The sequence below is a fragment of the Chrysochloris asiatica genome, unplaced genomic scaffold, assembly GCF_000296735.1.
Source record: "Chrysochloris asiatica unplaced genomic scaffold, ChrAsi1.0 scaffold00142, whole genome shotgun sequence".
NCBI lineage: Eukaryota > Metazoa > Chordata > Mammalia > Afrosoricida > Chrysochloridae > Chrysochloris > Chrysochloris asiatica.
This window is the reverse complement of record NW_006408660.1, coordinates 7,700,725-7,772,813: the sequence shown is the minus strand read 5'-3', so window position 1 is coordinate 7,772,813 and position 72,089 is coordinate 7,700,725. Positions and strand designations below refer to the sequence as shown.

The 72,089-nt window shown below is 41.2% G+C and overlaps 1 protein-coding gene across 2 annotated transcripts; it reads right to left on the bottom strand.

Annotated features, from left to right (window-relative positions):
- Positions 1-11,888: 11,888 nt before the first annotated feature.
- RUVBL1 (RuvB-like AAA ATPase 1) lies at positions 11,889-65,642 on the bottom strand. 2 transcript variants are annotated; one of them, XM_006870489.1, is made up of 11 exons: positions 65,413-65,642; positions 62,084-62,170; positions 48,926-49,058; positions 33,824-33,975; positions 30,194-30,283; positions 29,212-29,361; positions 27,403-27,466; positions 26,119-26,317; positions 16,996-17,098; positions 12,997-13,088; positions 11,889-12,311 (listed from the first exon to the last, which is right to left on the bottom strand). In XM_006870489.1, the coding sequence occupies exons 1-11, from the start codon at positions 65,551-65,553 to the stop codon at positions 12,152-12,154; spliced, it is 1,371 nt and encodes a 456-aa protein (XP_006870551.1). In that variant the 5' UTR covers positions 65,554-65,642; the 3' UTR covers positions 11,889-12,151. The 2 variants fall into 2 exon arrangements, with proteins under 2 accessions (XP_006870551.1, XP_006870552.1); XM_006870490.1 differs by lacking the exon at positions 12,997-13,088 and having other exon boundaries at positions 12,152-12,311; positions 65,413-65,553.
- Positions 65,643-72,089: the final 6,447 nt, after the last annotated feature.

Below are 72,089 nucleotides of genomic sequence, written 5' to 3'. Positions count from 1 at the left end.
GAGATGGGGATAAGATTCGTAAGATTCAACAGTGAATAACTGTTATCATGACTAATCGCGACTTGTAAAGGTAGAAGCTTTGTAACAAAAAAAGGGGAGTGGTTAATCTTACAGTCCAGAAACAGAGGACCCTAGGATCATCAAGAGAGGAACGCACAAATAGAATGTGGGCCCTTATCCAGAGAAGCAGCAGCGCCAGAGATGGGAGCATGGAGAAGGGGAGCGGCTAAGGACTCGAGATTCATCAACTAAGAAGATAAGGACTAAGAACTGGTGGCCAGGATCACACTTACAGAATGTGCCCTTTGGAGATGTAACTTATTATACATGCCTGAGTGTTTTTTGTTTTTTTAAAAAAAGCTAAAGTGGACAGAGAGAAATACTGTTAACTGATGGTACATGGTGGGGATTATAATCAATGTAATGAAACAAGGTATATGATTTGTTGAAATGTAAAACTGATGATATGCCCTGTAAACTTTTACTCAATCCACAATAAAAACCTTAAATTAAAAATAATAATAAGAGTATTAAGGAAATTCCTCATAATTAAGGGCACATATGCAAAACCAGCAACCAGCATTACTCTCACTGGAGAGAGATTGAAAGCATCCCCTTGAGAACAGGAACATGACAAGGATGTCCATTTATCAACACACTTATTCAACACTGTACTAGAAGTCCGAGCCAGAGCAATAAGGCAAGGGGAAATAAAAGCCATCTAAATCCTAGTGTGGCACTGCAGGATAATGCACTGGACCGCAAGGTCAGTTTGAATCACAAAGTCAGCGGTTCAAGCCCACCAGCCGTTCCTTGGAAACCCTAGACAGGGTTGCTATGAGTTGGAACTAACTCGATGGCACTTAACGACAAATTGGTAAGTGCAGTGACTCCAGACAATAAGCAGAGGACTGTGATCCACGAGGTCAGCAGTTCAAGCCCACCAGTCACTCTTCAGGAGAAAGATGAAGTTTCTCCTTCAACAAAGATTTAAAATTTAAAATGCTATGAATTGGAAGCAACTCAATGGCACTTAACAACAACAAAATTGGTAAGGAAGAAGTAAAACTCCCTATTTGCAGATGACATGATCTCATACATAGAAAATCCCAGAAATTGTATAATAAACTTTCTGGAATAGAAACGTTCAATAAAGTCGCAGAGTACAAGATCAACATACAAAAATATGTAGCTGGATTTCTGTACACTGGCAGGGAGAACTTCAAAAAGGAAATCAAGCAATGCCATTTACAACAAAATGCTTTGGAGTAAATCTAACAAGGGGCATAAAAGACTTATACAAGGAAAACTGCAAAACACTGTTACAAGAAATTAAGAGACCTACATAAATGGAAAAGAAAAAAAACCCAAAAAAACCATGTTCATGGATTAGACGACTTTACACTGAGAAAATGTCAATACTACTCAAAGCAATCTATAGATATAATGTAATCCCAATTCCTTATAGGAGCAGACAATTTAATCTTTCTCCATCGGACTGGCTGGTGGGTCATGACATTTATGTTATGAGGGACCATGACCAGTCCTTGGAGTACAAGATGCTTGGTAAAGTGGAGGGTCAGCAAAAAAGAAGAAGACCTCCAAGGAGAAGGGCTGACAGTGGCAACTACAATGGGCTAAAACACAGCAATAACTGTGAGGCAGATTCAGGTCCAGGCAGTGTTTCATTCTACTATGCATGGGGTCGTTATGAGTCAGAATCAACTTGACAGTACTTAACAACATAGTAGTATAGCACTGTAGGATAAGCACTGGACTGATATCCACAAGGTTGGTGGTTCAAACCACCAGCTGCTCATTGTAAACTCTATACAGGTTGAGTCAGAACCAATTCAATGACACTTAACAACAACAATATAGCAGTGGGTATTTGCATCTATTCAGCCCTCCATATCAATAGTTTCAACCAACTGCAGATGAAAATATTAGGGAGTTCAAGAAAAAAAGCAATTAAGTGATCAAAGTAATCCCTCAAAGAACTAGGGGAGAGCAAAAAGTGTTATATGCATCGCATTGACATTATATTAGGTATTCATCATAACAAATCTAGAGATGATTTGAAGTATCGAGGAGGAAGTGCATAGGTTATAAGCAAACACAAATATATAAATAAAAATATATAAAACATGCCAATTTATATAGGGACTTGAACATTTGCGGGTTTTGGTATCCGTGGCGAAACAATCTCCTACAGATACCAAGGTACAGCATCTGTGTGTACTGCTTATATATTCACATATGAGAGTAAGTCAAAAATACTATAAAATCGTAGGAACCTTCATTAAAAAAAAAGATCAAAATACAAAGCTACTGTTTCTCGACATCTCCTCCATCTAGGTCTATAAACTCTAAGGCGTGTTTTCTTCTCTCTAACCCTTTCCTGAAGAACTCTCTGCTCTTCCATTTGCACCACTTCAAAATGGCAGTTTTGACACTGCAGTGCTGTTAATTACTTAACATAAGGCTTTCTGCTGTCATTAAGACTGAAAGCCTCAGAAACCCTATACAGGGTCACTGTGAGTGGGAACCCACTCCACAGCACTTAACAAGGATTAAGGATACCCCACCCTTACTTTCCTTGGAGCTATGGTCTGGATCCAATATATAGAGATGCTTTTAGCAAAGTCGGCACTCTAGCTCTGGATCCCGCACCTGGCTTGACTCTTATCTGACCTCTGGTTTGTGGGATGTACAGCCCATCACCTTACTTGATTGACAGGTTTCTGTGGACTTATCCATCAACAACCTGTTGTCTGACCTGCCTTTGTGGGTTCCTTAGCTTCTGCAACCTTGTGGGTAAGCAGAATCCTCCCAACCGACATCTGAACTATATGGATTTGGGACTTGCCAGCCTCCACAACCACATGAACCATTTCCTTGAGAGTCTGTGAGTTCTGTGGAATGTTATAGTGAGTTGCAGCATCCTAGACATGAGAGAGCATACTGAGGGGAGGAGTGGTATAGGAATCGCAGTTTGGCTAAGTCAGGCATTTAGACTATCTTTAACCTCCACCTCCTAAGAGACAGACAAGCCTCATGTGATCCATGTAAAAAGTTATTCTTGTAGTCACTCTCAAGGAACTCAAATAATGTTCCTTTTAAATATTGGAAACAAAGAAAGCAACATCAGGGCTGTAGGGTGGATGGGGTAAGAATAGGTGAATGAGCATTGTCGTGATGGAAAAACTTCTTCCACACAACTTCACAGGCTTTTTTCTCACCAAAGCAGTTTCAATTTTCTTAAACTTCTTCATAATAAGCCCCTGTGATCTTCCTGTGTTTAAGAAAATCTTTCAAAATGATTCCTTTGGAATCCCAAGCTAGTCACCATAACCTCCTGAGCTCACTGCTCTGTCCTGAAATGAATTGGCACAGAAAATCCCCTTGGAAGTCATTGTTTAGATTGAACCTTTTTTCTTAAGGCACCAGGAGTCCTGATGTGGCGCAACAGGATAAACAGGTCCCAGGATAAACAGGTCCGTTTGAATTGCAAGGTTGGTGGTTGAAATTCACCAGCTGCTCCTCAAAAACCCTATATAGATAGGATCGCTGAGTTGGAACTGACTCGATGGAACTTAACAACAATGAGACTAAACAAGTGTATTACTGACAGAACTTGTCTGCAGCCACCCACTGATTACAGAGACGCGTTCAAACACATTTAGTTTGGAATAAAGTGGAAACCTAGTAGCAATACTTTTTACCTACTTGCATTTATGGGAAAATGTAATGAAAAGATAATGGAGTTTTCTCATTAACCTTTTTGGAGCCCCTGATACAACAGATCACAGAGGAGGCACAGTCAAGGAAATGTCTTGTTGTTAGGTGCCATCAAGTCAGTACCGACTCACAGCAACCCTATACACAACAGAACGAAACTGCCAGGTCCTGGGCCAACCTCACAATCATTACCATGCCTGAGTCCATCAGTGTTGCCATTGTGTCAATCCATATCATTGGGGGTCTTCCTTTTTCTCTCTGACCCTCCACTTTGCCTGACATGATATCCTTTTCCAATGACTGGTCCCTCCTGAAAACATGTCCAAAGTATGAGACACAAAGTCTGGCCATCCTGGCTTCCAAGAACATTCTGGCTATACTTCCAACATAGATCTGTTTCTTTTAGCATTCTCCTCCAACATCATAAATCAAATGCATCAACTCTTCTGTGGTCTTCCTTATTTGTTGTCCAACTTTTGCATGCATATGAGGTTACTGAAAATGCCGCGGCTTGGGTCAGGTACACTTTAGTCCTCAAACTGGCATCTTTGCTCTTGAACACTTTAAAGAGGTTTTGTGCAGATTTACCTAACGCAATTTGTCGTTTTCTTTCTTGACTGCTGCTTCCATGATGCTTGATCTGAGCAACTTCAATCTTATCCCCATTTACATGGATGTTGTTTATTGGTCCAGTGGTGAGAATTTTTGTTTTCTTTACATTGAGATGCAACCCAGGCCGAAGGCTGTGGTCTTTGATCTTCATCAGTAAGTATTTTAAGTCCTCTTCGCTTTCAGCAAGAAAGGTTGTATCACCTGCATATCACAGGTTGTTAATAAGTCTGCTTCCAATCATGACGTCACCTTTTTCTTCATATAATCCATCTTCTCGGATTATTTGCTCAGCATACAGATTTAATGAGTATGATGAAAGAATACAACCCCGGCACACACATTTCCTAATTTCAAACCATTCGATGTTCCCTAGTTCTGTTCAAATGTTTTAGACATGTGCAAGTATTTGGTGGAGTCAGTTACAGGGAATGAAGGCTAACGATCATGGTCTTAAAGCCTAACATACAGGCAGTCCCCAAGTTACTATGTCTGACTTCTTGCTCTTTGTTGTTGTTGTTATGTGCCATCGAGTCGGTTCCGACCCATAGCGACCCTGTATAGGGTTTCCGAGGGTGTAAATCTTTACGGGAGTAGAAAGCCTCATCTTTCTCCCGCGGAGCAGCTGGTAGTTTCGAACCGCTGACCTTAAGGTTCGCAGCCCGATTCGTAACCACTACGCTACCAGAGCTCCTTAATATTTCTGGTAGTTGATGGTATATCTAATACTCTTTGCCAGGCCCATAATTCAGAAGCATCATTTAATGTTATGTAAATTTGCCCTCACTTAGAAATGACTTCAGCCAACCCCTACTTGTAACAAATTCTTCTTGCAACTTTTAAATCATTGAGGATGCTTCGTGCCTTTTCTTGCACCAAGATAAGACCAAAGAAGAATCATATGCACCTGTTCTGACTCAACTACAAATTCTTTAAAGTCTTAACAACACAGCTAAGAATGGATCTTATTCGTAACCTGAAGACTGCTTCCAGGTCATAAAAGATAGTTCCATATCCTAGTTTAGCGAGTAGTGCTGCTGTGTTGTTGTTAGATGCTGTCGAGTCAGTTCAGGCCCATAGCAACCTATTGTACAACAGAACAAAACACTGCCCAGTCCTATGCAATCATCACGTGTTGCTATATTTGAGCCCATTGATGCTGACACTGTGCCAATCCATCTCGTTGGGGGCCTCCATCGTTCTCCCAGAAGCACGATGTCCTTCTCCAGGGACTGGTATCTTCCTGGTAAAATATCCAAAGTATGAGAGACGAAGTCTGGTGAGTAGTGTTTTGTTGTTGTTGTTAAGTGCCATCAAATCAATTCCAACCTATAGCGACCCTGTATAGGGTTTCTGAGGAGCGGCTGGTGAGTTTGAACCACAGACCTTGCAGTACTGCATTTATCCTACAGCACCACACCAAGACTCTGGTGAGTGGTATGTTGTTAAGTGCCGTCAAATCAATTCCAACCCATAGCGACCCTGTGTAGGGTTTCCAAGGAGTGGCTGGTGAGCTTGAAAGCTGACTCTGTGGTTCAAACTGACCTTGCCATCCAGTGCATTAACCCACAGCATCACATGAGGACTCCAGTGAATAGTGTAAGGGGTCTTAAAAAATTCTGAGCAGCCATCTAATATACAACTAAAAGTGTACTCCTGTGTGGAGTAGTGAAGGCGAGTGGTTCACAGGACTAACAGGCCACATGAAACACAACCTCCTCTAGCCTGAGACCAGAAGTGCTAGATGATGCACCGCTACCAGTACCTGCCGAGCTGATCATGGCACAACAGAAGGTCCTGGTTAGACTATAAACGAAATGCAAATCCATAAAAAGACTGGACTTACTGGTCCAATACAGGCTAAAGGAACCCAATATTATCGTACTTCAGATCTAGAGCTAAAGCCACGCTCAGAGGTCACCTTTCAACCAAATAATAAATTGGCCTAGAAAATAAGCAATAATATCCACGAGGAATATGTTTTTTAGAACAATCAACTATAGGATATGCACTGGCAACATTTACCTAAAAGCAAAGGTTAGGAGGGATAGGGAAACCAGAGGGATGGAAACAGGAAAGGCAGGGAGGAAGTGGAGAGAGCGCTGGCAACCTTGTGTGAACAGCAGCCGGTGTCACAAAGCAATCTGTATATGGACTGTTGAATGGGAAACGAATTTTCTGTATAAATATGCATATAAAACACAATGAAATGTTCAAAACAAAAAACAAACTGCCAAACAATAATACAGAATCAGCTCCTGGTACAGCTTAGTTACCACAATCTGCTTTTCTAAGAAGGAAGGCCTAAGTTGGGAGGTCAGACACAGGTACAACCTCAGAAGATATGGATAACCAATCAGGTGGCACTGTTCAACTCTGGCTCTTCAAGTAGCTAACCACCCTCCCCTGCTGGGGAGCTCCAGCGGGGAGACCAGACACCCTGTAAGGAAATTCAATCTGGTAGCTGGGCCTGGCTGGAGGTTCTCTAAGAGCAGGATGGAATGCACTAGCATTTCCTCAGTCCACCTAGACACACCTACACTAATGGGAAATAAACTCCCATGAGGACCTGATGCCTAATAGTTTGAATTAAGTAATAATTGGATCAAGATGACCATCTTGGTTACTACCATCTCCTCCACTTAAGAGCAGCACTGAGAGAGTACTACTACCTCTACCTGTAAGGGCCGAGAACCAAGACTAGCTTCTCTGAGACTGAAGCCCGCATCCGGCACAGATGGCAGAACAAGGACAGCACCAAGCAGAGGGCAAGCACAACCCAGTCTGGTATACAGATGGGTACTGTCACTTTCCTTCTGTCATTTCCCTTGGATGACTCCAAGCTCATTCCAAACCAAAAACATTCTGCCATCCAGTCATTTTGGACGCATAGCAGCACTATATAGGATTTCTGAGGGTTTGAAACACCAACCTTGTAGACTAAGAGAGTATTCACAATGATGAGAGCAGGTCACAAGAGCCAACTGAAGACTCCCAACAGCCAAAGCTAGAATAGTCTAAGTAATGGAGCAAGGCTGGTGGTTCAAACTTACCAGCTGCTCCTCAGAAACGCTATATGGGGTTGCTATAAGTAGGAACCAAGTGGGCGGCAATTAAAAACAACACTGGATTATAACCCTGTGGTTATCCTGAATTTACTGGATATGGCTTTTCTAACCAATGTCTTCTTCATTCCCACCAAGTGATTGGGTGGGACCATACAAGTAAGATATACAGGACTCTAAGGCTGGACTTAAGGAGCTCTGGTAGCGTAGTGGTTACAAATCAGGCTGTGAACCGCAAGGTCAGCAGTTCAAAACTACCAGCTGTTCTGCAGGAGAAAGATGAGGCTTTCTGCTCCTGTAAAGATTTACAGCCTTGGAAACCCTGTTCAGGGTCGCTATGAGTCGGAACCAACTCCACGGCACATAACAACAACAACAAAGCTGGAATTGGTTAGTTTTGCCCTCTAGCTAGGTTTGAAAGGAGCCATCTTGGAAGCAGGAACAGAGGAGTTCATCAGTACCATCAAGAAGGAAGAGCATGAGTAGATAATGAGACCCCGTACCTAGAAAAAAACCACGATTGTAGAGCCAGTGTCATAGAGAGACAGAAGTGTGGGCTCTAGGTCCATGGACTGCGACAGGGGCCAAAGGGCCACATGGCTGAGAAGCTGAAGACAAGAGTGAGGCGTGCCTGCAGTATGGCAGACAAGAGACGTTCCTGACTAGAAAACTGCTGCGTCCTAAGTTGTTTTGGATCCTGAATTGTACCCTGTTCACTTCCCTAATAAACCCCACAATCATTGAGTACTGTTATGAGTTTTGTGTGGCCATTGTAATGGATTATTGAACCCTAATATGAAGCAGAGAGTGTTGTGGGAAGGATGGCTGGTACCAGAATAGGGAAAAGAAGGTTGTACGGTAGAAGCATGTCTAACCTCTCCTCCATAGGAATCGGCCTTACGCTGATTTTGAGCTTGATTCTTTCTTCCTTGCGAAGCCAGGGTAAGTCAAATATGGTCACCACTTGGTTTAAACAAACTCAAAGTAAAAAATAAATGTCTGTGAGTCCACACTGATATAAATGATTAGCTACATAAATAAATGGGGAGATAAATCTTCCATGCAGGATTCCAAAGAATTCAGGTAGATCCTCAATCTACAAGGTGGTGGAGCCTAACTCCCCACTCCTCAGTGGGAGATGCCAACTGGGATGTCCTGCGACAGAGTTCCGGATGGAAAGAGGGTAAAGGGATCACTTCACAGTGGAGAAACCTGATAGACATGACCCATACTGAGGATTAAGGTCAGCATGCACAGTGACCACTGTTACTGGTAATATACATAACCTTGAAATGATGAGAATGGCATTCTACCTCTGTGGTCTTCACTAAAAATTACTGTTACCCATCTAATCATGTATATATCTTACTGAAACAACAAAAAGAACACTATACATGTGGACCACAACAGATAGAATACACAAAAATCAAACTGACTACATCTGTGGGAAAAGACGGTGGAGAAACTCAGCATCATCAGTCCTAGTGTGGCACTGAAGGGTAAGCACTCGACTTCAAGGTCAGTTTGAACCTCAGGGTTGGTGGTTCAAACTCAACAGCAACTCATCAGAAACATGATACAAGGTTGCTATGAGTCAGAACCGACTCAATGGTGCTATACAACAGCAATCACGTCACAGCTGAATGAAACAACATAAAAGATGACTATACATGTGGACCTATCCAGATGGAATACACAAGAATCAAACAGACTATATCTGTGGGAAAGACAGTGGAGAAGCTCAATCTCATCAGCCAAAACAAGGCCAGGGCAGTCTGTGAAACAGGCTGAAGTTGAAGAAAATTAAAGTCCAAGAGAACCAAAATTTCACATTGAGTATATCCCACTGAATTTAGAGACCATCTCGAGAACAGCTTTAATGCATTAGACACTAATGATTGAAGATCAGAGAACTGTGGGATATCAAGAACATACAGGAAAAAAGCAAAAAGTCACTGGAAGACAGGAAAGAAAGGTCCAAAATGGATGTTGAAGAGACTGAAACTTGCTTTTGAGTGTAGAGAAGCTAAAGTGAATGGAAGAAATGAGGAAAAGTGCTAAACAGAGCATTTCAAAGGAGAACTGAAGAAGACAAAGTCAAGGCAAGAACATGCTCAGCATTCCTCAAGATGAAAGAACTAAGAATAAATTCTCGCTTAGACTTTCAATGACGCTGTATAAGCACTGGACTGCAAGGTTGGTTAGAACAGCAAGGTCAGTAGTTCAAACTCACCAGTTGCTCCTCAGAAACCCTATACAGGGTCAATGAATCTGAACCAACCCATTGGCATTTATCAACAATTTACAATATTGAAGGATTTTATGGGCAGAAAGCCTCAAATGAAGATGGAAAGTAAATACAGTTACCATACCAAAAAGAAATGGTCAGTGTTCAACCATTTCAAGAGGTAGCATATGATCAAGAACTATTGGTACTGAAGAATGAATACAAGCTGCAGTGAAGGCACTATTGAAAAGCAAGGCTCTGGGAACTGACAGACTACAAATTGAAATGGTTCAACAAATTGATGCCACATTGGAGGTGCACATTCAACTATGCCAAGTAATTTGGAAGATGGCTACCTGGCCAGCTGATTGGAAAAGATCCCTATTTCTGCCCATTCCAAAGAGAGGTGGCCCAATGGAATGTGGAAATCATAGACCAATATCACTAAAATCAAATGTAAGTACAATTTTGCTAAACATTTCAAAAACAATTATGTATCAGTGTATTTGACAGGAAGATGTCAGAAATTTGATCCAGATTCACAAGAGGACGTGGAATGAAGGTATATCATTCCTGGTATAAGATGGATCTTGGCTGAAAGCAGAGACTACCAGAAAAATGCAGAGACTTTAGAGTGTGTGGATCATGACAAACTATGGATAACATTGCAAAGAATGAAGAATGAGTATTCCAGAATACTTGATTGTGCTCTTCAGGAACCTATACTTTTAGACAAAGAGGTAGTTATTAAAACAGAACAAGAAATACTGAATGGCTTAAAATAAAAAAAGGTATGTATCAAGGCTGTATCCTTTCACCATACTTATTCAATCTGTACACTGAGCATATAATCTGAAAAGCTGGATTATATAGAAGAACATGGCATCAGGGTTGGAGGAAGGCTCATTAACAACCTACAATATGCAGATATACAACTTTGATTGGTGGAAACAAACAGGACTTAAAATACTTACTGATGACAAAATTATACAGCCTTTAGTATAGATCACAACTCAATGTAAGAAAACAAAAATCCTCACCACTGGACCAATAAATGAAACCATGGTAAATGGAGAAAAAGGAACCCTGGTACCATAGTTGATTACGAGCTGGACTGCCAACTGAAAGGCCAGCAGTTGGAATCTACCAGCTGCTCCATGGGAGAAATATGAGGTTTTATGCTCCTGTGAAGATTTATAGCCTCGGAAATCCTATACAAGGTCGTTATGAGTTGGAACCGACTCAGTGGCACACAACTACCACCACCACCACAATCAACACTCATGGTAATCAAGCGACATATTAAGCAAATCTGCTGCTAAAACCTCTTTAAAGTGGTAGAAAGCAAAAATGTCAGTTTGAGGATTAAGGTGTGTCTGATCCAAGCCATGATATTTTGATTGCCTGATATGCATGTGAAAGTTGAACAATGAATAAGGAAGACGGAGAAGAATCGATGCACTTGGAGAAGAGTATTAAAAGTATCATGGACTGCCAGAAGAACAAACAAATCTGTGTTGGAAGAAGGGCAGCCAGAATGCTCCTTAGAAGCTAGGCTGGCCAGACTTCATTTCTCATACTTCCGACATGTAATCAGGAGGGACCAGTCCCTGGAGAAAGACATCATGCTTGGTAACGTGGAGGGTCGGTTAAAAAAAAAAAAAAGGAAGAGCCCCAGGGAGATGCAATAACACAGTAACATCAGCAATGGGTTCAAACACAACAATAATTGTGATAGCAACACAGAGATGGGCACTGTTAAGTTCTGTTGTGCATAAGGTCACTATGAGTTGGAATGAACTCAACAGTACCTAACAACAACATGAACAATCATGAGAAAAACATAAAAAGGGACCTTTTCCACAGGCTGGTGAACTACTAGGAAAACAGACAACTAAACGTCATGTGGTGTCCTGGATGGTATCCTGCACAGAAACAATGACATAGAAAGAAAAACGGAGAAAATGTTAGTAAAGTATAACTATCAATCAATATTAATTCACTGGTGTGTCGCCGTGGAATGAGCACTGGATTGCTAACCATAAGGTCGGCAATTCAAACCCACCTGTTCGTCTTGAAAACCCTTTCTGAACTGAGTCGACAGCATGCATATAACGATTAGTTCATTAATTGTGACAAATGGACCACATTAATGGAAGATGTCAACAGAATATGACAGGATACCCTTATATGACTTTCACAATAATTTTGTAAATCTAAACAGTTCTGCAATATAAAATTTAAACAAAAATATTTTTTTAAAAAAAGATAGGGTATCAAAACAACCTATAATGATTTATTAGAAACCATGCCAGGAAAGGAGGGATTCCTGCCAAGGAGCCACAGAAGTTGTGATAATTTAAAAAGAAATGCTTTGCACACTGGACTGGCAATGCAGCCAACCATGCTTTCATCTTTCATGTGAAGCAGTCCGCACACAGGGCAAGTCCTGCACCAACTGACCCAGGCCAGGACACCAGAGTCTCTTCCTGCAGAAGACAGAGCCAGCTCACTTCATGTACTTATCCTGCTGATCAGCCAGGATTTTGGCAGAGGACTTGGCATCATAGAAGAGCTCGCTGATTTCCTCAACATGTTCTTTCTCGATGCTATCCTTCCCATTGATCTTAGCAAGCAAGTTGGCTGGGGTCAGCAGCTGCACCGAGTACCTACAGTGAATAGGGTCAAGGCAGGAGTGAAACTGGAGTCACTTAGAAGGGGCTTCCCTCCCCAGCATCAACACTGACACAGGTGTGTGCTCACTATTGTGGGGAAAACAAAAAGGACATGACCCTTGTCCTTCCTCAGAGATCTGCACTAATGACCCTACTAGAGAGGGGCAGTTACCACCTACATGACATCAACCCTATTCCCCAAATCTGTACGACTAAAAGGTATCCAACAGGCAGTGACTACACTGCTACTTGAAAGGGATCACACACTTGAGCACAGGTACAGGCCAGGCAAATGTCACACATGGCCAACTAACCGGACACACCTAAAAGTTTCCAATTCTGCCTTCAAACTTAGGAACAAAGAACTGACTCAAATGGAAATACGAAAGGGCTGAGGACAGTGAAGTTGTGATTTTACAAGGAGTTGGGAAACAGAAGGGGAAGTCTTGTGAGCTGCACGCCTCTCTCCCTGCCCCTACCAGGCCTTTAGAGAATGGGAAAACCAGGAGAGAAGATATCCCGTCCCTCAAAATGCAGTACCCTACAACAAGACCCATCATATCAGTGATAGCAGACAAGGTCCCATTTCCTGAAAGGGGTGCCTGCCTCGATTTATCCCAACACACCGCACTCCCAACAAGGACCCATAGCAGAAACAGACCCTGGATAGCTAGCTCACCTCAGAGTGGTCTTGGTACCAATCTCCCCTAGGTGATTCAGCGCCTCTTCACTGATGTTGATTCCCTCTGTCTGGGCTCGGATTTTAATGATCTTTCAGAGGAGAAAAGGCACGATCAACAGCAGCAAGTTCCCATTTATACAGTGATAAGGTCAGTTTGAACTGCAAGGTCGGCAGTTAAAGCTCACCAGCAACTCCTTGAAAAGCCTATACAGAGTCGCTATGAGTCGGAACTGACTCCACAGCACTTAACAACAAAAGTGCTTTAAAAACAACTGTATCCCATTTTTCTCATTCCACATCACAAGCAAAGCAGAAGTCCAAACCTATCCAAAACCACTGGATTTGCACACCTCTAGGGGCACAAAGTATGGCGCTGTGGGTTAATGCGCTGGATCGCAAGGTCAGTTTGAACCACAAGGTCAGCGGTTTAAGCTCACCAGTCACTCCTCGGAAATCCTATATAGGGCTATACATGTCAGAACTGACTCGACAGCACCTAACGACAACAGGGCACCAGGCCATCTTCAATGTGAATTGTATTCTGTCCAGCAGCTTTGTTCCTAATAAAGAACATGCCTGGCACTAGGGTGGCTCAGTTCCTGCTTGCTCCCCCTGCTCCCCCAGCTGTCTTTGCACTCTTCACTCACAGCCTCCAGGCACAGGACAACTGTGATCTCTTTCAAACCTGTACCCAACCCCCTCCCATGCTGCCTCCAGGGCTCTAACCTTCCAGCATGGGCACTACCACCTATAAGCACTCAGACAAGAGACATTTTTTATTTGCTTGATAAATACGATGGCTAAATAAATCAAAAAAGTTACTTTTCAAGATTTATCAAGCCCTCGTAACTTCACTGAGAGATATGTAATCTATTAAGAAGAGGCTGCTGCTCTTGCAGAGGATCTGGGTGAAGTTGGAGGAACAGGCTGGCGATGGGCAGTCACCACAGTGGCACCAAGGCCTGCAGGCGCGCCAGCACTGAGTGATAAGGCCTCCAGGATAATGATGCTGTGTGTTGTGGAGCAGAGATAACTCGAAGACTTCGAGCCTCATATAATACAGGAATTTTTCACTTTGGCAGCTTTGTAAACAAGATATCAAGAAGCCCTTGTTTAAATTAAAGCCATAAAAACACACCTGGGTAGAGGCACGGGAAGTGGAACAGACTGAGTCCCAAGCTCAAGCCTCACAAGAGGGAAAAGAGGACCAGAAGTGTATCGAGGCCAGCCTCTCTCCAGCCCCCACTGCAGCTCTACAGACAGAAGGCTCAAGTGAGGTTGGCTGGCAGGCCAGGTGCCTCTAATGGAAAAGGTCCTGGAGGGCGTCAAGTGAGGGCAGGGTAGTGGTGAGGGGGTGCATGTGTCCTGGAGGGTGGCAGCCCTCAGCTCAGGCAACTCTAGTCCTAGAGTGGCAAAGGCCAGGTGCTGCCAACAAAGTCTTACATTTTTTTCAAGAATAGATTGAAACTCAGACCTTTTAAGTCCTAATTTCTAAGCATTGATAAATTGTTCACACACTTCACACACAAACACTGCCAAGGCCACGTACAACTCTGTTCAGCCAATGGGCTGCAGTGTGTGGCTTCTGTGGGAGCCTTCTGAGGCTGTAAGGAGATGGAAGCGTGAATCCTGGTGCCTGGTCACAGGAGAGCACATCATCCGAGCAGAACCTGGGGTTCAGCTTCAGGGATGTCAGGGGCACCGTGTCTCCTGAGCTGGTCAGAGCAATCACAAGAGCTCCTACTTCAGACGGTTCAGGAACAGACAGTTCATAAATTAGATCTTTAATCATTTAATAACCTGCAGGGATAGTTTATGAGAGTGTCGGCACTGATGGCAGAGTACACAGTTATACTTCGTTTGTTTTTTTAAACCTATCCCAGGCTCCAGTACAACTGCTGAGGTTGTTCTCTGACCGACAAGCACAAAGTAGTAAGACCTATGCACAATCTGTCCTCTTTACTGAGAAACCTGAGAGGACTCCTCTCTCTCCTGGTACAGGGTAGGCTGTTCCCTGGGCTATTCCCCAGGCTGTCGAGGCTGTGCTGTGTTCAGGGGCCCCAGACCTACTGCTTATCTCCTGTTAACCAGGGGACCACCCTAACTCTTCCTGAACCACCTTGGATCTCCAAGCAGCTGTAAGGTCCAAGGGTGTCTTGTCTATAAAGCCATGTGAGTTGGTGTTAACCCACGAAGGGTTCCAGTCCCCAAAGCAGAGATTCACAAGTCAGTTGCAAGTGACACAGAACCACCCGAGACTAATGCCCCTTCTGCTCAGTAAGTGCCTTGGCTTCAACCTAGTATTCATCCAAGAACAAGAGAATATCAGTTTGTGACAAGCCTCAACCATCAACACAATCTCCCAAATAATACCCACGAGTAACAATCTGAATTGTAGCTCTTTGCATATTCTGTTAATACTGCTTATGAAGAGAGCTCTCTGACAATGCATTACCAGATACTTCTAAGGTGTTGGTCAATAAGAAATGTATGTCAGGGTCATGCTGGACGGGCCACTGGGAATCGGGAGGGTGGATGGAGTGCCAGGAGAAGCCCTGGCTGCTCCACAAGGACAGGCTCTGGTTACAAACTGCCAAAGCAAATTCATGTCCAGAGGTGACAGCTCTGGCAGGCAGGCAGCCAGCTAGCACCGTGACTAAGAACATGGGTTTCAGGAGCAGATGCCAGGGTGCAAGTCCATCCTGCTGCTCACTAACCACTGACTAACTTAGTGCACTTGGGCAAATTATTTAGCCCAAATCTCAGTGTCTACAAACGACAATGACAGTTCTCCCTGCTTCACAGGATACTGTGAAAATCAAAAGAAATCATGCCAGCAAAGGACACAAGCAAGATGTTAACCAAAGCAGGCCCATGCTCTTGTGTATAAAAGCGAGTTCCGGCAGAGCCAGGGAGATCAGTGTGGTCCTGGTGTGCTCACACTTCAGGTTCCCACACCAGGAGTGACCTATGCCAGCAAGGAGCTTCTCTGGGGCAACGGTGGGGCACACCAATCTAAGGAATGATCCATCACTGATCAGATGGCATGGCTCTGCAGGAACAGTCTGGCTTTGCATAGTCCACTGGCCACTTACCAGCACAGTGACTCAATCATAAATATAAAATAGGATGATCACAACTAACCAGAAGTATTTTTAAGAGAACTAGAAATCCTAAGTGTAGCATGTCTAGGGAATCGTTGACACTCAGTGGGTGCTTAAATTTGAAAGCAAGCTAGAAGTACTTCCTGCACAGAGAAATAGGACCCTGCTTCTTGGGATAAGGTCTAACCTTCATGTATCTCCATCACCCCCAACTTCAAGCCTAACCCAAATTCAATTCATGCTCCAGAGCACACGCCACGCGAACAACAGCTCAATGCTCCCATGTATACTTCATTAAGATCAGCTATGACCTCTATTTTTAGGTGGCTTCTCTATGCGGTGACTGTTTCATAGCTCATCTCTGTAACAACCCTCAAGGACTTGGGCTACAAAGCCACAGACCTGCCTTCCACAGCCTCCACAATCCAAGAAAGCCTGCCACTAATCACATGGTTTACAGCAGAAGGCTACCAAGTGCTACTAGGCTCCTTGCCTCCCCAACCACCTCCTAAATGTTCTGGTGGGACAGACCCCAGCTTCACACTCTGAGCAGAGAGTCCTGAGGCTATCACTAGATCACATTTGCATCCCCCTTCTCCTGGAGTGGGGCACCTTCCTGATGGCTGTCATCAAATCCATGTTGTCTCTGTCCTGCAGATAGGAGCAGTGAGAAGTATAGCCAATACCCCAAGAACCAGGGGTCTGTGGGGCTCCAGGCTTTGTTCAGTTAGCCAGCCATACTTCTCAGATGAGGGGAGGCTCAAGAGCAGGGTGACTGATAACCAAGTGGTAGAATAGAGAGTGGGAGCCAGCCCACCCACAGGTGCCCTTCTGCATAACTGTCAGTGAGCCCTGGGGGAACGAGGGGAGCAGAGGGGGAAGAGGGGCTCACCTGCTTCATCTCCTGTGGTGTGTACAGCATGGTCCGGATGATCATCACCCGGTCCAGAAGATCGAGAGGGATGCCGTGAGGAGAGATAACGTCCTCAGTGCCCCTACAAAGGTCAAAATCACTCATATCACCCATGTATATTTCAGACAAAAAACTGGAAATACAGGTTGAGGTACTCACAATGACAAGGCACTTAACATCCTCAGAGACTAAGAACCAGAACACATATTAATCACACTAATAATACTCAAGTGTTTTTAAAAAAACAAATTCATTCAGAAAAAGGCTTGGTAAGGAGCTCTGGTAGCATAGTGGTTACAAGGTGGGCTGCGAACCTCAAGGTCACCAGTTTGAAACTACCAGCTGTTCTTTGGGAGAAAGATGAGGTGGTCTGCTCCCGTAAAGATTTACAGCCTCGGAAACCCTGTACCAGGGTTGCTATGAGTCAGAACCAACTCCACGGCACATAACCACCACCACCAATCTACTGAAAACTCCTATGGATCAATCTGACACATGAGTCAGAATTTGACGCAACTGTTTTGTTGGTTTTGCTTTTTAAGTTGATACAGAATGTCCTTTGGAACAGAAATCTTCAGGAGATTCTTATGAAACTAGATAAATGTTATACTGCATTTTAAGAAATTAAAATGAATCTTACCAATTTTTAAATTCAAATGATCCGTAGATATTGTTCAATGAATGACTAAAAAAATTAGGATTTCTTTCTCCAAAAAAAAAATCTTTTTGAAAAATCGTGCTCTAATTCACATATCATAAAAAAAAAATCACCCTTTTAACATGTATAATTCATAATTTAAATAAATTCTATTTAAATATAATTTACTACATTTAAAAACTTGTGCAACCATCACAACTACCTATTTCCAGAACATTTTCATGATCCTACAAAAAAGCCATGTCCCCTACACTCATTAGCAGTCACTCCCCATTACTCCCTGCCTCCAGCTGTCTCTCCCTATGGACTTGTCTCTTCTGAACACTGAATATAAATGGAATCATACAGCATGTGGCTTTTTCTTTTACATCTGTCTTCTTTCACTTAGCATGTTTTGTTTCCATGGTTGTTTCATGTTGTAGCATATATCAGTACTTCATTCCATTTATTGGCAAAAAAAAAATTTCCAATGTACAGATAAGCCACATTTGGTCTATTGATTTTCAGTGATGCCTATTAGGAATAATGCTGCCGTGAACATTCATTACATGTTTTATGTGGACATGTTTTCATATTTCTGGGGTATATTCATATAATTAGTATACTAAGAAACAGCAGACTGCATACTCTAAAATGGTTAAAATGATTAATTTTATGCTATATAGTCTTAACTCCAATTTTAAAAAATAGAAATGGCTTATGATAATGGAAAAAAAACACAATTGGTTGTTTGCCGATGCAATAGTAAAATGCTACCTCTCTTTGTACTGATTAAAAAACTTAGGTTTTGGTTTCTATTTTCTTAGATCATGGGACTTTTTAAAGTGTAACCACTTTATTTCTTCAATTATATTTAATTTCGCTCAAAATAGAATCTTTAGGCACAATAACAAAGTATTTACATATTTTGGGTTTTACATTTATCTTATTTATTTGCGAAATAAATAAGATTTAAGACTAAAAACAAAAAACCTTTACTATCTTTATAAATAGCAATGTCAGGGGAAATTTGGGAACGAGAAGATAAAAACAAGTTATCTGTTATTACATTACAAAAATGTCTACCTAGGTATGTTCCAAACTCTTATAATAAATTTTTACAAATTATACTAAAGTTTTCATGTAATTTTGTTGTCAATGTTGCTTCGATCTTTAAACCATATTTGATATCTACTTAATAACCCATCAAATTGTTAACGATCCATCAAGTTGTTGAGCATTTAGATAGCTTTTTATTGTTGTTGCTATTATCACTATTTTGATAAACAATTTTATTAACACAGTCATGAACTTTTCCTCAACAACTCTCACAGTATCTGCCAAACAGAATTCCTGCCACAACTGGGATTCATTGGAATGAATACTTTCTTCATTTGCATCTCACCACACTGTAGCCAATACTGGGTATACTAATTCTTCAGTACTTTGCTGTTTAGAAAAAAAAGGGAAGGGTAACACCTGCTTGAAATTTGCAGCTCCATGATTGCTAACAAGGCATCTAAATGCTTTCTCTTATATACACTATTTCCTTTTGCAGCTCCATGATTGCTAACAAGGCATCTAAATGCTTTCTCTTATATACACTATTTCCTTTTGCAGCCCCATGATTGCTAACAAGGCATCTAAATACTTTCTCTTATATACATTGTATCCTTTTGGGGAACTGTCCAGCAATATCCTTTGCCTAAAGAGCTCTGGTAGCGTAGTGGTTACAAATTGGGCTGCGAAATGCAAGGTCAGCAGTTCGAAACTACCAGCTGCTCTGTGGGAGAAAGCTGAGGCTCTCTGTTCCCGTAAAGATTCACAGCCTTGGAAACCCTGTTCAGGGTCACCATGGGTCGGAACCGACTTGACGGCACTTCACAACACAACAACTTTTCTCCTGAAGCACATTTGCCAAGCCAAATAAAGGACAGGCCAAGAGAGGTGCCCAACACCTCAGAGCACTACAGCCTGTCCACCCACTGGGGACGCTTGAAGCTCAGCTCTGACCATCAGCTTTTGGAGTGAGTGTCAAGGCCTAAGTCAGCACCATTTCCAGCATTCTTTTATGGGCAAGACTGCTGAGAACTCATCATCATACCCATTCTAAACAGCAAAGATCAAGGCAGGTCATCTGGACTTCCTGGTTAATATCACAATATTCTGTTTCAAATACAAGGAGACCATCTAGAAATACAAGTCTAGTAAAAATTCTGTTAAAATTATTTGCCATACATGACACCACACTCAGAACTCAATCCAGGTATTGTTGTTAAGTGTTGTTGAGTCAACGCCGACTCATAATGACCTTGTATAGGGTTTCTGAGGAGCACCTCGTGGGTTTAAACTTCTGATTTTGTGGTTCACAGTCCAGTGCTGAGCCTACAGTGCCACATCAGGGCTCCAATCCAGATCTGTTGTTGTTACGTGCCATTGAGTCCTGCATAGGATTTCCGAGGAGCAGCTGGTAAGTTTGAACCACTGACCTTGTGGTTCACATCAACCATGAGGTCAAGAGTTTATCCTACGGCGCCACACCAGGACTCTGATACAGATATGTTGCTGCTTTTGTTAAGTGCCATCGAGTCCATTCTGACCCACAGAGACTCTGTATAGGGTTTCCAAGGAGCAGCTGGTGAGCTTGAACCACTGACCTTGCAGTTCAAACAGCTTTGCAGTCTGGCGCATTAAACCACAGTGCCACACCAAGATTCCAATCCAGACACAGAAGTTCTTAAAGTAAAATATACCTACAAGACTAAAAATAGGGAACCAGAGATATCAGTGTATAATGAAGCTAACTACAAAGCAAAGAGAGAAAATAATGTAGATATAGAACTTCCAAATGGCAATTCAAGTAGATTTCAAGATAAAAACAAGACTGTTTTATATCAAGACTGTTTTAAGCAAGGAAAAAATAATAGATTATGTGGCAACCTCGAAGAAAAATAATACATCTACATATCAAAATAAAGGAAAATCAGAAAGATTTCATAAGCACTAACACAACAGAAATGAAAATGAAAAGAAACCCCCACAAATAAAATCAACTCAGCATAGAAAACTATATGGAGCAAAGAATCCAGCAGCACCACAAAAACACACAGAAAAATGACAGCAATCAATTCACACCTACTGATAATTACACTGAATATAAATGAACTAAATGTACCAGTCAAGAGACACACAGAGCAGAATAAGAAAACAGGATCCTTCAGTATGCGGTCTACAAGACACATATCAAAAAGACGGAGGCAGCCCAAATGCCCATCAAGAGAAGAATGGTTAAACTTTGGTACGTACACACAGAAGAAAACTACAAAACGTTATCACAGAGAACAAGATGGAGGATCGGGTGGAAATGCAATGAGGAGCTCTGTTAGCAACATCCCAAAATACTGGACCAAGCAGACTCAGGGGATGGTCCCAGAACTCTGAACCACATATAAAGGAATATTTAGAAGGTTGGAAGACTTACAGCTAGGGGAATTTGTAGCAAAAGCAAGAAATCCACTGCTTTCTAATTCAAGACGCTCAGCTGCTCCCAGAGCCACCATCTTGGGTGAGAACAAGCAAGAGAAGGATCAGAGCAGCCACGGGTGCCTGACAGAATAGTGGAGATAAAGGTGTGGACATTCTTTTTGGTATCTGCTCATTGGTTCCTCGCTGTCTGCGCACCTACTTCATCAAACTTAGAAACTTCTGTGTGTCAATGACACTATCAAGTCTGACCCATAGCTACCCTGTATAGGGTTTCCAAGGAGCAAACTGGAGAGCTTGAACAGCCGGCCTTGCGGTTCAAACCAACTTTGTAGTCCAGCACATTAACCCACAGCGCCACACCAGGACTCTATTCCATTAGGAGAAATACATAGGCTAGATGAGATAGAGGTAGATTGTGACATATGCACAGCTTTGGAAAAACAAGGCTCTGTGATACAGGGATCAAGGCACAGACTTAATCAGTAAAGGAGAGAAAATAATGGTAAGGTGCTTGACTTTTTTGTGGATATTGGGTTCCCTTGCCTACTAGTGTAATATAGACATTTAAGTGGGATAGTAATTGGGGAAGATGATTACAGAAGGATGATTATCAAGAAAGTAAAAAGACAACCCACAGAAAGCAACAAAATAGTAGCATATTACATATACAGGCATATAAAGAACTCTTACAACAATAAAAAAAAAATTCAATTTAAAAAATGAGCCGAGTATGAATAATTTTTTTACAAAAAAGATACAGCAAATGGCCAATAAGCAAGTAAGATGCTTAACAACATTAGTCACTAGGGAAATGCAAATCAAACCCAAAATGAGATATACTTCACACCCACTACTATGGCTATGGGTCCTGGTATGGTGCTGTGGGTTAATGAGCCAGACTGCAAAGCCGTTTGAACTGCAAGGTCGGCAGTTCAAGCTCATCAGCTGCTCCTCGGAAACCCTATATAAGGTTGCCATGGGTCAGAATCGACTTGACGGCACTTAACATCAACAACTATAGCTATAATCAAATAGATGATACACATGTCTCTGAATTAGACACAGGGAAATTGTTGAAGTGGCATAAAGTTTTGCTGTGTATATTTTCACCAAAAATTATGTGAGTGAATTAAAATAAACTAAGTAAATTGAATTTGAGAGAGAAAAAGACAGATAACAAGTGTTGGTGAAGATATGTAGAAATCAGAACCCTCCCCTACACTGCTAGTGGGAATAGAAAATGATGCACTCACTCTAGAAAAGAGTTCCTTTAAATGTTAGACATGGAGTTCTAGTGTGGCGCTGTAGGATAAGCACTGGACCGCAAGGTCGATTTGAACCAAAGTTCAGCAGTTCAAAGTCACCAGTCGCTCCTTGGAAACCCTACACAGGGTCACTAGGAGTCAGAACCGACCTGACGGCACTTAACAACAGCAGACGTTAGACTTGCCATTTTGAGCCAGAATTCTACTCCTAAGTATACATACCCAAGAGAAATGAAAAGCTAATGTCCACAAAAAATGTGTATGTAAATAGTCACAGCAGCATTCTCCATAACAGCCCTAAAGTAGAAACCACAAAATGACTGGATTTAAAAAAAAAATTCATACAATGGAATATCATTCAGCCATAAAAAGGAATGAACAACAGGCTACAAAATGGATGAACTTTGAAAACATTATGCTAAATGAAGAAAGCAAGTCACATAAAAACACAGATTGTATGGTTCTATTTACATGCAAAGTCCAGAAGAGACAAAGCTACAGAGACTTGAGGGTTATCTAGAGCTGGGGCTTGACTGCTAAACAGGTAGTAGGTTCTTTCTTGGGAAATTAAGAAAATAGGCTTTAAAACATGTATGTACAACTCTGTGACTGTACTAAAAACAAAAATTAAAAAACACTGAACTTTTAAATGGGTGGACTGTGGATAGGAGGTGTCATCCATGTGAACTATATCTCAGTAAAGTTTTGTTTTGTTTTTAAAGTAAAACTATGTTCTGTCACAGGGGACAATGAATCAGGACTGTGCTATCCTTTAGGTCTAGATGATTTGGTAACATTAAGTAAGTGACTTATGCAAAACTCCTGCAAAGACTCTGTAATCTTAAGAAGCTGTATCTCAAAAGAAAAATTAAACCTCCCAAGTTTTTAGAGCTAGGATCCAGGCCAGGCTTACTTGCCTGGATCCTAGCTCTAAAACTTACCAGTTGAGGTGCCTAGCCCTTGAAAGAGAAAGGACTTCTAAAGTGGCAAGTGTCCACAAAGTGGCCTTCTATGTCCACAAATGTATCTTTTCCTAGAAGAAGCTGGAGACACCAAGAAAGAAGCCCAAGGACAGTGCTCTTCCTGTAATAGCTCCAAAGCCGCCCCCTCCCCACATCTACATGGAGAAGTGACCCAGAGGACTTGGGGGCTGTTTGCTAGAGTCACAAGGGCTAGAGGCTCCATGATCTCACTACATTCACAGGAGTCGTTAATGCCAAATGATATATACATGCAGACCAGGCAGGGTCATGAGATCAGGCCCCAGAAGTACAAGACGGTAACTAGTACTAGGAGATATCCTTTGCATCTATCATTTCTAATCTTCATGTTATTCTACAGGAAAGAGGCTGTTATTCCCATTTACTGATGAGACTCTGAGATTCTGAGAGACCAAGTAACCTGGCCAAGGTCATCAGCTTCCATTTGCCTCTAATACCTATGATTTTTCCATGGGGAACCAGGCCAGTCTAGTAATCTATGTTCCAGAAAAAATACAAGGGTCATCTCTAAGGTCCTAGCCACAGAAGTCACTTCCACAGAGCTAGAGACCAAGGAGAGGACACTGTCTGGAAAAGACCAAAGTGCAACTACTGCATATGCAGAAACAGCAACTCCGCTACACAAAGCCAGAGCTGAAATCCTGTGAAAGGGAATCACGCTAGGAAACAGCATGAGATAGTAGCAGTGGGCTTTGGAGCCAGATGGTCCTCACGGTTCAGATCTCGGCAGCAAGAGTTTCAAGCTTGTGATCTGATCAGGTCACCACCTTCCTGCGTCTGGAGATAACAGACGTAGAATGGACCGTTTCTGACAAAGTCTTCGATTAATATGAGTTCACATTCTCTTGCCTTTCCTTTAGAACTATGAAGGTCCCAGCATAGAGACTCAGCAATTTCCCTCTAAGGGATGGACAAATCAGCTATTGCCAAAACTGTGTAAATGTTCCAGAAGTTCATCATTTCACATCGAAACCAAATCTTGTGAAAAATGCCTCTGGAGTCCAACTCCTTGGATTCAGGTATCAGCCCTATTTTTGAGTTGTGTGACACTGACTATGTCACTCATTCTCATGGAGCCTTGCTTTCTTTAGCTGAACAATGAGGACAACAATACCATCCATCCTCATTACGTCTCTGTGAAACTTTCTATGTTAGCTATTTTATCATTACGACTCTTGATGTTGTATCACTAAAACAATTAACAGGAGTCCTGGCATGGCACTGTGGGTTAATGTGCAGGACTGAAAAGTCGGTTTGAACAGCAAAGTTGACAGTTCAAGCTCACCAGCCATTCCTTGGAAACTCTATATAGGTTGCTATGGGTTGGAACCAACTCAATAGCACTTAACAACAACAATACAATGACCAAGTCTTCTACTAGGACTTGGCATCACACTCCTCTTCAACAACACACATCCTAACTTGGTTCCTTGGCTGACCTGCATTAAGGCCCATATGCAGAGTGTACACCCACCACTTGGGCAACCAGTCCAGCATCAGTGAGCACTCAAAACCTCAATAACCCTGATCAACTAAGCATGGATACTGCTGGGGCCAGATCTTCCAAGTTTCAAACTCTCCAGAGCTGTTCCCTCACTCAGCAGGTTCTGGAGATCTGAGCTATACATTATTTCCTGAGTAGAATATGCACCTTGTTTCTTGAATGGGACAGGACTAAGAGAAGGTGATCTGAGTTTTAAGACATCTTGGTTTGGGGCTGAGGGAGCTGCCAGGATCTACTGGCATCTGCTAAACTACTTAGTGTGGAAGGAAGGGAGACTGTTTGCAGAGCTCCCCAGCAGGGGGCACTATCTGTCTAGGATGAGCCCTTTCACCAGCTTTCAGACTCAAGCCAGGGTTGACCAAGCTAAGAAAAGTCCAACAAGCCCACAGGGTTTGTGTACCAAGGAAGTGAGACATATGGCCCACATACTAGCTTCCGAAGGATGCCCAGGTAGCCATGCTTCAATCAGTGCCTTGCCCGTGCCCTCTCCCCAGTGGCCAGCTTGTCACCTGGTCTAAGTTGCAAGATTCAGCATAGGCTGACAGGGGTAGACAGGCACAGGAAACCAGGCTGTGTCTTGTCAAAACAGCATTACTATCAGTGACACAAGATACGACGACATGAATTTGAATCATGCATTCAAACCCTAATTCCCAGTAAGAGTGGTCACCTGGTAGATTCAAATTGCTGATCTTGAAGTTACTAGCAGCACAACTTGTAATCCACTACACTACTCTTTATGACTAGAGATAAATTGTTCTGCCATCTGAAAAATGAAGTCAGTATCTAACTCTCAGAGCTCTTCTGAAGCCTCAAAGAATTAACATATGCCATGTCACCAAAGCCAGCACCAAGAGTTTAGATTTCCTATTTAAAGATCCACCTTTCCCCTGAGGTCTCATCTTACCTTTGCATACTCCAAATAAGTGACTAAATCTTAATACCAAAGAGTAACCCCAGAGTCCACACACAAAAGGCCCTATATTCAGTAACAGGATGGCTATTACCTTTGGTTATTATAATCTAAAGAGGTTGATACACGAACTACCTCTAAAGTCAAGGAACTTTCACACATTTTCTCTCAAAATGAACATGATCTCCCTATATCCCCATGCCCACAACATGATGATTTTACAGTGATCCCACAGGATAGAATGAGCTCCAGATAGAAGACAGAAAAGAAAAGCCCATGATAGGCAGGCACTCTACCTGATGACACAGTTGCCTCGGTTGGATGCAAAGATGACAATGGGGGCAATAGAAGATTCCAGGGCCCGGTGCAGGTAAGTGAAGCACTCGATGTCCAGCATGTGGACCTCATCAACAAACAGCACACCTGGCACCAGCTCCGCCACGCCCTGGTCAATGTACTTGTTCACCACCTTGTTAATCTCCCCCCGAAGTTTATCTAGGAGATGCAAGGATGGACAGGAAAGGTCAGTACCAGGTACCAAGGGAAGCTGTCAGCTTTTTGTTCACCCACCCCCACAATTCAATCCAAAACCATATTAGTTGTATGGCCCAGATGGTGACCTTCCCACCCGAAACTTCAGTTTCATCACCTAAAAATAGGACACTCATACCCATAGGTCCCAAAATTGGCAGTCTATCCTGAAAAATGTGTTTTCTGTTGAGTTTGCAAAACGGCTTTTAGAACAGAAAGGTCTTTATTAGGGGCACACTCTCACCAGTCTGTCTCACTTACCACCATGCAGTATTCTCACACCCACCCAATTTAGCTCCCGACCTAATCCCAGAGAGGTGGGGTTTGGGAGTCCAGGATTAAATGAGGTTTCATATGCAAATTTTCTTGTTCTTGCATTTACTAAATGACCCTTTCTTTCAGTCCTGTGTGACAAAGCTTAGGTTAATTAACTTTCAATCAAGTGCCCAATTAGGAAACACAGTACATTTAGAATCCTCTATGGGAGGAAACATAAAGAAAGAAAATGTTCTTAAGGAAGGCCCCAACTTAGAGTTTCTGAACACAATTATGTTCCAACCCAGCCCTCTGTTGCATCAGGAGAAAGCTCACAAACTGAGAACATGAAAGATCTGACAGAACATCTTCCACCAAAGTCATGAGGCACATATGACCAAAACAGGATGCATGATCAAATACACAGTTAAGAGTCAGAAACTGCTTTTGATGACTAATAGAAAGGTCTCAGATAGGGTTCAAAGAAAACAGTGGTCCAGCTCAGGAAGTCATCCTGGCAGAGCTGAGGGTATATACATCTACAGTGCTGGCACGTCAAAGAAAAAAACACTGTTACTGCCTCCAGTGAAGGAGGTCTGGTGCAGTCAAAGGGGAGATGAGTGTGGTGGGTCAGGGGGCACTCAAAGGCTTGTGGCTAAGTGCAGCCAGAATCTATTAGAGTTAAGATCTGAACTAAGAGGAAGTAAGAATCTGATGCAGCACTTCACACAGCATATCAGAATCCAGGATCCACAGTTCTGATTCCTGCTGGCAGGCTGTGCAGCCTGTCTTACCTGTAATTTCTGTCTTCTTTGGCTTCATCAACTGGCCCATCATGGACAGAATGTCTTGTCCTCCCTGTAGAAGAGAAACTTATACAGGGATGATCATGCTTCCCAAGGCAGCTGCAACACTCCCAACAGAAGGGTACCACCCACCTGCCCATTGGTCCCTAATTACAACCCAACATGGGACCCAGCTAGCAAGACCTTCAAAACCTCTTGACAGCTAGCAAGACCTCCCTTAGAAAGTTGAGGAGTTTCTAAAAGAGAAATTTTAAGAGGCTCTCTATTACCTGCAATAATCAAATGAAATCCCTTAGTCCAATATTACCAGTTCTGTAATATGCTCCAGCTTCCTTGTCCAGCTATATTTTTCCCCACTCCTTCCTTCCTTGATCTAGTCACACAAAACTACAAACAATTCTGAACTCCAAGATCTTTTACGACTCATTATCTTGGCATATTCTATTCCTAGTGCCAGCAACACCATTTTCTTTTCTGTAAAGCTTTCATTCATCCAGTAAAGTTCAGGTCAAATTCCCTCTGTAGAACCTTTCCACTCCATGCCTCTATTGCTCCGAGACAGATGGATTGTCAAAGCAGGTGTGATGATCTGTCTGCGTGTTTTTCTCTCTAGACTCAGCTAGAGAGCCACATGAGCCCAGCCCTGGCCTGCACTGCTCAGCATCTGTTTGGCAAGTCCACACTCAACAATGTACAGAGTACAATAGTGGCTCTGTAACCGACATCTCACTGCCTGCATTCTCCTTGTCAGCATCTACCACCACAGGCAGCACAAGAGAGAGGCTGGGTTTTTTTATTTATTCAGAATTGGTCACTTTTTGGCTACCAGACCCTCTCACAAAGAAATGCTCACTAATGTTGAACAATGAAAAGTAGCATATGTTTACTGATTACTTACAGTATTTGATACTCAAACAGCCCTGTGAGGTAGGAATTACTACATGCCTTTTCATGAAGAAGAAAATTCAGAGTCAGAGAACCCTGGATCACAGAAAACCCAGAGACCCAAAGTAACGAATTAACCAAGTCTCGACGTCCCATTCCTAGTCTAGCACTCTTCCCAAATTCCATTTCACCTACTGAGTCATCCACCTCCTAAGGGTACCTTTGGCCAAGATGAATCAATTGACCAAGGCTCTAAGAGATGAAACACCCAAAGATCAAATTTCAAGTCAAAATACTTCCTAAGACTTAACCAGAGACCAGAGTATAAGAGACAGCCTCTTTGAAGAAGACAAAACCAAACTGAAAAACCATCAACAGGGAATAAATTACTTGTTTTTAATGACACATTTTTCAGAAATGTCATTGCGTGGTTAACATACTTCCCCATGTTTTCTTAGTTAAGGTACAGTATCTAACAGAGCTTCCAATCAGTGTGAGGATCAGAGAGGGTTCTCACTCAAGGCTACACAACTGGAGACTTGGCTAAATAGGGGAAAGCTGCTGCATTTACAGCCTCTCTGAAATTCTCCAAAGGTCTCCTCCCCACCATTAATACCAAAAGAATCCCAGGCACAAGCTGCTGCTGGAGAGAAGCCACAGAGAGGAAGCTGGCTAGCTCAGGGCCAGAGGCTTGGATGGGATCAGAAACAATACCCATGAAATCATCTATGACTAGAGCATTTGAATTGGAACAAAGGAGTCACTCGTACCTCATGTCAATGTTAATTGCTGAACATTACAGACAGAAAAGAGCCAGTCTGCCTCAAGAAATGGTACCAAGACTCTGACAATTCATTCCCAGAGCTGGAGCACACAAACAAAAAGGCTAATGTGAGGTTATCAAGGCAGTACCTGAGGCCTTGCATTGGCCACATCCAAGTCATGCAAGGTCACATCCTGGATAATTTCTTTCTTCTTGTGCACATCCCCTTTTGGCAAGGGGACATACTCTTCAGCTTCAAGGTCAAATTCCGTGGCATAGGTATCACACCTGCCCTGCCTCTGCAAAAAGAGAGAAACCCGAATTTCTAGTGAGTTTTCACTGCCAAGTCACCAAATGGCATAGGGCTCAGCGAGATAAAGGTCTCAGTTCCCAACTGCAAACCTGACAGTCTACTTGACAAAACCCAAATAGTCTCCATTCCCCTGCTGCCAACAGTAAGCTATCTGCTCATCACTGGGCTCCCAAAACCCTGCTGGAAACACCTGATACTTTCTCCTAGAATTCCGCCTCCCCGCCCCCCACCCACCCACCACTTTCTTTTAACTGTATGCAAGTCCCGATAAAGGACAAATCCAGCAGATTAACTGGAGACGGAGGGAGCTGTTCAGACTCTTTTGTAGGTGGGTGATTTATTATATGATATGAAGTATTTTGCTCATCCATTAAACAGTGAGGAACACTGTACAGGACACTGAAAATCAGATATAAAAAGAATGCCAACTAATGCAGCATTCCTTTCCACATGCATATATCTTAGGAAGAAAATACCAAAGAGATAAAAGGAAGATTAAATACACTGCACATTTCAATTTGAAAATGACTAAAGTTGTTTTGGTTTCTCTCACCCTGTACTCCCCGCCTCGAAAAAGGTTTTACTGTTTTTCTACGAGACTGTCTGTTTTAATCATGAGGTTAAAGAATGAAGATAAAGGGAAAGAAAACTTTATTAAACATAAAGGGGCAACTGCTGACCTTCCATCAACATTGCACCAGACGCCAGCCCCACTTCCTACATATCCCATGCCCCATGAAGAGAATAACTTCATTTCTATCTACGTTGCCTTATGGCATCTATCTGTAGAGGGTGCTTTTTCCCAAGAAAGGGATTACCTTCACAGCCCCACTGTTGGCTTCAATGTAAATCACATCTCCAGCCTCGACTCGTTCTTTCTGCAAACTTTCAAAAATGCTAGGATCCAACTTTAAAAAGAAAAGAGAGAGAGAATCAGAGAACTGTAATACATATATTTGTTTCTGAAAGGTCCCCTTATTTATGTTAAGACATTGAGGTAGCTAATGACTATAAGGAGTCCTAGTGAGGCACCGTGGGTTAATGTGCTGGACTGCAAAGTTGGTTTGAACTGCAAGGTGAGTGGTTCAAACTCACCAGTCTCTCCTTGGAAACCCTATGGCCACTATGAGTCAGAATTGCCTCAACAGCACTTAACGACAACAATGACTATAAGGAGCCCTGGTGTGGCACAATAGGATAAGCACTGGACTAGTAACCATAGTCAGCAGTTCAAATTTACCAGCTGCTTTTGGAAACTGTGTACAGGGTTGCTATGAGTTAGAACCAACTGAATGGTGTGTGTACGTATGTTCAGTGGGAATGAGGGAGAGAAAGAGGGTCGGCTTATGAATATGAAGAACTGGGTTTGGGGGTTTGAGATACTATACAGAAAGTACAAAGAGTGAGCATGCCTGCATATTTGTGTAATGGACAAAAGGAACGGATATCAGGGAAAGACTCGCTCGCTTCCTTTCCTCCAGAAATTGCAAATTGGCAACCTGGATTTTTATGTGCCTTTACCTGAAGCTCGCTCTCTCCATAAGACCAGCGGCATTAGCACTCTGTCCTGAGATTATTATCTCTGCTTCACACCTTCAACCTCCTCACCAGGTCAGGTGGAGGCAGAATCTTCCACAACTGGAGCACCTGCCAGAGCCCATGTATCAATCGCATGGCTGCCATTTAGCAATGCCTGGGATTCTGGACAAAGCTCTATGAGTCTCAGCTTCCTCATCTATGTAAGAGTTGTGATTACAAATGTACAAAACTCAAAGAGAAGCATACAGGATCTTCACCGAGCCTTCTGATTCAAATCCCAGTGTTTTTTCCCACAGACCTGCCTACTTCTATCTCCAGGAATGAAAACTAGCATTTGGAGAACTAATGGTTTTCTCCAAACCATCCAGAGTTTATCTATTCTTGGTGATTACTGGATAGCTAGCTCAGGACCAGGCAGTGTTTCATTCTGTTGAGACACGGTCGCTATGTGTCGGAAGTGACTCGATGATACCTAACAGCAACAAGCAGCTTGATATTCTAGGAAACATATTTCCTAAGGATTCACTATTTAGACACAAGTTTCTCAAGGGTAAACTTTAAGAACAGCTATGTTACATAATGTGGCTGTGGTGGAAAAAAAAAAAAATGTGTTTGGGTCCCAAACAAAATTAGTCAAAACCCAGAGCTCAATGAAAGAAGCCAGACAACGTTAAGTAAACATACTGAATGAGTCTATATATAAAGTGTCCAAAAAAGACAAATATAGAGAGACAAAGTAAAAGAATGATTGCCCGGACCTGGGGAGGGGGAAGCTGGGTAGCAATTATAAATGGGTGTGCAGTGTCTTTCAGAGGTGATAGAAATGTTCTAGAAATAGATTGTGGTGATGGTTGTACGGGCTTTATAATCACAGAAAAATTCAATGAATTGCACACTTAAAAATGAGTGAATTTTATTTAAAGGTATATTTCAATAAACCTGCTAAATACAACCACCACCATTCCAGGGCTCTGCCTCTGACTGGTTGAAGTCCTGGTGGGATAACAGTAGCCTCCTGGAAGTACAGGAGCAGTGGTTGGTAAGCACCTAAAAGCAGGGAGGAACTCAAGTAAGGATGACAATTATTACTACTGCTAATTTCCTTGCTAGGACTCATGAGCCTTTCTCATACTTAAAAATTCCATCAAGTATTTGAGCTCCTTCTATTTAAAATCCTGCACATAGCTCAGTGTCAAGTACTCACAATTTAGAAGAAACAAAATCATCTTCTCCCTAATGTTATTTTCTTTTTTTTTAAAGTATGTAAAGCAGCCTTAGGAACAGCTGAAATTTAAAGGACATACCTTATTTTATCTATCCTATACTAGAGGATACGCTTTCTTCTTTTTCTTTCCTTAAGCCTTTTTATACCAGTTAATTTTCCAAATGAATTGACTGAAGATGTAATTACTGGAAAGATGGCAGCTCCCACTAAGAAATCTAATTAATATAGAATGGGAGAGATGATACGCATAAAAGAGATATTTGCAGAGGCAAGTGTCTGAGATGGAAACCCTGTTAGGAAAAAGAAAAATGGCCCTTTGGAGAAGTGACATTTTTATGATCTCCATAAAGCAGTAACCAAGGAACAACCTCAGAAAATCAAAGAACCATAAAATCGTAGAACAGGCTAAAGAAGAAAAAATCATATAGTCAATCTACCTCAGTTTACAGGTGAGAAAACTGAGGTCCAGAGAACTGAACTGATTTGTCACAGGTCACACAGCAAGGTGGTAGGCAAGTAGCATATGGGTTAAGACTCAGAGGAAGGTGTCTGAGGATTACAGCCTTGCCATTTAGCCAGCTATATATAGGATCCTAGGTAAACGGCTTAACCTCTAGGAGCAAATCTTTAGTTGCAAAATTATAAAACTATATACATGCAAAAATTTATAAATAACAAACAATACATGAGATTGCATGTGCTCAGAATATGGCACATATATGACAGCTATGATGAAAATATTAACTATCAATAATAAGGCAAATTTACATTATGATGGCCTTTCTCTGTGGTGCTGTAGGATAAGCACTGGACTGCCAACCACAAGGTTCGCTATGAGTCAGAACTGACTCAACGTCACTAAACAACAACTATAACATTAACAACAGTTACCACTTATTAGTGCCACACCCAAACATCCAAAGTTATAACTCTAACTCCTTATAAGCATTCTAAGAGACAGGTAATTACTCTCCTTTAACAGATGAAGAAACTATTAATCAGACATTCAGTCATTCCCTATAGGACTCGGCCTGACCCTCTGTGCTGCCTACATCCTAAAACGCTATAGAGCCTGTGTCTGAGGAGGATCCTCCAGGGCTTCCAGACTATCCCAAGAGGCTTCTCTATGAAGCTCTGGCCTGCTGCAGAATGAATCACTGAAGCCACAACAGGTCTCCAGTCCCTGCCACATTAAGAAACTGCATCTGGTAGGATTGTGCATCTGGTCCCTTGAGGAACTCCATCCATCATCTATTATACAACTTTCACCACATTACTCAATGCTGCTTCTTCTCTGAGCATGAACAATGTAACTGGAAACATGGGAGGTCCAGGTTCAAAAAGAGGCCAAAGGCCTTCAACACAGTTATAAAGGAACTGGGATAGCAGAAGGTTGTCTCTTGGGACTTAACCACACAGCTTACATTTTAAAACACACTATCTCTTAAAAACAAATAAGAAAACTAAAAGCTCATTTTATCGAGTCCTCCCAAGTACTAACGCTATAGTTGGTACTGCTTTGTATGCATTATAAGTCTAAACCTCAGACGGCTCCATGAGGTAGGATCACCTGCACTGCCCAATGAGGAAACTGAGAGGCAGAGAGGAGAGGTTTCACCACATGCCCCAAATCCCAGCGAGTCAAGGGGTTATGAGAAAAGAGAACACACTAGCTTATACTCACTTTCAACTGTTTGGTGCCTTTAGCAGTTTTGAGTCCTATGATCACATGGCTAATGGTTTTGCCATATCCTCCCATAGGGTTCTCTGTTTCACATGGAGTTAGCTCTGTGACTTCACCTTCATACACTTCCTTTGTCTCCTTTATCCGCAGCCCTGGAAAAGATGGCAGATGGACCATGATGAGAAACAATCCTCTTTCTCACACATTCATTTTCTCTAACAACCTTTGAGTCACAAAACTTCCAAGTCAAAGAAATTGACAAATCAACTTTTATGTATTTTCAAGGGTGTTATCATAGGTATAAAAATACGACAAAAACACAAATGTAAATAGGAAGTGCTATTCAGAAATGCAGAAAATAATTTTGTATCACTATTTTAAAAAGACTTTCTAAGTTCAAATCTAGAACTAGATGTCATCCTTGTTAGGTGCTGTTGAGTTGGTTCAGACTCATAAGGACTCTATATAGAGTTGCCAAGAAATGGCTGGCAGGTTTGAACTGCCAACCTTGTGGTTAGCAGTTCAGTGTCTACCCTCCTAGGATTCCAGAACTAGATAGGTAGCAATATTTTCAAAACTGTTTCAGACATCCTCAATACCTCCAAAGGGAGAAATTTAGCTTTCCGTCTCTGCACCTAAATCATTCTACAACACTGGAACAGTGACAACCAAAACTCCTATGCCCTTGAATGTCCTGCATTTCTGACTCTCAAATGATATTCTAAATTAAATGAAATAACTCACTATACCCCTTCTGACCCTTTCAGGTGTGAGCAAGGTCTACTATAATAGCCGACTTTATAAGATCTCTCGTGCCTCTTCCAGTCCCTCACTGCACACCCCAACAAGAACCACCAGTTATCATTCACCTGCAGTAAGCTGTTCTTTAATTTTTCCAAACCACCCAATAGAATCAATTTCCAAAATAAACGTCCAATATTAAAAAATACTTACATATTTAAGATCATTGTTGTTGTTGTTAAGTGCCGTCGAGTCGATTCCAACTCATAGCGACCCTGTATAGGGTTTCCCAGGAGTAGCTGGTGAGCTTGAACTGCTGACCTTGCAATTCAAATGGATTTGCAGTCTGGCGCATTAATCCACAGCACCACACCAGGACTCCAATATTGCAAATTATTAAAGCAAACATCACCAACATAGGCTGTTCAAGAACGTTTGTTGGCTACCTAGGGCTCATCACATTTGCAGGACACGCTCTCCATCCATTTTTACACAATGTTTTGCTGCCGGAAGCACCCTTCCCTTCTTTTTTGCCTAATCAACTTCTTCCAGACTCTCTTCTAGACAGGCCCTCCTTCTTTCTCCTCCTCCAAATCTACTCCCATGGCAACATTCTAACACAGCACCAGTACAGGAACTGTCATGACTGTCTACCCTCTGTAGGCCATGGACACCTGAGCTGAGGGCCTAGGATGAAGACGCACACCCAAATGGATGAATGAATGAAGTCACTTGGTGGTGAAGAGATGACATTAGGTAGACCATCCAATAACCACAAAAACTGTCTCTTGCAAATGTTATACAATAGCCTGGGATTTTAAGGACGCAGTAGCCCATGTCACCTACACTATAACCCAAGCATTTTCAGGATCAAACCCCTTTCCTTCCCATGTACAGTGAGTTGGTTGTTGTTTGTTGTGTGCCGTGGAGTCGGTTCCGACTCACAGCGACCCTGTACAGGGTTTCTGAGGATGTAAATCTTTACGGGAGCAAAACACCTCATCTTTTTCCCGTGGAACAGCTGGTAGTTTCGAACTGCTGACCTTGCGGCTCGCAGTCTGATTCGTAACCACTACGCTACCAGAGCTCACTATGTACACTGAGTAGTTGCTAAGTGCCATCAAGTTGGTTCCCACTGAGAGTGACCCTTATAGGGTTTCTGAGGAGCAGACGGTGAGTTTGAACCGCCAACCTTGCGGTCCAGCGCTTATTCTACAGTGCTACAACAGGTCTCTAGTAGTGACTATTGTTAAGTGCTGTCAGGTTGGTTCCAACTAAAAGCAACCTGTTTAGGGTTTCCAAGGAGCAGCTGGAGGCAAAGGAACTTCTTACTTCTAATGGCTGCTTCTTGATTTGGATGCTGGTTACATACGTGTCTTCTGTATGAAAACTCATCAAGCTTTACACTATGTTTTATGTATGTTCTTTTCTGTACATGGGTATGTATGCTATGCTTTCAATAAATTTACATTAAAATGAGAGAAAGGAATCAGAATTTTCCCAAGGAAGCTGTGAAAATAGTTAGATTTTTCTTAAATGGAAAAACAAATGTACATAACTGAATACAGTTTCTCTGAAAACACACAGAATACACACAAACTTGAGCACCAATGCACAAACTTTCAGTAATTCCCACTGAGTCAAGAGATACAGATGGCTTTCTCTGAAGTTAACTGCCACAGCACAGATAACTTAACAGCTTATTCAATCTATTTTTAGAGATCTAGAAGAACCAACAAAAAAGCCATTCTAAGTCACTGTGTCTACCATCAATTCAAAGGTGAGAAAGGGAAAACATTCTAGGGTCACAGCAGAGGCCTTTAATTTATGGGAAAGCTGACAGACCACACCAAGAGGAATAAATGCTAAACTTGCAGTGGCAGCAGCCTGCCTACCTGTAGAAGTGCTCTCCCCGAGTCTATAAAGTGCTTTCACATACAATGCAGCTCATTCCACTGCATCCCAGCCACTAGAATGCTGAAGACAGCAGGTTGTTGTTGTTGTTGTTATGTGCCATCGAGTCAGTTCCGACCCATAGCAGGTATGACCCTCAAAATCACATTGCTACAGAGCCCTATGAAACAGCCAGGCTGTGTTCTATCTGTATTTTACAGTCAGTGAAACCAGCTCAGGAGGTAAAGGAGCTATCATCTTCTCCTTCACTGAGAGCCCAAGTCTCTGGTTCACACTGTACTACAGGGCAACCTTCTGCTTAATACCTGCTCTACCTTTCCTCCAGTCCAGTCAAAGGCCCTTTGACCTCAGCATTCCCTCTTTCTGCCAGTCTTTGGCATAGCTCTAATCTCCACCTAACGTATATTTTACCTGAAAGGGGGGTAAAAGACAGAAACATAAGGGAAAGCCATATCAAAAAGGTTACACTTTGATCTTCATCAGTAAATTCTGTTCTTTTCACTTCCAGCAAGCAAGGTTGTTATCATCTGCATATCACAGGTTGTTAATGAGTCTTTCTCCAATCCTGATGCCATGTTCTTTTCCATATATCCAGTTTCTATAATTATTTGTTCAGTATTAAAGATTGAAGAATTAAAGAAGTATTAAAGATTGGTGAAAGAATACAACCCTAGCAAACACCATTCCTGATTTTAAACCACTCAAAATCCCCCTGTTCTATTCTAATGACTACCTCTTGATCTATGTACAGGTTCCTCATAAGCACAATTGAATGTTTTGGAATACCCATTCTTGGCAATGTTATCCATAACTTGTCAAGTTCCACACAGTCAAAAGCCTTTCCATAGTCAATTAAGCACAAGTAAACATCTTTCTGGTATTTTCTGCTTTTTGCCAAGATCTGACATCAGCAATGATACCCTATTAACATATCCTCTTCTGAATCCCACTTGAATTTCTGGCAGTTCTCTGTTGATGTACTGTTGCCACTGTTTTAAAATTATCTTCAAGAAAAAATTTTACTTGCAGATGATATAGTTCAATGCTTTCTACATTTCATAGTGTCACCTCTTTGGAATGGACACAAATATGGACCTCTTCCTATAGGTTTGGCAGGCAGCTATCTTCCAAATTTCTTGGCATAAATGAGTGAGCGCCTCCAGTGCTTCATCAATTTGTTGAAACATATCAATTTGTATTCCATCAACTCCTGGAGTCTTGTTTTTCACCAACACCTTCAGCACAGCTTGGACATCCTCCTTCAGAAGATCAGTTCTTGTTCACATGCTACCTCCTGAAGTGGCTGAACAGTTCTTTTTAGTACCCTGCATAACTTCCATCTGCTTTTGAAGCTTTCTTCATCATTCAATATTTTGCCCATAGAATCCTTCAATATTTCAAGTTGAAGCTTGAATTATTTTTGTTCAGTTCTTTCAGTTTCAGATATTCTGGGCTTGTTCTTCCCTTTTGGTTTTCTAACTTCAACGCTTGCACATTTCATTATAATACTTTACTCTGTCTTCTTGAGCTGCCTTTTGAAATTTCCTGTTCAACTCTTTTACTTCCTCACTTTTTTTCCATTCACTTTAGCATCTCCACGCTGGAGAACAAGTTTCAGTGTCTCTTCTAACATCCATTTTGGTCTTTTCTTACTTTCCTGTTTTTTAATGACCTTTAGCTTTCATTTTGTATGATGTACTTCATGTCATCCCACAACTCTTCTGGTATTCAGTCATCAAATTGGTTCTTGAGATGGTTTTTAAATTCAGGTGAGATATGTTCATGGTCATATTTTGTCTCTCATGAATTTGTTTTCATTTTCTTCAGCTTCAATCTGAACCAACTGATGGTTGGTTCCACAGCCTGCCCGTGGTCTTGATTTAGCTGATGATATTGAACTTTTCCATTGTCTCTTCTACAGACGTAGTCATTTCCACCATCTCTTACCACAAATGTAGTCAATTTGATTCCTACATATTCCATCTGGTGAGGTCTATGTATATAGTTGCCTTTTCTGATGTTTAAAAAAGGTATCCGCAATAAATAAGTCAAATCATTGTTCTTGCAAAATTCTATCATGCTATCTCCAGCATCATTTCTATCATAAAGACCATATTTTCCAACTATTGATCCTCTATATTTCCAACATTTACAATCCAATTGCTAGTAATTATCACTACCTCTTGATTGCATGTTTAATCAATTTTAGACTGAACAAGTTGGTAGAATTCTTTAATTTCACCATCACAGGCTTTGGTGGTTGGTGTGTAAATATGAATGGCAGTGGTATTAACTAGGTTTCCTTGTAGGCATATGGATATTATCCTATTACAAACAGCATTGTACTTCAAGATAGATCTTGAAATGTTCTCTTTGACAATGATAGCTACATCAATCCATTCCTCTTGAATGTGTCATCCCCAGCAAAGTAAACCATGTTTTTGTCTGATTCAAAACAGCCAATACCACTCCACTTCAACTCACTAATGCCTAGTATATCCATACATGTAGCCTACAGTTCTGCAATTTGACTCCTAAGTACAGATCCAAAATAAATGTATTTTTTATTTTGTATACACTGAAACAGCACAGAACTCTGTTCATAATTGAAGTTCATAATTGGCCATCATAGTAGCATTGTTCATAATTGTCAAACACTGGTAAAAATGTTTTATCAACAGTAACAGAATAGATAACTAAATTGTGGTATAATCATAGAATAGAATAGAATAGAATATGGAGGCATCTCATAAGCATAATGTTGTGGGAAAGAAGACAGACACATAATGTACACTGTAGGGCTGTATTTATTTACAGTTCAAATACAACCATAACTAAATTATACTGTTGTTGTTAGATGACATCAAGTCAGTTCAACGCACAGCAACCCGATGTACAAAAGAACAGAACACTTCCGGGTCCCTGCACCATCATTACAATTGTTTTTACATTTGAGCCCACTGCTGCTGCCACTGTGCCAATCCATCTCATAGGAAGTCGTCTTTTTTACTGACACTCTACTTTACCAAGCATGATGTCCCTCTCTAAGCACATATACTGTTGCCAGTCAAGAAAATGGTTTTACCTTTAGAATGATGAGTGGCAATATTTCCTCCTTGATTGGCTCCCTACTTCACGGGGTTTCTCTTTATGATAATCCATCAAGCTCTACATTTATACTTTATGGATTTTTCTGTATCTATGTATAAAAGAGCTGAACAGAACATTTCAACGGGCAGCTCAAGAAGGCAATGGATTATAATGAATGTGTAAAGACCTGAAGTTAGAAAACCAAAAAACTGCTCAGCAGTTTTCAAACTGAAAAAAACTAAAGAAAATATTCAAGCCTGGACTTGCAATATTGAATGATTCTATGGGCAAAATACCAAATGATGCAGAAATTACTAAAACAAGGTATACAGAGCCACTGTACCAAAAAGAAATGGTCGACATGCAACCATTTCAAGAGGTAGCATATGATCAAGAAATAGGAGTACTGAAGGAAGAAGTCCAACTGCACTGAAGGTATTGGTGAAATACAAGGATCCAGGAACTGACAACACACAATGGAGCTGCTCAGTCATCTATGCCAAGAAATTTGAAAGACAGCTTTAAAGAGATCCATATTCGTGTCCATTCCAAAGAAAGGAAACCCAATAGAACGCATAGAAATCATAAAATAGTATTATTACTATCACATGCAAGTAAAATTTTGTTGAATTCAAAATTAGCTGCAACAGAACATTGACAGGAACTTCCAGAAACTCAAGCCAGATTCAGAATAGGGCAGGGAACTAGGGATAGATATAATTACTATGTCAGGTGGAGCTTAGCTGAAAACAGAGAATACCAAAAAAATGTTTACTTGTACTTTACTGATTATGCAAATGCTTTTTGGCAGTGTGGATCATGACAAGCTAGGGATAACACTGTAAAGAACGGGTATTCTAGAACACTTAATTGTGCTCCTGAGGAGCCTGTACATAGACCAAGAGGTAGTCATTCGAACAGAACAAGGGGATCCTGAATGGTCTAAAATCAGGAAAGGTGTGCACCAGGGCTTTATTATTTCATGGTCCTTATTCAATTTGTATGTTGAACAAATACTCTGAGAAGCTGGATTATATGAAGAATGTAGCATTACGATTGGAGAAAGACTCATTAACAACCTGCAATATGCAGATTTCAGCCACTTTCCTTGCAGAAAGTGAAGAGGACTTAAAAATACTTACTGATGAAGATCAAACACAGCAGGCAGCCTTAAGTACAGATTGCACCTCAATGTAAAGAAAACAAAAATCCTCACAACTGGACCAATTAAAATATCATAATAAATGGAAAAAAGATAAAGTTGTCAAAGACTTCATTTTGCTTGGATCCACAATCAACACTCATGGAAGCAGCAGTCAATAAATCAACTGATGTACTGCATTAGGCAAATCTTTTGCACAAGACCTCTTTAAAGTGTTCAAAGGTAAATTTGAGGATTAAAGTGCGCTTGACCCAAGCCCTGGTATTTGCAATAGCCTCATATGCATGTGAAAGTCAGGCAATGAATAAGGAAGACTAAGGAAGAATCACTGTAATTGAATTATGGTGTTGGAGAAGAATATTGAAAAAACATGGACTGCCAGAATAACAAATAAATCTGTGTTGGAAGAAGTACAACCAGAATGTTCCTTAGAAGCCAAGACGTAGACTTTATCGCTCATACTTTGCATATGTTATCAGGAGGGAGGACCAGTCCCTGAGGATGTCACAGGACCAGGCAGTGTTTTGTTCTGTTGTGTATAGTAAGGTCACAATGAGTCAGAACCAACTCAATGGCAACTAAGAACAACACCGATGCATAAAACCAGTCAGTCAATAAAAAAGAAAACTTTAAATAAATATACTAGTGTACCAGTGGGGCTGATAGAAGAGAAACACTGAAGCCTAAAGTTTAGGAAACGCTGCTCTAAACCTCTGGGGTTGTCTAGTTGGTCATGGATCACCAATCATCTCAGGAGCTTTTACTATTCCTCATGCTAGGGCTGCACCCCAGACCATCTACCTCTCAATCTCTGAGGCTGGCACAGTGCTATCATTACTATTTTTAAGCTCCCAGATGATTCCAGTGTACTATCATAGCTGAGAAACATTCATATAAAGAATGAAAGAACTCTGCTCTACTCACAAGTAGAGACCCAATCTTATTCTGATGGCAGGAAGCCCTACATGGCTTCAGTGTCCTCGCCATTAAACTCTGTTCTGATAGGGGGATATCCTATAGGCAGGAAGGAACGATGTCATGCACTCTCAATTATTTTCCATTTTTAAATGGTCATTGTCTTATTATTGAGTCAGTTCCCTTCTTTACCCAGAAATCCGATCAGTACAGAGACTCTCTCCAATATTAACGTTAAGAAGTTAAAAGAAGAAAAAAGAAGTTTTACTCTTCCTTCATTCAATCTGATAGTTTATAAATGGAAGTTTTGGAACAGCCCCAATACACATTTCATTTTTGCCTTATCAAAGTCTTACTCTCTGAAAATCAAGACAAAACCTTCCCAAACAACATGAATGTTATCAGAACACTGCAACAAACTTGGGAAATTCTGTACTTTTGAGACTAACTTAGATTTTTTTAAATCAAACCGTTTTTATTCCAGAGATGATGTTGTTGTTGTTAAGTGCCATCGAGTTGGTTCTGACTCATATCATCCCTAATATAGGGTTTCCGAGCCTTTTAAATCTTCAAGGGAGGAAAAAGCTTCTTCTTTCTCCCATGATTCCAGAGATAAACCCCTTCAAATGAAATGCTTACTTATATTTACTGTTGGACAACTGTGACATTAAATTCCCTCAGTGGGGGAAGACAGGAATTTCCATCTCTCACTAGTCCCCATATTTGTTTAGAAGTTGCTCTGTGCTGACAAGCAGGCAGGGGATGTGGGTGACGGACAATGAAACCGGCTGTTCGCAAGGAAAGGGACTGAGCTGGCGCTATCTCTGGCAATGACAACACAAATGACACAGGTTTCATCTGCTGGCTCAGGTTTCTAAATCCCTGACAGGGACCTTCATCACATCAAGGAAACAGCACAGACTCTTTGCCTTTTTATTTCTGGCCAACTTATTGCTTCCTCCCCAGCCCCTCTGCCAGCTTCACAGGAATTCAAAGGCTGAGGAAGATGGGCAGGGGTCCTTTTTGAAGGGAGTCAAGGCCTACATTTTTGTTCTATGGAAGGATCAAGAAAATTTCCCTTCACCTTGCCGCCATCAAAAGAATTGCATTCCCCCTCCCCTCAAAAATGGCTTATCACAAAACAGATGCCAAGAAAATTTATCTTGATTGCTTTAAAGCATTTTAAAAGTGATATTTAAGCAACCCAACATATACCCTCCTATGAAGCCCAGTATTGTCAGATTTTACCAATGTCAGGAAAACAGTTTTTAAATAAAAATGCATTTTAAAAGGACTGTGGTGAAATGTGTCCCTTCATGTGCCTTTTGCTTGGTTCTTCGGAAAAATAGCTAGAGATTACCTTTACCCTAGTTTTCTACTCCAGGTTTGTTACTTTTGTGCTGGTTGACTGACATTCCCTGGTAAGCTGTAAACAACATGTGATTGGATATTTTTTGTCTGACCCTAGGCGTCTTCTTGCCCAATGAATGGTATGCACCTTGCAGGCATTGTCAATATACTTACCCAAATAAGGGTCTGTGGCCTACTGAGAGGGGATTGGAGAGTTCCAGCAACAGACAGACAACTTTACTGAACAGACAGACACCTTTATTGAACAAAAATCAAAATGTGAAGCTACTGTTTCTCAACACATTCTCCATCTAGGTCTATATACTTCTCAAAGTAGTGTTTCTCTCTCTCTAACCCTTCCCCCAGGAGTTTTCATGTGGAGTCATAGGATAATCAATGGACCGCAAGACTGGTTTGAACCACAAGGTCAGGGGTTCAAACTCACCAGTGACTCCTCAGAAACCCTATACAGGATCAAATGAGTTGGAAGTGATTCATCAGTACTTAACAACAACCCTTCCCCGCAAAGAATTCTTTGAGTTTGGGTAACTAAAAGACCAGCGCTGTGGGGTAGATGAGGTACAGTTTCTCAAGGAAATTCTCATAGGTCAGCCTTTGTCGACAGCCATCCACTGACTGCAGAGACATATATTTAAACATGTTTTGTGGGAATAAACCCAGGCATGTATAAACTGTAACCCTAGTACCAATACTTTTTGACTTATCCTGGTACCACAAAGATTGGCAAGTAGAAGGAAGAAAGAACAGAAAAGAAGCAGCAGGAAAGAGAGGAGGTCAGGAACCTCCTAAAAGAGCTATATCACAGGTCACTGGCTAGAATAGTGAAGACAATGAGAAGCCAGGAAAGGGCCTGTGGCAGAGCCAGAAGGGGCCCTGCGGTAGTCAGTGGTGACAACCGAAACCTGCTGCTAGGAATGCAGCTAAGAGAGCTGAACAAAACTTCTACACAGGCTATGAGCTGGGTCAAGCAGAAGTGAAGAGGCCCACAGAGAGGCACTGAAAAGAGGCGTGCATGGCAGAAAGGCTTGACTGGTTGCATGGCCAACGCTCTCCTCTTTGGGAGAGGCTTCTAGACTTTGCTTACATGCTTCCTGATCCTGAGTTATAGCCTGTTACTTACTTAATAAAATATAACCTTGAGTTCTGTGTGGCTACTACAATCAAACCTAATAGAGAAGAAGAGAGTGCTTTGGGGAGGAGGGCTAGTGTCTGAATTGGTAAAAGGTTACAGAAGAGAGGTACTGGTCATGACTGTCTCTGAAGGTAGGCGAGGTCTGATGCCAACATTTTACAAATACCCAGAAAATGGCACTTGAAGCCTCACCTACGTACAGAAAATTATACAATTCAAAGTTTCATAATTAATTGTTGAGTAAATGCTCACATAACCTCCACTCAGATCAAGGAACAGAGAGGGCACAAGTCACTATGTGCTCTACCTAGTCACAACCCTCAAGTGGACCACTTCCTCTTCCCACGTGTAACCAATTGTAACATCTTTCTGGTCACGTTACTGAGTTACGTGAAATCTTTGGCACATGCTCATCAAAGAAAAAAGGACTCAGAAAAATTCTAACCCTTAGAGAGAGTCCTATGAGTATGTTAACATGGGTGATGGGCAAGAAATATACACCAGGAGAGGTTGGCAGAGGAAGGATGAAGGCAACAGGAGACACAGACAGGGAGGAGTGTAAGAGTTAAAGTGAATCGATGTAAATACTGTTAACTGATGATACAAGGAAAGGGAATGCAATCACTGTAATGAAGCAATGTATTTGGCTGATGATCTGCTCTGTGGACCTTCGCTCAATTCATAATAAAGTGTCTTGTTTTTTTTTTTTTAAATGAACTAAAAACAACAACAAAACAAAAAAGAAGTGTATAGACCTAGATGGAGGATATGTGGAGAAACAGTAACTTCATATACATATACATGTATAAATGTGTGTGTATGTTGTTAAGCGCTATCAAGTCAATTCCAATACACAGTGACCCTATATAAGGTTTCCGAGGACCAGCTGGTAAATTTTGAACTGCCGACCTTGTGGTTCACAGTCCAGTGCTGATTCTACAATGCGAAATATATATATATATCAGGGTCACTATGAGACGGAGCCGACTCCACGGTACTTAAGAACAACAACAAATGTATATATATATATGGAGTCCTGGTGTGGCATTGTGGGTTAATGCACTGGACTGCAAAGCTGGTTTGAACTGCAAGGTCAACAGTTCAGACTCACCAGCTGCTCCTGGGAAACCCTATACAGGGTGGCTATGAGTTGGATCAACAACATATATATACACTTGAGCTTTTTGTTGTGAACTGAGCACAAGTTTGCACAGCGGATCATCAGTTTTACAGTCAATAAATCATCTCAATGACTTAATGCAATCCCCTCCATCACTTTTTCTATTTCATCTCTGTGCTTCTTGTTTCCATTCGTCCTTCTTTCCCAAACATTTTGATGTTTTTTATTTAACAAAGGTTTCTATGATTTTATAAAAAATAAGAGAGAAAGACAGTCCTGAGTCCTATCCCCATTTTATTCCAGATAATATATTAACAACCCAAGGAGTGCACTACGTATAATAGCATGGGCTGATGCCATTTAAAGTTAACCACACTGTTGAGGGATATATACATATGGGGGCACAATGAAAGAAAAGTAAGATAATTACACAAGTCATTATTACACAATTATCACACAAAGTGGTACCACATGGTAGTAGGAAGTGGTCCACTTGAGGGGTGTGATCTGAGTGGAGGTTATATAAGCATTTACTGAACAACTGATTATTAAACTATATATTTTATCATTTTCTATATGTGGATGGAGCTTCGAAAGTTCATAAAAAAATAATGGAACTAAAAGATACTGGAATTTTTCCACAAACTTTTAGAAGCCCCCTCATATGTGATATTTCAGTTTAAAATAGGCACAAACCCCACAATGTTTATGTTAAAAATTTTCCAGTACGAATATATATATATATATTATTTATTAAATATATATTTACTATTTGTTTGTATATAAAATATATACAAATTATTTTATAACATAATTTTGGGGACATAATAATTATATTTTAAATTAATTAAAAAAAAAAAAAAGAAAGTAAATATTTTACAGTTTTAAGGGTTAGGCATTGGGCTGCTTACTACAAGGTCAGAGGTTCAAACCCACCAGTTGCTCAACATGGGAAAGATGATGCTATCTTCTCTCATAAAGATTTACAGTCTTAGGAACTCTAGATAGGGTTACTCTGAGTTGGAATCAAATCAGTGGCAGCAAGTTTAGTTTTGAGTTTATATTAAAAGTAACACAAAGCTTAGCCCATAGACACAGCTTAAGATCTTTCTGGCTTAGAACAAGGGCCATAAAGGCAAATGTTTACAGGGGCCTGGGAGAAAACAAAGCAGCAGGTGAGTCTAACAGCAAGCTGGAACTCAAGCCGCTCTGAGAAGGACTGCACTCACTTAGCTTCCACCAATAGTTATGCAGGAATGCAGGCGTCTTTCTACAAGTCAGAAATAAACTTTATATGTCATTTCCCAATTTCTGAATAACAGCAACTTACTCCAAATTTATAAAAAACACTCCTCAAACCAAGCAAAATGTCTATTAGCCAGACTCAAGGCTGAGGGCTTTCTTTTTTCTTAAAGATTCCAACCAACCAAAATAAAATCAACAACCCAACCTTCTCAGGGACCAAACCAAACCATATCTAAACTCACTGCTGTTGAGTCTGACTCATAGCAACCCTCTTCATTCAGTCAACAAAAATGTATTGAGCACCCACTATGTGCCAGGAATTGGGGATACGAAGCTACATATTCACAATATTTAATTACTAAACATCTAACATGCTCATTCCCACCCTTTCCCATTTTCAAAAGTGGGAAACATCTGGAAAACATCCTTGACTCCTCAGGATATCCTGTTAGCAATATCATCCAATATTTCCCATCAGCTTACAACTACCACCCCAGCCCCAGCCATCAGCTCTGGCTGTTAACTCCTAACTGAGTTACTCCAACCTTCACTTTCCATACAGTACACTCTCCACAGCCCAGCTAAGCCAGTGATTCTTTCACAACCTAATTACTCTACTGATGCTTCACATGAAACTCTACAGTGACTTATCCTTCCATTTATTGAAAGTCCTACCTCTTCTTACCCTTAAAACTAAATTCTTAAGGAAAGGAATAGGAGTGGGGCAGTCTTTCTTAAACTTCCATCATTTCCTCAGTGTTTTCTAATGACTTTCCTTCTTAAGAATATTTACCTTGGTCTGAGAACCAAAGATACTATAAACTGGTACAGAAACTCTGAAAAGGAATTTGTTGTTGTTAAGTGCCATCAAGTTGTTTCTGACCCACAGTGACCTTGTATAGGGTTTCCAAGGAGCAACTGGTGAGCTTGAACCTCCGGTCAGCGGTTCAAACCAACTTTGCAGTTCAGCACATAAACCCACAGTGCCACAACAGGACTCTGAAAAGTCATTTAGGCGATATATATATATATATATATGTTGTTGTTGTTAAGTGCCGTCGAGTCAGTTCCGACCCATAGCAACCCTGTACAAGGTTTCCGAGGGTGTAAATCTTTACGGGAGTAGAAAGCCTCATCTTTCTCCCGCGGAGCAGCTGGTAGTTTCGAACTGCTGACCTTCAGGTTCGCAGCCCGATTCGTAACCACTACACTACCAGATATATATATATATATATTCATTTCCATCACTCAGCAATCCAACTATTGGTTACCTATCTGTAGGTACATCTGAACAGGTACACAAAGACATGTACATAACAGCAAAAATGGGGAATAACCTACATGTCCAAGACAAGAAAATGGCATACTAAACAAACTACAAGTAGTTGCCAACTTACAATGTACCACACTTAACACCATCCATTTTTTTTTTCTGGTTTGTTTTTTTGTTTATTTGGTATATCTTATCATTAGCAATAGGTTGCATCATGCAATTTGTTGATGTTATCATTCTCAGATGTTCACTAATACGTACAATATTATAATTTCCTGTTGAAAACACTGCCAGATTTAAAGATACTAATAACAGACAATAATAATGATTTTTTTAAAATAAGGTAATCAACTAACGTCAACTGACTTATGATGAAGTTACTGTTATAGGACCCCACAGAAAGTCGAGGACTACCTGTATTATGCAACAGTTAAAAAAAGTAAAGTATTTATTTAAGTAGATCTGACTCAGCTGGTAGCCAAAAGGTTGGCGGTTTGAATCCACCCAGTAACACAAGGGGGTTCTCCAAAGTCACAACCAACCAATCATAGCAAAATCAACAACCAAACATTTTCAGTGGACCAAACCAAACCAAACTAAACCCAAACTCACTGCTGTTGAGTCTGAGTCATAGCCACCCTGTAAGACAGAACAGAACTGCCCCATAGGGTCTCCAAGGCCTTAGGGCATCTTTACGTTAGCAGGCTCATGTCTCTCGACATGGAGTGGCTGGCAAATTTAAACCCATGTCTGGCAGATTTAAACCAACAACATTTCAGTGAGCAGCCTAGCTCTTAACCATATGCTACCAGGGCTCCTTCAGCAGACAGTCATCTTATAATAATTAGCTTCCAGAAAAATCTAACTTATTATAAAAGTTCTTTTATAGCCACACCTATTTTGTTATTTGAAGAAAGCCCTGCCCCATAGTTTCAGTCCGTGTTTGCTCTGAATGCTAAAGTACTTCACTCAAAAAAGTTGTTGCGTTTTGTTTTTTTTCTCAAATATAATGCTAATGTTACCAAGAGAAAAATAATAGTGATAAACCCAAGTCATAAATACATCTTAAACAAAAACAATGAAGAGGTTTCAGTGCCTGGGTAGGTAAAAACAACTCCTCCCATAGACAAGACACTCACCAATGGCCCTGCGAAAGTTCTCCATCAGGACTTCTGTCTTCTTGATCTCTGTAGAGTACACTTCACTCCCTACCATTGGGCAGAAAGGGACCTTACTCCCCAGCTCCTGGGCAATAGCCAGAGCTAGAGCTGTCTACAAAGGAAAACAACAAAAATGCATGTTTTATATTCTTGAATATCTGATGATTCAGAAGCAAATATTCACTCAAAAAAGTGTTTAATCAGGAATGAATGAAATCTAGTTCTACTTTTAACATAATTTGGCATGTTCTACACATTTGGTGACTTTTGTGCACAATTTTTTTTTTTAATGTTTTATTGTGAATTATATGATAGTTTACATGAGAGAACTTTAGTTTTACATTCATTCTATCATATATCGTTTCATTGCCATGGTTCCAATCCCCTCCATGCATCATCAACCCGCCCCCTACACTACCCCCCACCTTCAAACCCCCATGCACAATTTTTAAGTTATATCTTAAATCATCCCCTAATTACAATAACTATCATTCACTGAGATCTACCTAGCTCAAGGCCAATTCTAAATGTTTCCTATAATCCTCATGCTCACCCTTTAAGTAGAACTACTGTTCTCCCCATTGCAGAAATGAGAAAACCAACACACAGGTACCATAGCTAGAAAAAGGCAGAGCAAACATTTTAAACTCTGGCAGAAGGGTTCCTGAGATCATGTTCCCACTATAATTAGAATAGTCTTCCAAAAGTAATCCCTCAATATCCAGAAAGGGTCATGACCTAACCAGCATGAACAACACTACTGAATTTTTGCTATTGTTACTGCCATCGAGTTGGTTCCAAGTCACAGCAACTCCATGTACAACACATCGAAACACTGCCGGGTCCTGCACCATCATCACATCTGCCACTATGTTTGAGTCTATTGTCGCAGACACTGTGTGAGTCCATCTTATTGAAGGTCTTCCTCTTTTCTGCTGACTCTACTTTACCAAGCAGGATGTCCGTCTCCAGGAACTGGACCCTCTTGGTAACATGCTCAAAGAACATAAGATGAAGTCTTGCCATCCTAGTTCCTAAAGAACATTCCAAACTTCTAAGGTTTGCTCTCTATTGGATAGAATGGGAGATTTGCCCAATGCAATACATTGTTGGATTTCTTAACTGCTGCTTCCATGGATATTGTGGATCAAGTAAAATGAAATCCTAGATAACTTCAATCTTTTCTCCATTTATCATGATGTTGTTTATTGGTCTAGTTGTTAAGATTGTTTTCTCTTTATGTTGAGTTGCATTCCATAGTAAAGGCTGGATTCTTTGGTCTTCATCACTAAGTTCTTCAAGTCCTCTTCGCTCTCAGTAAGCAAGGTTGTGTCATCTGCATATCACAGGTTGTTAATGAGTCTTCCTCAAGTCCTGATGCCACCTTCCTCTTTACATAGTCCAGCTTCTCGGACTACTTGCCCAGTATGATGTTGTTGTTAAATGCCATCGAGTCAGTTCCAACTAATAGTGACCCTGAATAGGGTTTCTGAGGAGTGGGTTGTGAATTTGAACCACAGACCTTGCAGTTCAAACCAACCCTGTGGTCAAGTGCATTATCTCATAGCGCCACACATATAGACTGAATAAGTATGGTAAAATAATACAGACCTGATGCACACCTTTCCTGGTTTTAAACCGCATAGTATCCCTTGTTCTATTTGAAAGCCTGCCTCTTGATCCATGGTCACGTTCCACATAAGCCCAATTAATAGGTCTGGAATTCGCATTCTTCCCACTGTATCCACTTTGTTATGATCTACACAGTTGAATGCATTTGCACAGACTCAACAATCTTTGGGATACTGGTTTTTGTTTGTTTTTTTTTAACGAGTACAGGAAAACATCAATCTACAATCGATCAGAAATCAAAAACAAAGGAATTCATTGTTTGATTATCCTATCTTGTTAAGTAGGCCACAAATAGTGAGGAATGGTTTATGAGGCAGGATTTTGAAACAATGAGTTGGTCTTAACAAGTCACAGTTGAGCACACCCTGAAGTAAACTACAACTGATTTTTTTTTTAAGTTTTTAATTGTGAATTATGTGTTAATTTCCAGGGGTGAACATTATCTTTACATTCATCCTATCATATTTTGTTTCATTACAATGATCACAATCCCCTGCATTATCAAACAATCAAAGGGTACACCCCCCACGCCTGCCCTCACTCCCCCACTCCCCCCCCGCCCCCCCGCCACTGCCAGCACACAGCCCCTCTCCCTCCCTGAGTCCAGAGCCCCCAGCCGCTCCTTCTGTCTCCATCCCTAGTGTCACTGCCTCCCCAGACAGGGTCTAGCACTTCACTTTTCTCCCTTGATGGTTCCAGAGATCTCCTCTCCTAGATAGCAAAATCAGCCACTCCTCTCCCTTTGTTACGAAACATTTACATTTACCTTTCTTACACTCACTGTCAGACCTGGTATCAATCATTCCCTTTTGAACCACAGGAGTCCTATCCCCTCACCTTTTATCAACCCCTCCAGACAGGTTGGAAACAATTGGAAGGAGGTTTTACCTATCCCTGTATCCTCTGGAGCTAGGTTTCCTATTGAAAGCTTGTAAGCCAGTCACTTCTTGCCTTTGTAGTCCCCCCATTTTGGGTAGCCAATGTCTAAGCTCCCCCTCCCTGTTGACCCTGTGTAGCAAAGGGGTGGGAATGATCCTCACCCTTTGTCATACTGCATCCACAAGGATAGGTCAAGTTCATCCACTTGTAGTGGGTTACTTTTTAAAAAATTTTTTCCCTCTTTCTTCCTCTAGTCGTGTTCTGATCATTCAGCCATTGATGCCAGATCAAATGGGTACTGTCTGCAAGTGTGGGTGTTCTTGTGCATCTCCCTTACTTCATATCAGCTGGATGCTTCATACCCCGTTCTAGTCCTCTGGGGCCATATCCCTGCCCCTGGGCCCAGGAGTCCCCAGGTCTCATCAATCTACGTCAACAGGAGTCTATTCAATGTGGTCGGACTTAGTTCACAACTTCATTGCTGTTTTTCCCCCACTTCCCCTTATTGGTGACCAACGTGGTCAGCAGCAGGACCATATGCCTGGTAGTGTATTCCATTTCAGTTTCAGTCTTGGAACGGAATTTGCCTTCAGGGGACCTGACCACTTGCCTTGATGGCTCCCTGGGGAACAACTTGCTTGTTCTTGTAGTAGTCAACTAGACTGTTGTTATTGTTTTTGGTTTTTCCTGCTGGTCTTTCTTTCAGGAAGTATCTTCTGTTCTTCTAGCTGCTCCAGACTGGTCTGCTTGTCCTTTTAAGTGGAAATGTCCCACCTCAGAATATTCTGGATGGGGATCAGGATTCCACCTATCGTCTTGTGCAATGCAAAGGCTCTGCAGGAAGCCTCCTTCAATGGGCAAGTCCTAGACCCATTTTAGGTATTCCAATCAATTGTAGGCTGAAGACAGACTTACAAGCTTTCTCTGGTGATGTTTCTGGCTATTCCTCTCTCTCTCCTTCAAGTGTCTATTTTACAACAGTAGGCAAGGGAAACCACGATTCAAAAAACAGCCAAGCATGTTAACATCATTTCCCCACTTCTACACATTCAAGCCATGCTTCAATCTTTGTATCCCCAAGCCCCATTGTTCCACGGTTGTGCTTACGTCGTTATTTACTTCTGTTCTATTTAGCCCATGTAAACCTGCCTAGCTACTCTCCCTTCCACTTTGTTTTTCCTTTCCTCTTCCCCTTCTAGTGTATACCCACCCCCAGCACCCAAACGATCCCATGTCTATTCCCTACCCTGTGCTCCCCTATCCTGTGCCTATTCCCCACCCTGTGCTCCACCTTCCTCTCCCTCCCCTCACCCCAACCCCTACACCCCAGTAACCAACTACAACAACAAAAAAATAATTCCCCCTCCTTTTAGTGTGGGTGCTTTTTCTTAATCTTTTACAATAATGGTCCTATGCTGTTTCTCCTTTTGTGAATAATATCACTCAGCATAATGTCCTCAAGGTTCATCCATGTTATGCAGTGGCTTGCTGCTTCCTTGCTGTTCTTCAGGGTAGCATAATATTCCATTGCGTGTATGTACCAAAGTTTGTTTATCCATTCTTCCACTGGTGGGCACTTAGGCTGCCTCGATCTTTTTGCTACTGTAAATAGTACTGCTATGAGCATTGGCATGCATATATCTACTCGTGTTATGGCTCGTATTTCTTGTGGATAAATAGAGGAATTGCTGGGTCATGAGTCCTGCTGTATTGCTGTGGGTTAATACGCCAGACTGCAAAGCCATTTGAATTGCAAGGTCCGTGGTTCAAGCTCACCAGCTGCTCCTTGGAAACCCTATACAGGGTCACTATGGGTCGGAACCGAGTTGATGGCACCTAACAACAAGGTATCTCTATTTCCAACCTTCTGAGGAAGCACCATACTGTTTTCCAGAGTGGCTGGACCATTTTGCAATCCCACCAGCAATGTAGGAGAGTCCCAGTCTCTCCACATCCTCGCCAACATTTATTGTCCTCTACTTCTTGATCTTTGCTATTATTGCTGGTGTGAAATATCTCATTACTGTTTTGATTTGCATCTCTCTAATGGCTAGTGATCATGAACATTGCTTCATATGTTTGTTGGCTGCCCAGATCTCCTCCTTGATGAAGTGTCTAATCATGTCCTGTGCCCATTTTTAATTGGGTTATTTGTCCTTTTCTTGTGGAGGTGTTGTAGCTTCCTATATATTTTGAAATTTAGTCCCTTGTCTCATGTGTCATTGCAAAAGATTTTTTCCTATTCTGTGGGCTCCCTTTTTATTCTTTTGATGCACATAAGTTTTTAATTTTTAGTATGTCCCAATCATCTATTTTGTCTACTTTTTGTGTAATTTTCAAAATGTTTGGTAGTATGTGTATGTCCTGTATTAGAGCCCTCACATTTGTCCCTATTTTTTCATTGATGGCCTTTGTATTTGTAATTCTGGGATTCACATTTAGGTCTTTAATCCATGCTGAGTTGGTTTTTGTATAAGGCATGAGGTAAAGGCCTTGTTTCAGTCTTTTGCATATTGCTTTCCAATTCTGCCAGCACTACAACTGATTTTTAAAAGATAACTACAGTTGGAGGATGTTTAATAGAAATCAAAGACTTAACAGGTGTATAGTCAAAAATATCAAGGAATTAAAGAAAATTCTTTAAAGTTGGGGCAGGGCTGGGATGTGCCATGACCCTTCAATGCCATTTTCATCTTTTCTTAACTTTGACACGAGCGAAAAGTAAGGTAAGTTCCCAAGATGTATGGGCTAAGGAAGAAAGCCAATCACTGGAATATACAAGTCTGCTTCTAAAGAAACAATAAAGTAAAACTCTTTGTTTTCTTTTGTTTTGAATAATATTTTACTGTGTTTCAAGGGAAAAATTACACAATAAATTAGTTTATTTATTAGTTTCTTTACAAAGAATAGTATTCAGTAACACTAGTTATATTTGTCACAATGTGCCAACATCTCATTAATTGTTTCTGCTTATTCCATTTCCAGGACCCTGCTACTTTCCCAAGGAGCTCTGGTAGCATAGTGATTACAAGTCTAGCTGCTAACCTCAAGGTCAGCAGTTTGAAACTACCAGCTATTCCATAGGAGAAAGAAAGCTGCTCCCATAAAGCTTTACAGCTTCGGAAACCCTATTCAGGGTTGCTATGAGACGGAATAGACTCCACAGCATATCACCACTGCTACTTTCCCTGCCCCCTATCCTCCTCTGCTGACCTTTTGGTCTCATGTTGTTGTTCCTGTTCTTATTCAGTGCATCGAGTCAGTTCTGACTCATAGTGGCCCTGTATAGAGTTTTAAAAAGCTATTTTTAACAAAGAAGTCATTGGTCTTACAAAATTCTATCATGTGATCTCCAGCATTGTTTCTATCACCAAGGCCATATTTTCCAACTACTGACCCTTCCTCTTTGTTACCAAACTTTGCATTCAAATTGCCAGTAATTATCAATACATCTTGATTGCATGTTTCATCGATTTCATACAGAAGTTCGTAGAATTCTTCAGTTTTATCATCACTGGTTTTAGTGGTTGGTGAGTAAATTTGAATCACAGTGGTATTAACTGGTCTTCCTTGTAGGCGTATGGATATTATCACAGACAGTACTGTATTCAAGGCAGATCTTGATATGTTTTTGATGATTGATGTGAGACCACTCCTCTTCAATTTGCCATTCCTGGCATAGTAAACCATGTGATTGTCAGATTCAAAATGGCCAATACCAGTCCATTTCAGCTCAATAATGCCTAATACACTGATGTATATGCATTCCATTTCATTTTTGACAATTTCCAATTTTCCTAGATTCATACTTCATGCATTCCATGTTCTAATTATTAATGGATGTTTACAGCTGTTTCTCTTCATTTTGACTTGTGTCCCATCAGCAAATAAAGATCCCCAAGTCTTTACACCATTCGTGTAATCACAGCCAACTCTACTTTGAGGAGGCAGCTCTTCCCAAGTCCTGCTTTGAGTGCCTTCTAACATGAGGGCTCATCTTCTGGAACTATATTCTAACAATATTCTGGTGCTCTTCATTCATGTTTCAATATTCAATATTCTGGTGCTGACAGTGTTTCACTGCTATTCATAGGTTTTCAGTGACTAAATATTCTAAAGTACTTCATCTCTACTTCTCCCTAGTCTGTCTTCGTTTGGAAGCTCAGCTGAAACCTGTCCACTTTGTGTGCGCCTGTTGGTATTTAAAATACCCATGGCATAGCTTCCAGAATCACAGCAATATGCAAGTCACCATGGTACAACAAACTGACAGATAGGTGGTGGTAGAGCTCTATACTTACAGGTAATACCTGTCTCTTCACTAAAAGGCAATCTCAGAGGTAATTCTGATGAAAAGTTTAGTAATTCAGATGAAAAGTTTAAAGGGTAATAGTCTCAAGGAGTCCTCTGGTCTCAATTGGTCCAGTAAGTCTGGACTTTTTAAGAATTTGAGTTCTATTTGGAATTTTTCTCCCACTCTACCTGAGTCCATCTATTGTGGCCCTGATCAGAATAATGGGTAGAGGTAGACTGGCACCATCTAGTTCTTCTGGTCTCAGGGTAAATGAGGCTGTGGCTCACATACGCTATTAGCTCTATGGGCTATTTTCTTTTCTGAGATTTTGGTTTCCTTCATATCCTTTTCAACCTGGGTAGAAACCAACAGTTGTAGCTCAGATCTCAAGCTTTGAAGATCCCAGATATTTACTTCACTAGGTTGCAGAAAATAAACTTTGTGAACTATATTATGCCAGTTGACTGAAGGTGGAGACAGTATTTTAATATTGATCCAATTAAGGTTCCTCTGGAAACCCTGGTGGTGCTGTGGTTAAAGCAGTCAGTAGCTAACCAAAAGGTGGCCTCCAAGATTTGCTGTGTATCCAGGGCTACTCTGAAAATTAGCGACAAACATAGGACTAAAAACCCAATTTCTGCTCCTCAGCCCAGTGGTTTTTGTTTTATACTATATGATGATTCTGTAGCAATTTCTAGTTTCTTAAAACTGTGACTCAAAAGGGTACTGATTAGAAAATCTAAGAGGACCTTTGTAGTGGTGGTGGTTGCATGTACCTTTCTGTTGAGTCGATTCCGATAGCAACCTTGTAGGACAGAGCAGAAGTACCTGATAGGGCTTTCAAGGCTGCAAGTCTTATAAAAGTAACTGCCATATCTTTCTTCTGCAGAGCAGTTTGAATTAAAAATGGAATCGGGCTGCTAACCTCAGGGTCAGCAGTTTGATACTACCAGCTGTTCTGTGGGAGAAGATGAGGCTTTCTGCTACTGTAAAGATTTACAGCCTTGGAAACCCTGTGCAGGGTAGCTATGAGTCGGAACCAACTCCACAGCACATAATAACAACAACAACAACAACTCACAGAAATCTACTCTATTTTCAATTTCATCTGAACATCTCCTTTATTCTAAAACTCAAACCAAAAGTCCCATTTTTATCCCTAAGAACTTGATTGAACCTCAGCATAGTGATCCTGCTTGGTCACCTTAGAGCAGGTGGTGGGCTGGCAACATCTTGCGTATGGGGTCCCCAGCCGATCTCCTCCCTCCCTGCCTTCCTCGGATGGCGGCTGTTTATGCTGGACATGTGGCCAGAGACGGGTAAGGATCATGTGGAACCTTGGCAACCTAAGACAGAGCCATTGCCATGCTGCAATGAGTTTTGATGACGGGTAAGACTGAGGAATTCGCACTGACCGCCTAAGACAGGCATCGTCCCTTAAACAAACAGTAAATAAGGGGGAATCTGATGCAGACCGTGCAGACCCGGTCAGGAGGTCAAGACCCTGTGGGCCCAAGCGTTGTTGACCGTCCAAACCATAGGCTCTGAGGATCAGACTTTAGCCACCTAGTAGACATAGCAAACTGTCCCTCATCTGATTATTCAGTAATGCTTGTTAGTAATCTCATACATGAGCCCTGGATATCCACAGACAAATGTAAAAACCTTCCCTAAAAGCCGAGACTGTAAATTCCAAAAAGGCAAGTTCCTCCCCACCCCATCCCCCCCCAAAAAAAAGCTAAAGAGGATAGACAGAAACACTGTTAACTGATGATATATGGAGAGGATAATAATCAATGTAATGAAACAAGCTATATGAATGGTTGAATGTGAAGCTGATGATGTGCCCTGTAAACTTTCACTCAATCCAAAATAAAAACATTTAATAAGTTGAAAAAAAAGCCCCATTTTTAACAGTGTGATATACTCAAGAGAGAAACATAAGCAGTATTTCTGCCTATCACTCAGTTAAGTTGCCTAAACTCTGGGGCTCATCAGAGCAAGAGGGTTACTACATGCTTTCTTGTAAGTCAAAAGGGTTTGGACAAACCTGTGATACCACAGTACTGAGACCTGCTCATAACTTCTGGAAGAAAAACGGTACACTAATACAACGGGAACAAAGGACTTATGTTTCTAATAATATGGCACACAACTGCTCGTTGTTAGGTGCCAACAAGATGGTTTCAACTCATAGTGAACTTATGCGTACAGAACAAAACACTACCTGATCCTGCACCATCTTCACAATTGTTGTTATAGATGAGCCCATTGTTGTTGCCACTGTGTCAAACTCGGGGGTTTCTTTTTTTTTTTTTTGCTGACTCTCCACTTTATCAAGCATGAAGTTCTTCTTCAGGGACTGGTTCCTTCTAGTAATATGTCCAAAGGATGAGAGATAAAATCTCACCATCTTTGCTTCCACGGAGCAATTTAGCTCTACTTCTTCCAAGGCAGAATTATTCATTCTTCTGGCAGTGCACGGCATAGTCAATAGTCTTTGCTAATGTCATAATTCAAATTCACTGTTTCTTCCCTAGTCTTCCTTATTCACTGTCCAGCTTTTGCACATATATGCAGAGATCGACTGACCCTTAGTTTGGGTCAAGTGTACCTTAGTTCTCAAAATGAAATCTTTGCACCTATCCTGTTACAAAACACCTAGAAATGCTATATAAAATGGAACACTTACCCTTCAAAATACAGTTGTCTATGTCCACAAAAGGGAATACTAGACAACAGTGAGAATGAACAAACAACTACACCCAACAACATGGATAACCCTCACAAACAACACTGAGTGAAAGCCAGACACCAAAGTACCTCCCATATGATTCCCTTTATAGAAAGCTCAAAAATAGGCAAAACTATCTAGAGTCCTAATTCACGACACTGGTTGTGTTTGAGAAGAGGGGGGAATGAGTATAAATAATCTGGGTGTTGAATATATGGGTTCATCAAGCTATCCACTCAGGATTCGTGTACCTTTATATATACATGCTACAAGCTCCCTTCACAATGAAACTTGTTGTTGTTGTTAGGTGCCATAGAGTCGGTACCAACTTATAGCGACCTTATGCACAGCAGAACGAAACACTGCCTGATCCTGGGCCAACCTCACTATTGTTCCCACACTTGAGCCCATTGATGCTGCCACTTTGCCAATCCATCTCACTGACCCTCCACCTTACCAAACATGATATCCTTCTCCCATGAATGGTCCCTCCTGACAGTATGTCTGAAGTAAGAGAGACGAAATGAAACTTAGAATCATCGTAATGGAACAAACTGACATCATTTGCCTCAGGCTATGAGACAACAGAACCATCACCCATGTAGTATCCTTGACCAAATGCTCAACATTTTACAAGGAAATAATCAGACAAATACAGATTGTAGGACATTCTACAAAACAATTGATCTGGACTATTCAAAAATGTCAGTGCCATCAAACAAAACAAAACTGTGCTAAAGGGTGTAACTATTCTAGATAAAAGAGATTAAGAAAACACAACAAATGAAATGCAGTGTGTGATCTTTGATTGCATCCTGAATTTAAAGGTCCATTAAAAAAAAACAGCCAAAATATATTAATAGAACAACTAGAGAAATTTTAGCATAAACTATATATTGTTGTTAAGTACGATGGAGTCAGTTCCAACTCATAGTCACCTTGTATAAGGTTTTGGAGGAGCAGTTGGTGGGTCTGAACCACCAACCTGTGGTTAGCAGTCCATTGCTTGTCCTATATCGCCACAGCAGGACTCCTTATATAGTTTAGTTCTCACTATATCAACTAGTAGAAGAACAAAAAGAATCTGTGTTGGAAAAAGTACAGCCAGAATGTTCCTTGGAAGCCAGGATGACAAGCTTTCATCTCTCATACTTCTGAGATACTGTCAGAAGACAACATACTAGGTAAAGTGGAGGGTCAACGAAATAGATTAAGATCTCAAACAAGATGGATTGGCACATGGCAGCAGCAATGGGCTCAAGCTTAACAATGATTGTGCAGGAATGGGCAGTATTTTGTTCTGTTATACATAAGGTCACTATAAGTCAGAATCAACTTAACAGCACCTAACAATATCAACTTTAAATTTCTTGGGTGCGATGATGGTATTGTAATAATTTAAGGGGATGCCCTTGTAACTTACGTTCAAATGGGTCAGAAATAAAGTAGATAAAAAATGCAAATGTCACAAAATACTTAAAATTTTTAATTTAGGTGAAGGTATAGTGGGGTTCCGAGAAGCCTACTATGAAATGACTTCAAGAAATTTGCAGAAACATATCATTACCTTTTGATTCAAATTTTCCATGAACTTTCAGAAACCACTTTGTATTCTTTCATTTTCCAGGTTTCAAAACATAAAGAAGGCAAATATGTGGATTGAATTAAACATCAGTTTATCACAGTTTAAGAGACTACTAGTGTACTAGAACAGAGTTGAAGAAATTACCCAGGATGCCACAGAGAATGAAAAAGAGAAAATATGAGAGCTTGAAAGATAAGAATGACAAAATGAGTTCTAACTCAGAATGTTTCAACCTCAGTACTAGTGACATTTTGGGGTTGAAGAATTCTTTGCCATGGAAGCTGTCTATGCATCGTAGGATTTAGCAGCATCCTTGTTCTCTGATGACTAGATTCCAGTAGCATCTCCTCCCAGCCCCTGGAAACCAAAACTGTTTCTGGTGGTGGTGGTGGTGGTTATGTGCCATAGAGTCAGTTCCGACTCATAGCGATCCTATACAGGGTTTCCAAGGCTGTAAATCTTTACGGGAGCAGAAAGCCTCATCTCGCTCCCACAGAACAGCTGGGAGTTTCAAACTGCTGACCTTGAGGTTGTGGGCAGGTTGAGAATCACTGCAATCTATCCACATCTAACTAGAGTCCCATAGGGGAAAAAAGAGAATAAAGAAAAACAATGTTGTTATCGTTGTGAAGTGCTGTTGAGTTGAATCCGACCCATAGCTACCCTGTATAGGGTTTCCAAGGAGCAGCTGGTGAGCTTGAACTGCTGACCTTGCAGTTCAAACGGCTTTGCAGTCTGGTGCATTAACCCACAGCGCCACACCAGAACTCCAAAGAAAAACAATAGCTGACCATTTTCCAAAACTGACTGAAACTCCACCACAGCTATCTTTCAAAACAAGGGCAACATAATAAAACAACTTTACCATGGAGAGACAACAAAGAAATGAAGGGAGAACAAAAGTGTAAGTTGCAAGAAGGAATAGTAAGCAAAGAAACAGTAAATAGACTGGAGAAGCTAATGATGTCTCTACGGTTATCACTGGAGTTCACGTTGATAAGGCACTTTATAGCTTAAAAAAATCCTTCCCAGATAGAGTATTTCTTCCTCTACTGTATGACACCAATAAAAGATCCACCAGCAATTCAATTATTTGATTTCAAAGCTACAATGAAAATCAGTATCTTACAACTGAGTTTCATAACTGCATGAAACAGGTACAGGTGTGTGTTACCACTTCAAAAAGGTAAGTGGTCTCATAATCAACTGTAGAGCTGGCATCGAAATATAATTCTTCAATCTCCTGTGCTGGCAGAGTGTTGGGAGCAACAAGGATTGGATTGGTGTCTGGTGGGTTTGAAGCATCTGGCCAGTCCCCTCACATTCCAATGTAGACATTCTGTGTTCTCTGTGTCCTGCCTGGAAGGTCCTTTCTTCCTTACAAATTCTCCCCCAGCTCGGAGAGTCAAATGTCAAGTCTCCTCTCTTGTAGATCTACAGGTCCTCAGCACACACTGACTACAAGAATTCCAGCTACATGTAAGATCAGTCAATACTCCGTAGCTCTAAATTTTATAGTCAAGATTTCACAGATTTCTGCTGTGGAAGAACTGTAAGTCCCTTGAAGGTAAACATTCTGTTTCTCATATTTTTTCTCACTTCTCATTGAGCCAGGATAGTGATGGGTACAGTAAGCATTTAGAAAAACACTTGCTGATTGATTTTCTTTCATCCTCAAATAAGATGTCACTCTCTAGATTTTATGAAGCTCTAGGCCAACAGAAATGTATTTAAAAGAGACAAAGGAGACTTAAAAGAGATAAAGGACCAATTCTAGAGACAAAGAGGCCCTCCGTGGCCTTCATTCTCTCCTCCCTGGATCTAGGCCAGAATAATTTAAATTTTTGAAGCATGGATTTTAGATACTCCATTATATTATTGCACATTAGTTTTAAAAACAGACATATATCCAATTTAGCTAAACAAAGACTAGTTAAGACATGAGTTCAATTTGGCTTAAACATCAGGATCATTCTCTTGGGTAGATTAAAGAAATGAGAGAAAATGAGTTACCTTGCCAGTTCCAGGAGGTCCTGCCAATAAGACAGCTCTTCCAGCCATTTTCTTGCTTTTGATTAATTCTACTATCACACCACATGCCTACATGCCGCAATGAAAAGAAACAATAAATCAGTATTAAAAATGTTCCATGGGGTTGGGGGGAGGGGAGGGGGGTGGGAGTCAGTCTCTGGGCCACACAATGTTCATTTTCATTCAATAAACAATGTTTATTTTCATTCAATAATACAGTAATACTGAGTGCCAGTGGATTGACACTGGAAAATAAGGTGCTTGGTTGGCGATCCTTTTCTTCCAGAAGTTTATATCCATTCTCCTTGCCTTCTTGCCTGGAGGCAGCAGTGAGCAAATCAGAAAAGCCTGTGTTTGTGGAGCTCATGTTCTAGTGAAAGAGATGGACACACATGAACACTAAACAAGATCATTACCCAGAAGCAAAAGGAGCAAGGGTAAGTGTTCTAGGCAAAGGAAACAAAAAATTCAAAAGACCCAAGAGTAGAAACAAGTCTGGCATAAAGCATAGTCTGGTGACCAAGAAGGGAAGAAGCTGAGAGAGGGAGGCAAGGATCAAAACTTAGAACAGGCACCTCCTGTCTATAGTTAAGTTTGGCTTTTATTCTACATGCAATTGGAAGCCACTGAAAAGTTCTCAGACTATGTGTCTGTCTATGATTTATGTTCTTAAACCATCATGCTCGTGGCTATGTGGAGAACCAAAAGTAAGGGAAGAGGACAAGTGGAAAAAACTAACAGAGGTTAGTTGGGGCCCACACAGATTGCACAGTTCACACACCTGAAATTGACAACAAAATTGCATGTGTATGTTCATGTATGTATTTTTCCAAGGAGATCTATAGTGTTCAGCAGACCCCTTAAATAAGCTATTGTGGTTACTTTTGGGGCCAATGGCATATACTACTAGCTGGCCATCAGAATACTGCACAGCATATAGAAATGCTGCCCATGAAGTTGAGCCTAAGGTACACACCGGTTTCATAAAGCATGACTAACCAGAACTAGAAGGTGGAGCCCTGAAGTGATGCTGTAGGATAATTACTGGACTGTTAACCCCAAGATCTGCAGTTCAAACCCTCCAGCAGGTCCTTGGAAACCCAATACAGGGTCACTGAATCAGAACTAACTTGAATGCACTAAACCACAACTATAAGGTGCATTTGCCTTGCCTGAAGGATCACAGCTCTTCTCTGGGCAATGACCACACTGTACCCTATTGACAAGGCTGTGTGCACACATCTATCTCCTCTACCACTAGGTAGCTCCCTGGGGCAGGAGCCACATCTTGCCTGTTTTCTCCCTACAGCCTATGGAGAAGTACCTTGGTCCTTCAGAAAATAAGTGTTCAAAAAATATGTATGGGTGTGCTATATAAACTGCACTTCTGGCACAGTTAGCAAAGCAGTTCTCTTAACAGAGCCTAAAAGCTCCTCTTCAGTGGCTGTATTTCTAAAAAGGAAGCACCACTATGGTCTACCCCATAGTATCCTGTTAAATCATAATCCTCAGCATTAGAGCTCTTTGGATAATTAAAAAGGGCAGATTTAAAAAAAAAAAAAAAAAAAAAGATGCCCAAAACCTTGGGTATTTGCTACCCTTATTTACAGACTAGGAGCCTCTTCCACTTAATCTCCCTTAGTTTAAGCTCCAGTTTCTTTCCACTGAGATATATTCAATGAATCTTAAAACTGAAAAAGAACGGGAAGAACCTCAAAAGATCACCTAGGCTCTCATTTTTCAGATGTGGATACTGGGCACCGGGGAAGCTGCTGATATCATCAAGTAGCTGAGAAAGTCTTCAGATACCTACTAATTCATTAAGTACAGACTGAACTCTCATGAACCAGGTTCTGGGTATGTAATAAATATTACATGGTCTTTACAACTGTATGAAGTATACAACATCAGAGTGAAAAGCATGAACTCTGGACTCAGATAGATTTGGGTTTAAATCTTTGCTCTACCACTTACTGAGTGACCTCAGATACTATACTTTCCATCTGTGATTAACAATTTCCTCATCTGAAAATAAAGTCCTTAATACTTAATGGCCATACATGCTTAAAGGTGTCTGAAACTTACTTTGGATAGACAAATAGATATAAAAGCAAAATACTAAAAGGTTCACTGTAAAATTTAGGTACATAGTATATATAATGTACAAGTCTTTCAGCATTTTTATTATGAAAATCTTCATAATAAAGTGGGGGAGAGTTTAGCAATAGATTTGAGGTGACAAGATGAAATGCTACTCAGCACAGTGCTTGGCACTTAGAAAGCACTCAACAAATGCTATTTGCAGGGCCTCAGTCAGCCAAAGCTGGATAAAAACAAATTTCAAAATCGTCCCTACCCTGCCTGTGTTTCCTTTTTGGAAAGCTAATGCTTAAAATGGAGACTAGAGGATTTTCTTGGGTCCTTTTATAGCACAATCAAGCTGGGAGGCAACAATCTTAAACTCTTATTAAGTTCCTGTTCTTGTAGCTGCTAGGCCATGACTATCACTTTAAGAGTACAGCAAGCTGAGAGCAGGGCTGTGAGATCAGAGAACACCAATTTGAGATTACACATACACTTTATCATTAATAAACTAAGTGGCAAGTGGGAAAGTAACCTCTGCTGCCCACAATTTTCCCATCTGCCAAATAAAAAGGGGGGGGGTAAGGAGCTTAATAGTGTATGATGATAAGCCAAGTGAAAGGATTTGGTATCACAGCCACTTAACAAAAGTGGATTTAGTTGCAATGGTCAATGGGGAAGCTTGGAGGCGCTTACTTATAAACCAGAATGCTCCTCTCTGTAACTCCCACCTCCCTAAGCTCCCAACCCTTGAGAATCAAAAATGACTTTTTTAAGGTAGGTCACATTCTGGCTGGAAAGAAAAAAAAAACCCTGCAACTTCCAACTGCATTCCCAACAAAATCTAATCTCTTTACCATGGCCCATAAAGCCCTAAAGAAACTACCCGTTTACTGGTATGCATGATTTATCTTGTTTCCATATATAAGCTCCGTGAGAGAAACGCCCTTCTCTACCTTGTTTCTCGATGCGATTCCAAAATCAGGAATCGAACCTGACACGGAGTTAAGAGGCTCAATCAATACTTGCTTTATAGTTGAGGCTAACAGTCAGCCACCCCTCTGTGGAGTTATCCCTCCAGCCGACCCGCTGTGACGTGCCCCTCTCGACACCTATAGTCCATTTTTACTGCCCTAAGGCAACTACCGGGCGAGAGTCCCAGAGCGCAGCCCTGTCCCATAGAACCCCCCCAACTCAGCGCCCCCCACTCCTTGGCCTGCGGGCCACACCTCTCGCGCGTTCTCCTGGCCTACGAGCCCCGAGGCTGCCTGCTTGGCTAGGCCGCTCTCGTCCAACCCCAGCCCCTTCACGTGGCTGTGGGAGGCGATGCGCTGCGTCTTTGTGGTACTCTTCACCTCCTCGATCTTCATATCGCAAACGCTGGGTAATCGAAACACAGAAGGGAGTACCACGCGCCTAGCACCCGGGTTACCATGCGGCCGTTACTAGGGCGGTTCGCTAGAACCCGCCTTAGTCGACGACCATTGACGGAGGTAGGAACGCCTCTGACTCCCCATTGGCTTAATGCCACGCCCATCGCGTCTGTCTGTGGAGCTCCGCCTATCTATTTCCGGATGTGTCACTAGATGCCTTCCTCCGCAGCCGGCACTTCCTGCCCGGACCAAAGTGGGAGGAGCAAAGGACCTGGGTCCTAAAGCGAGACCTAATCCTGCTACCCTATCACAGTATATAATACTTAGTGGCTGCTTTTTGGCTTCAGGCGTCCCTTTTATACGTTATACATTTCTGCGAGGTTCAGTTTATTATCCGTGTTGCAGATAGAGAAACTGGAGCTCAGAGCTCAAGCTTTACTTTATGGTTACTAACAAAAGTTTTCTGATTACTAATCCATGCTTGATCATTCGACTATATTTACCAATAACAATCCATGCTTGGAATCCCTGGGTAATGCTAACAGTTACGCGCTGGAGAGTCCATTCAGAGGTGCCTGGAACGAAAGACCGGCCCCTCTACTTCAACCTAAAGGAGCACAGTTTTACTCTGACAACCTAAAGGAGCACAGTTTTATTCTGACACACGGGGTCACAATGAGGCTAAATTCTGACTCAATGGAAACTGGTATAATCCATATTTTAATTTGCTTCAAGGAACGCTGGTGGATGGTACAGCGTAAGCATTGGGCTGCTAACCACAAGGTAGGCGGGTCAAACCCACGGGGCAGGGAGGGGAGCGGGGAGTCTGAATTGGCTCAGTGGCAGTGGGTTTACTTTGCATCTCTGTTCAGAATCACATCCATGAAATTGTCTCCCTTTGCTTCTGCTCTCCTCCATATCCACCTTTATTTAAATTAAGTTGCTGGTGAATAACGTTTTTTCAGTAGTTTACAAAACTGTTGTTAGTTGTCCTCGGAGTTTGTCCCAGATCACAGCTACTCAGCGTACAACAGATTGAAACATTGCCAAGTCCTATACTTTTGTTAACCATCTCATTGGGGGATCTTCCTCTTTTTTGCTGACCCTCCACTTTTCCAAGCATGATGTGCTTCTCCAGGGAGTGATCTGTCCTGACAACATGTCCAAAGCACAAAAATTGAACTACCGCCAAATTCGCTTCTAAGGAACATTCTGGTTGTACATCCAAGACAGATTTGTTTATGCTTTAAGCAGTACATAGTACTTTCAATATTCTTCACCAACACCATTTTCAAATGCATCAGTTCTTCTCCAGTATTGTTTATTCATTGTCAAACTTTCATGTGCATTTTTAGGTTATTGAAAATACCATGGCTTGGGTAGGGCACAATTTAGCTAACCCTCAAAGTGACATCTTTCTCTGTAGAGTTTTGAAGAGGTCTTTGCAGCAGATCTGTCTAATGCAATAAATTGTTAACATTTCTTTTCTGCTGTTTCCATGAGTATTGATTGTGGTTCAAAAATGAAGTCTTTGATAGTTTTGATCTTTTCTATTGAGCATGATATTATTTATTGGTCCAGTTGTGAGGATTTTCATTTTTCTTCACATTGAAGTGCAAAGTCTTTGATCTTCATCAGTAAGTATTTCAAGTGTCTTCACTTCTAGAATCCAAAATTGTATCATCTGCATATTAAAGATTGTTCCTCCAGTCCTGATGCTACATACCTCTTCATATAATCCAGCTTCTCAGATTATTAGCTCAATTTACAGATTGAATAAATAGGATGAAAAGATACAACCTTTACTCCCACCTTACCTGATTTTAACCATTCATTATCCTTTTGTTCTGTTTGAATCACTGGCTTTTGGTCTCTGTACAGGTTTCTCATGAGCACAATTAAAAGTTTGGAATTCCCATCCTTCCAAATGTTATCTATAGTTTGTTATGATCCACACAGTTGAAAGTCTTTGCTCGGTCAATTAAAAAAAAAAAAGTGTTTGCAATCAAAACAACAATGAGATATCAACTTATTGTTGTTATTAAGGGCCAACAAGTAGGTTCATAGTGACCCTGTATAGGGTCTCCTAGAGCAGCTGGTGTGTTTGAACTGCCAACCTTGTAGTTTGCAGTCCAATGCTGATCCTATAGCATCGCATCAGGAATCCATTTTACTGCAGCATCAATTGTTATTGTTATTTTTAAGTGCAGTTGAATCTGTTCCCACCCATAGCATCCCTGTATAGGTTTCTGAGGAGCAAACTAGTGAATCTGAACTGCCAAGCTTGCAGTTAGCAGCAGTCCGGTGCTTATCCTACAGCACAATATGAGGACTCAAACAGCATTAGTAAAAGAATTTTAAAAAAGCAGAAAAAAAAATGAATGCTGGCAAGGGTGTAGAAAGAGTACGACCCTCCTACACTGCTGCTGATGTTGTTGTTAAGCGTCGTCAAGTCAGGCAACCCTGTATAGAGTTTCCAAGGAGTGACTGGTAAGTTTGAACCACTGACTTTGCGGTTCAAACTAACCTTGCAGTCTAGTGCATTATCCCACAGCGCCACACTAGGACTCCTGCACTGCTGTTGTTGTTGTTAAGTGTCGTCAAGTCAGTGCTGACCCATAGCGACCCCGTATAGGGTTTCCAAGAAGTAGCTGATGAGCTTGAACCACCGATCTGGTAATTCAAGGATTTTGCACATTAGTCCAGCGCATTAGCCCACAGCGCCACACCAGGACTCCCTTGCAATGCTAGTGGACTGTAAAATGGTACAACCACTTTAAAAAAATAAAACAGCTCTTTCTTCAAGGCTGGAAATAAAAATACCACATGACCCTGGATTCCCTCTACTTGGTATATATCCTCAAGAAACTAAAGTCTGTGGCTTCCCACAAGATCGTGGACTAGGCAAATGAACTGCATGGACTCTACAACAAAGATACAAGAGACAAAATGAAATGAACACATGAAAACCCTGGAGCCCTGAATTTCAGAGGAAAGGTCAAAGAAGTGGATTAACTGCTTGCAGAGAGGAAAAGCTGAGCAAGGATGACAAGTGAGGGAGACTGACTGGTGAAAGACTGACCAGAAGTGTCATAACCATCTTGAATTTTAGCAAGGGCAGCTTTGGAGACAGATGATGGCCTGGCGGAACAGATTCACCGTAGGCAACAGGAAAGGTGTGATTCCTTCTTTTTCCTCAAGCTTCCCTGGTGGTAACCAGGGGTGTGACCAGCTCCCTGTGTGAGGCAAGGGCTGGATGTGCTGGATTGGTGCCAGGATTCAGGTGGCCTCAGCTGCAGACATATAGAATCTCCAGAGCCACCAAACCAGGATTATTGTTGTTGTTGTTATGTGCTGTGGAGTCAATTCCGACTCATAGCAACCCTACACAGGGTTTCTGAGGCTGTAAATCTTTACGGGAGCAGACCGTCTCATCTTTCTCCCGCGGAACCGCTGGTAGTTTCAAACTGCTGACCTTGTGGCTCACAGCCCAATTCGTAACCACTATGCTACCAGAGCTCCTAAACCAGGATTAGTTTAGGAGAAATCCTCATAATCAACCACCTTGTGCTCCAGCTGCCCTGTGGTCCTAACAGACTCTGAAACCAACTCCATCAAGGGCCTCTAGGAACTATTTCCTGATTGAGTGCCCTGAACATAGGTAACACCTAGGTCTATAAGAACTCCATCTAAGGCCAGGAACACTGTCAAATTCTTCCTGCACCCTTCTCTGGAGCTCCTTGACTGGCAGGAGCCACCCAGAGTTTTCTCCTCTCTAGGTCCAAAAGTTGTACTGTTTTTGTTGATGTTGTTGTTGCTTTTTTCCTTGTTGTTATCATTGTTTTTGTTTGTTCTTTCTTCTCTTCCTTCATCTAATCCCATTCCCTTGAATTTTATCCTTTTATCTCTGCTTTTATTTTTCCTTCTTTACTTTGGTTTCTCATTTCCTGTCTTCTTTTTTCCCCCCTTTTGATCTTTCTTTACTACTCTCAACTCTTTCTCTTTTCACCTTCCCTCTCCAGGGTTTTTCTAAGTGTGTATTTTTACAAAATTGTTATTTCTTCCATTTCTTTTTCTCTCTTATTTTTCTCTTCTATAGCTCTATTTTCCTGGCCCTCTATTCTCAGCTATTGTAGTCTTTTTTTCTGGACACTTTTTTCTCCTTTATTATTTTCTCTTTTCGCTGTTGATTGCTTGTTTGTTTTTCTGTTTTGTTTTCTCTGTGTGTATGGTAGGGAGAGATGTTCTCCATCTTTCCAATCAAACAGGAGACAGAAATCACACCCATACAGTCCAGTTACAACCATACCCTTTGCAGCTCCACCCACTGGGAAAAAGTCAATACCAATTTCTATACCATCTCATCAAAGAAAGACATTCACCAACCCCAGCCAAGCCCTAAACTGAAGTGCACAAACAGTGAGTGGAGAACAGTGCGAATACTTCTATTCTCTAATTACACCCATAGGTGACAGTGGGTGAGAGCCTTCAAACACATCAATGTTCAATCATCAATTAAATATAAATGCAACAATACCACAGTGTTGTGATGACAACGATCTTAGCTCACATTAAGAAACACATTAAGAAATGATCAAGATGCAGAGCCAAAAAATATTTCTGAGTAAGAAAAGGTAGTTGAAAGAGAATTCAAAAGAATGATATTTAGGTATCTTCAGAGGATTGACACATCAAGGAAAGCAAGGAAAACACAATAAAAACTTTAGGAGAGTTCAGGAAAACACTACAAGAACAAACAGACAAAATAAATGCAAAATTTGAAAAAATACAAAACCTGCAATTAGAAATCCAGATGATTAATACTAAGATTTCAAAAACAGACACTACATTGAAAGGGCAAGGGAAAGATTGAAAGCTACGATAGCTTGAATTAGTGAGCTTGAAGATTTGTTTCAATACTACTATGCTAGTAAAACAAACAGAAAAAAGAATGAAAAAAAATCTGAAGAAACACTAAGAGTTATGTGGGACATAACACCATGAAGCAGAATAACTTATTAATAATCAGAATTTCAGAACAGGAAAAGACAATAAAAAACACAGAAAAAAATGGCTAAGAGTTGTTGGAAGAAAAGTTCCCTAGCATCATTAAAGCAAGAAGATAAGCATACAAAAAGCTGAATGAACCCCAAACAGGATAGATCCCAAAAGAAAATCACTAAGCCATATCATAATTCAATTTTCCAACACAAAAAGGAAAGAATCCTGAGAACAGCTCAGGAAAAGCACAAGCTTACTTACAAAGGAGAACCAATAAGTTTAAGCTCTGATGTCTTAGCATAAACCATGCAGGCAAGAAGGTCATGGGGTATACAAAACTCTGAAACAAAAAAATTGCCAACCAAGAATTATATATACAGCCAGCAAAGGTGTCCCTCAAATGTGACCTCAAAATTAGAGTATTTCCAGATAAAAAGAAATTAAAGGAATTTGTAATAACCAGACCATCTTACAAAAATACTAAAAGGTGTTCTTTGGACTGAGAACCAACAGCAGAAAACAAGCTAAGATTGACATATGTGACAACACCACCTTGGGCTCAATCAACTATGTAATGTTAAAAAACAACGATAAATCTACAAAACACCTCACAACATGGATGAACCTGGAGGACATTATGCCCAGTGAAATTATTATTGTTGTTGTTAAATTCCATCAAGTTGGTTCTGACTCATAGCGACCCTGTATAGGGTTTCCGAGGAGGGACTGGTAAACTGGAACTGCCAACCTTGTTGTTCAAACTGACCGTGCAGTACAGCTCATTATCCTACAGTGCCACACCAGTACTCCTAAGTGAAATTGTCAGTCACAAAAGCACAAATATTGTAGGAGACCACAGTTGTAAAAAGTTAAGAAAAGGGGGGGAAGGGAGGGGAGGAATTATTCTTGGGCTAGAGGGTTGTTGTTGCTGTTGTTGTTAAGTGCTGTAGAATTAGTTCCAGCTCAAAGTCACCCTGTATAGAGTTTCCAAGGATTGACTGGTGGGTTTGAAATACCTACCTTGTGGTTAGCAGCCCAGTGCTTACCATACAGCATCATACCAGGAAGTTAACATGAGTGACAGGTCAGGCAATATGTGGGAGGTTGGCAGAGGAAAGATAAAGGCAGCAGGAGACACAGGGAAAAATGCAAGAGTTAGAGTGAATCGAGGTAAATGCTGTTAACTGATGGTACATGGAGGGGATTGCAATCATTGTAATGGAGCAAAGTATGTGATTAGCTGAATATAAAACTGATGATCTGTTCTGTAAACTTTCACTCAATTCACAATAAAAAGCATTAAAAAAAATTCTACTGTGTAATCTTCAGCACCATTTCTATCACCACAGCAATATTTTCCAACTATTGATCCTTCCTCTATGTTTCAACTTTCACAGTCCAATTGTCAGTGCATCTTGATTGCATTTTTAATCAATTCTCAACCTGAAGAAATTGGTAGAATTCTTAAATTTCATCATTACTGGCATTAGTGGTTGGCGCATAAATTTGAATCAGAGTGGTATTCATTTGCC

What these genes read in the sequence shown, in the direction of transcription:
- RUVBL1 (XM_006870489.1), bottom strand. Translation starts at nt 65,553, where the DNA reads ATGAAGATCGAGGAGGTGAAGAGTACCACAAAGACGCAGCGCATCGCC. An exon ending in GAACTTTCGCAGGGCCATTG is followed by an intron (nt 33,976 to 48,925) that starts GTGAGTGTCTTG and finishes CATCTTTTCCAG; the next exon opens with GGCTGCGGATAAAGGAGACA. An exon ending in CCAACAGTGGGGCTGTGAAG is followed by an intron (nt 29,362 to 30,193) that starts GTAATCCCTTTC and finishes CTCTTTTTGCAG; the next exon opens with AGGCAGGGCAGGTGTGATAC.